The 63,664-nt window shown below is 41.7% G+C and overlaps 1 protein-coding gene across 1 annotated transcript; it reads left to right on the forward strand.

Annotated features, from left to right (window-relative positions):
- Nucleotides 1-1,682: 1,682 nt before the first annotated feature.
- Nucleotides 1,683-40,222, forward strand: PANK1 (pantothenate kinase 1). The gene is made up of 7 exons (XM_030570867.1): nucleotides 1,683-2,014; nucleotides 15,979-16,331; nucleotides 27,049-27,302; nucleotides 31,429-31,605; nucleotides 33,076-33,199; nucleotides 37,375-37,500; nucleotides 38,160-40,222. Exons 1-7 carry the CDS (start codon nucleotides 1,960-1,962, stop codon nucleotides 38,217-38,219), a joined length of 1,149 nt encoding a protein of 382 aa, XP_030426727.1. The 5' UTR covers nucleotides 1,683-1,959; the 3' UTR covers nucleotides 38,220-40,222.
- The last annotated feature ends 23,442 nt before the right edge of the window (nucleotides 40,223-63,664 follow it).

A 63,664-nucleotide genomic window follows, 5' to 3' on the forward strand; every position in this document is an offset into this window, starting at 1 on the left:
TAGGCGGGGGTCCTTCCGTGCTCCCGGTCGGCGGCAATTCGGCAGCGGGGGGGTCCTTCCATGCTCCCGTCTTTGGGGCACTTCAGTGGTGGGTCCTGGAGCGAGTGAAGGACCTGCTGACAAATTGCCGCCGAAGACCCAGAGTGCAGAATGACCCCCCACTGCAGAACTGCCACCAAGGGCAGCAAAATGCTGCCCCCACAAATCCTGGTGCCCTGGTCGCCTAAATGGAAGCGCTGGCCCTGGCCCATCCTATGGATCGGATGGCTCTGCTTGGACCCCACATTTCCCTGATCTGCAGGGTCCCCCAAAGCACAGGGCCCGGGGTGGTTGCCCCAAACCAGATGGCTCTGCTTGGACCCGGTCTGGGCACCACCAAAAGCTATACAACTTGGCACCCATGTGCTAAACACAACATAGACAGTACGCAGCCATAGAAACAGCATGGTGAACAGAGCCTTCGACACGTGCCCATAAGCAAGGCCAGACAAGCAGCGCACGGCAAACACGCCCGGACAGCTGAGGGCTGAGACACCCAGCGTCCAGACAGGCAACGCCGGACACGCCGCACAGTCCCGAGGTGCCGCAGCAGGCAGGGCCGGGCGCTCAGCCCGCCCCGGCACATCGCCAGCCAGGGAGGCCCCCGACACCCCACGCGAAAGCGGCGCTGGGCTGGGCGCACACGGGGCCCCGGCGCCGGCCCCCTCCACCCCGGGAACGCGCACGGCAGCGGCGGCTCCGAGCCCGGGACGCTCTGTTCCCGCAGCGGGCGAGAGGCGGCCGCAGGACACCTCCATGCTGCTGCCGCTCCCACCGCCGTCCTCGCAGCGGGCAGGACGCCTGCGCCGTGTGCTGCCTGCAGGAGGCCGGGGGCGGGGGCTCCGGCGCCGCATCTAGAGCAGGTTGCAGCGGGGACGGGACCAGCATGAGCTGCGGGCGCTGAGGCTCCGCCGCCCAACCCGCCCGCTGCGCGGAGACAAAGGAGCGAGGCCGCCACCGCCATGGAGGAGCGGCCCCGAGCCCAGCCTGGCGCCCAGCCGGCTGCAGCCGCCCCCTCCGGCTCGCTGCTCAACGGGCTGCTGCACAACGGCTTCCACACGCCGCCGCTGCTGCGCCAGGAGCCGCCGGTGCCCGGCCACGGCTCCCCGGCCAAGAAATGCAGGCTGCGGAGACGGCTGGACTCGGGCAGAAGGAACAGGCCGCGTAAGTGATGCACGCGCTGGGCTCAGGCTTGCGCCGCCCGCTGCCTTCTGCACACCCTGCAGTGCTGCCTCGCCAGCTCCATGCTCCACCGGCGCGGGGAGAAAGGCTTGTTACCCAGCGGTGCCAGCCCGACTCCTGGGCGGGCACCCACAAGCCCTAGCCTCGCCGACTTCAGTTCCTTTATTGTCTGGCCCCCCCGAGGTCCCCAGGCTCCTGTTAGTCTTTTAGGGGAAAAGGGATCCCTTGTGACCTCTTCCTGGAGAACAAGGACTTTGCCTATAAACGAGTCCAAGTCCTCTGTATCTGTTACACTGTTTGAGGTCAGGGATTTTCTAAGGCCAGCTACGGCGGGGAGGGATGCCCATTCTTCCCCCTTTCGCCAGCTTGGTGAGCGTGCTGAGGAGTTCTGCAGTGTGACTGACAGCCCCCCAATACTCCAAAATCAGTTTATTGAATACCATCTTATTTCAGCCAATAAAACTGTGTTTTGGGGACACACCTACTGATACCATGTGGGCTGGGTCAGCGATTGACCAATGAGGAGGCTGGAAGGTGGTGGGTTTGTGGATTGGTTTCTAAATTGCTGTTGTCTGAAAGCTAAAATGAGAAATTTCCTCATTTGCAGCTGGCATAAATGTGACCTTGTTAAAAAAGGCTTACAGTTCCGATACCTTGGGATGTAAATTTGTAGATGATATAGCCTTGGATTTTCAGTAGACACACCTTGAATCAGTTATTAATTTAGCTGTCTTTGGCATGGTCCTCTGTGGCTTAGACATTCCAATGAAGCTCATAATTGCTAAGAACCATTGTAAGTAAATGAGACGGATATCTGAATTAAGGTCATTAGTAGACTTGTTAATGTTTTATTGCTGTTTTTTCATATTTCATTACTAAAAAAGGAAATGCAAACCACTTCTGCATAGGAAAAATTTTGTATATGTTCACCTATAAAATGCAGAATAGTTCATCCAGAAATTAAATGTTTGATTCATCTGCTTTATTGGAAGCATTTTTATTTATACTGCTGATACAATCTGAAATTTGTATGTAAAGTGTATTCTTTGAGATTATTGCCTATTTTTTTTTTTTTGTTGTTTGGCTTTTTAAGGACTGGTAAATTGACTACCCACTTAACATATTTCTTTTAAAGCTTCAAGTCCAAATGTATTCAAAATATTTGTACTATTTATGTGTTTCTTCATTACTGATAACATAAGCTATTTGACAGTTTCAGAGGAGAAACAGCGTTAGCCTGTATCAGCAAAAAGAACAGGAGTACAAGTACTCTATACTCTATTTGCGTAATGGATGATTTTAATAACTAGGTTCAGTTATGAAAGAGAGCTATTTAATTCCAAACCTTTCTATGTAAATCCAATTGTGAATTGACATTAGGAAACAAACAGCTCTACTCTTCGCTGCATGCTTGCTGTAGTGGTTGGAACTGAGATTTATTGACCTAATTGACTTTCTCCTTTGTATAGGGTTTTTAAGTTCAGCATATTCTGAGCAAGTATTCAGAAATAGTTAGAACCATAAGTACCCTGTGCCAAAACATAATGTAGTTTAAACTAAGTACAAAATAGTTTGTGTGTAGATAGATATCTTGGATTTCTTCAGGATTCCATGAGATGTATTGTTTTGACAGTAGATGACTTCTTCAGTGGAATTTTTTGGTGTTAAAGTAAAGTTTCTTTCTCACCAAATGTGTAAAAAGACTTGTTAGAGATAAAGCTAAACCAACACTTTCAAAGATAACCTTGTTCATTTTAATACAGACTTACTGGACTGGAGTGGTGGTCTTTTTTGGTTTTTTTTTTGGGGGGGGCGGGTAGGTTAAAAAAACTGGTAGTTAATAAGGTGCAACAAAAACTTCTTGTTTATATCCTTGGTGGTGGTGGTTCACCTCCTTGACTTTCCAAATGATAATAACTTATAGTGAAAAGGTTTAAAAACAAGAAAACCCCTTCCTCTCAAACTAACTGTAGGAACAGAACTGTTTTATTTTTAAAAATAACCTGTGCGTTGAGCTGTAACTTTCATAGGGCTACTTATTAAGAACCTTTTTTCACATATATGGTTTATTTTAACTTTAATATCTAAGTGTCACCACTTAATATCTTTTTGTTTGTTTTGTTTTGTTTTTTGTTTAAGTATAAACAGTATGTCTGCATTGAATAGTCATTTAATCTTTGCAGTACCTATATACATTCTACTCTGCATTTGGTAGAAGGAAGAGCTGAATGACAACAGACTAATTCTTGTTTGTAAAATGATTGTGATATCTACTTTAAAAACTACAAGAATAATAATTAAGCCTAGAATGCATATTTGAGGTGCAATAAAACAAAACCACTGACTAGCATACTTGCTTGGTAGTTTTGATTATATATTATTAAGCTCGGTCTGCACTATTGTGTCAAAGTTTAAAAATATAATTCTGAGTGTTATGAAGAAACCAAAAGGATAAGATTTCTATGGAGTCACATAATCTCTTAAATAAGAGGGAATAAGGCATTTCATTCCTTCAGACCTTTTTCTGAAAACACTAGAAGCATGGTAAGCAATCTAGTAGTAAAGATTATAAAATTATTGCTCTGCGGTGTCCTACTGAAGATACCATTTGATGGTGAAACAAACACCCAGTAGACTCAGTTCAGGCTCAAGGGAGTAGATGAGTTTCTTTAATAACATCTTTAATAAATTTGGGGTTTTTTTAGCTGTCTTGTACATAAGTATATTTACAGCTATGTATTACACTTCCAGGAGAATAGTATATTCTGGCTGTTATTTTAACATGTTTCATATTGTTCACCAGAGAGCAAAGGTATAGAAAATAGTGTAGGATTGACAGGATCTGAGTAGAGCACAACAATGAACAATCTTGTTTTTCTGGTTTTGTATGATGTTTAACATTGGTGCTTGGAGATGTATGTGTGTTAAAGGGCACATTGCAAAATGCATGTGGTAACTGCACTAAGTCTTCTAGTATTGATCACTATTGCCAATTTTCTTTCACAATGTACAAAGTATTTCCTAGTATACCAACAAGAAAAAATTGTCCAGCTGAAGTTATAATTGCATTCTAAATCCACATAAGTGAAACATTTATTATGTATTGGTTGGTATGGTGTCTGCCAGAACATGACAGACAGGAATAAAGACTGGAAATACAGGATTTTGGGAGGGGAACATTCTCACTTGAAACCAGAACTGTTTGCTAGTGAGGATATGGTATCTACTTTTCTGAAGCTCTTGAATTGATTCTATCATTGTTTGGGGATCCCCTCCCAGCCACTCCAAAAGGATAGTTTTATTTTAACTTGCACTGAATGATCTGTTGGTGACCTATTGTATGAATTTCTTTTTTTCTTTTGGATCACTTGTGCATATATCTAGCTAGCTTAGGCCCCAGCCTCACAGCTCTTTACAGAAAGGTTTCATTTACATGGAATAACCATGTTAAGTTTTTGCAACTATGTTAAAGCATCCACTTGATGAGCCTGTTCAGATGTGCTTTGAAGTGCAAGGAATTATGACACCCAGAGAGACAAGATGATGATCATCAGGGATAGTCTTCATAGCTAACTTTCTGTGTCAATTCCCATCAAATAGTGGTGTAGCCACATAGGTCACCTCTTGTACACCTCAGCTAGCTAAATCATGCTTCAAGGTATTACCCTGCATACACTAGGAAAAAGGTCAAATTAGGTCAAGGTTAACCAGCATGTGCTAAACTTAACCACTTCTAGTCAAGACAGACCTTTTAAGGGTACTGATCAGAAACAATACCTGAAAATCAATTGGAATCTCCTCTCCTGTCACAGAGAATGTGTGCTCCTGGCAAGCAGCATTACTTAATAGGAGAGCACCTGCAATATGCACTAGCTGTAATTTCTAAATGCTTCAAGCTGTAGCATCATATAGCATATATTGTTTTCGAGCCAACTTGTAGTTAGATTGTTTCAGTCATTCACATACAAGGTACATGTGCACACAGCATAGATTTTTAAAGCGCTTTTACTCCCAAATGCTTTGCTGCCTGAAAAACACAGGGCTTATTCACCCACAGTGACATGTAGGCATCTGTAGGGTGGAAAGTTGCAACTATATTCTTTGCCAGCAATACTATATAAGTTTGTTTTGTCTCCAACTGAAACTGCAGGGAGAACTTAAAGTAAGCAGGCCAGAATTACTCACTAGATGTTACTCAGGACATTAGTGCTCCATCCCTTACATCAAAATGCTATTGAATCTTCTAATGATCAGGACCTCTTTTCTACATCTCATTGGAAGAAAACACCTCTGGCAGCAGTGTCCCCTAGCAGCATGCTGAAGAATTGTTTCAATATTCAGAGGAAAGAGTGGTGTCAAGCAAATACAAAGCAGGTGGTGCTTTGGGGCTCTGCATCCTGTGAGATGAAAAGATGCCATATCTCCTTCTGCAGAAGTAGAATCGCACATACTCATGCATTTCTGCAACAAGATTGGAAAGTTAGAGAAATCGTGACCTGGCTTGATCCTCCTCACTTCCAGAAGCTTGCTCAATCACAAATCCTAAGACTGGACCTCCTATTAAATCATCATTACTTCTTGCAACATCTATGTTTTCCATGGAAGTATCTTGCTCAAGAAATGACCCAGTCTGACTCTACCTAAAATGTAATTTTAAAAGATAAGCAATCAGTCTACAGTATGTTTGGAGTAACACATACATAAATGTGAGGACAGGTATGTTTATTTGGGAATAGGCGATCATACTAAACATCTGTATGTGTCTTCCCCCCAATAGGCAGCAGGCACTCAGTAAGCATGTACCATGTTAATGTCATTTTGTTTATTCTAAGATTATGTAGCAGGATGGACTCATTGTAGTTCTTCAATGTGCCCGGGACACTCTGAACTAAGCAGCATTTGAAATGCTCACTATCCACACTCAGCAGAAACAGGATGTAAGGTTGGAGTCCTGGTGACAGATAAGCAGGTAGGCTTTACTTGACACAAAGCAAAACAAATATTTCACTTTGATTCAGTAATTGTTTTAAATTTAAGCATTTATGCAGTGCTCAAGAAATAATCAGTAAAATAAGAATTGTTATTGCATCTAGATTCTTCGTAAGACCCAAGGCAGGTATTTTACAGGAAGCATCTGGCAGAAATGAGGAAGATGCCATCCACCTTTATTTTCTCCAGCTGATGAGGAAATAGTAGTTAGTAGTAAGCAGTAGTTAAATCTCACACAGCTACACTAGAAGTGCTCTTTGCCAATGGGAGAGAGCTCTCTCCTATTGGCATAATGAAACCATCTCCACAAGAGGTGGAAACTGTTGGTGGGACATAGCGCTGTCCATACCAGTGCTTAAGTCAGTGTAACTTACGTTGCCAGGTTATTTACAGGGTTATTTTCATCCCTGAGAGACAGAAGTTATACTAACATGAGTTGGTAGTGTGTACAAGCCCACAATTAAAGCAGTAGCTTTCCAGCCTGTCAATCAGCCTAAGCATCCTCAATGCAAAAAGCCAACTGGGAACCAGATTATGTAACATTCACTGGATAATCACAGTTTTAAAGACAATCCCTTTTGTGTCCTATTGTTGCTGTGAGGTTACAGTGGCTCTGAGAGCTATGACAGAACCAACGTGGGATAAATTCTCCCAAGTGCCAGGTTTTAGCTGTTTGTCTACTCTATAAAGTCAGTAGGAACCTTGTGGTCCCCTGCCCAAAATTCTGAGTACATGCTACTCCAGAGCCATCCTTCTATATTTGAGGGTTTTTTAACCAGATACCAACTGGATGCAAGTGTAAAAGGAGCCACTTAAGGAAGCCATACTACCAGGGCCAGCTCTACTATTGTTGCCGCCCCAAGCAAAAAAAAAAAACCAAAAAAAAAAAAACCCGCTCGGACTGCTGCCCGAACTGCCGAAGTGTGTGTAAAAAAACCCCCCCAAAAATCTACCTCTTGTACTGCCGCTGCCTGAACTGCCAAAGTACGCGCAAAAAAAAAAGTGGCCCCCGGACTGTGCTGCCCCAAGAAGGGACGGAATGCTGCCCCTTAGCATGTGCTGCCCCAGGCAGGTGCTTGCTCCGCTTGTGCATGGAGGAGGCCCTGCATACTACTGTGTCAGACTCTGTGGAGAGGGTATGACCTATGACTGATTACACAGAGGTCCATGAGTTTCCCTACAAATCTTGGGACATTTATGATGATGGAGGCCTGCACCACCCACTTCTTTTTTGGGCTTTCAGGGCCCTCCCATGAGACAACATGTTGAGACAGACACTGAGGGCTTCAAGTCTTGTGGAGTTTTCTTCTTAAATTGTGGCCTTCTATGGATTTTTCCTCATAAGCCATGATCTGGCCTCTGGATTTGGTTTTGGATTTTTAAACTTCGTGATGAAGTTGCATGTTCATTAATGTTGTATGTCCAGATTCCTGAAATGAACAGCTTGAAACTGAGACTTAAAAACCCCACACTTCCTACTTGCTTATCAAAAATGTAACATTGTTTTATTCAGTTTTTAGTAAAGTGCAACACTTCTAGCTGGAAATATTTTGAAAAATGTGAAAAGTACCTTTGTGTTCTAGGTACTCTATCTAGTGAGTCTGAGTTTCTATTCCTAAGGAACACGTTATATTTTGAGGTTCTATTTTGTACTCTTGACAACTGCTAAATAAAATGCAAGAATGTATTTCTATATTTAACTGCATGGTTTTATGATTTCATAATTCTGCATAGTAATGTTTGTATAGGCTCAAGTATGTATGGATACTGAATAAGAGTTACTATATTACCCACCTTGACAGATTTCAGCTTGGTAACCGTGTTAGTCTGTATCAGCAAATATAACGAGGAGTCCTTAAGGCACCTTAGAGACCAACAAATTTATTTGGGCATAAGCTTGCCCAAATAAATTTGTTAGTCTCTAAGGTACCACAAGGACTCCTGGTTATATTGCCCATGAGTGAACCTTTCCCCCAGATAGCCCAGCAGCTGGGCTATCAGATACCTTCTGTTTGCTTAGTCGCATGCTTTTGCTTTGAAATGTCAAAGAATACTAGATGGATTTTTATATACAGGTAACAGTCAAGTAAGTTCTTGACTCAGTATCTAGCATTACCGTTATACATTTAAAAACTGTGTTAATGTTCACAGAGGGGAAAACAATTTATCTAAGTGTGCACACCAGTTCTGCACCAGATTGCTGTTCTGTTCTAATATTTTTACTCCATTCTCTTAGGTGTTTATGACTCATAGTAGGGCTTTCTATGTCAATTCTATGCTTTTTAGGACTGCATTTCGCTTTATTAATGTATCCTTTGTAACCTACTACAATGCAGACCTGTAGCAGAGTTGTCTCCTCTTGCTCTTTTCCCAAGGAATGTATATTTGGTGATGAGATTCTTTAGGAATGGATTTCCCTTTGCTCAGCAGACTCAATTAGCAGTTTAACTATTCTCATCATGCAGTTTTGTTTAGCTGAGGATAATCCCATTTTTGATAGTTTAAAGAGTATAATGCTCTTAAAGAGAATTCAGTGACTTCCTTATTTCTTGTATAATAAATCACACCTATCCAAAATATTGTAGCAGTACTTATTATCAGCAAATAGATTTGTCAGCATTATTTGTAAATAATTTTTGATAACTCAGTCACTCAATTTTTAAATTCTGGAGTGCCTGTGACACACAGTTTTAAGTAATTAATCCATTCGTGTTTAGTTTAGGGACACGTGTCAAAATATTGAATTAAAAGTTGTGTCTACACTTGTATTTTTCTTCATACTTCAACTTAGTGGTTGCATCAGTGGGGACATTACTATAAATTGGCTGCAGTCATTGTAACTATTAAGTTGTATAAACCTGCATGTACAGAAGACACAGTAGATAAAAGGCCAGCTGTCTGTCTGCCTTAGTGCTCCTACTATTGATACCACTGGATGTAGTGCTACTGTAAGAATTTGAAGAAACATCAGATTTTTTTGTTTGTTATTAACAATACCAGTAAAAGAGCACAGTTTTGCCAAAAAAGTTAATTTGTTGCTAAATCCTTTATTCAGAATGCAGAGATGCTGATAATGATTCTTTGCTGCCTTTTTACACTGCATGTTGTTACTCATTAGTATCACAGCTGATGGATTTTTGTGGGAGTTTTCAGACTCTGGAATTTGGTGTGTTCCCTATTGTAGTCTGTTATACAGTCACTGTGCTTCTATTTCTCCACCAGACAACCAGTGCTAGACTCTGCAAAGGAAACAGTAAAGTTGTGCTTCTGCACTATTGAAATATCAGTGGCTATGGGTTGTTTTTTTTTAAAATCACACTTAAGTTTTTACTCTGCCCAGAGTTGCAGGGAAACTGCTCATGTTCAAGAACAAACATTTGTTTGTTTTCGTCTACAGGTGTTAGCCTGGCCCATAGCAGAGGGAAAAGAGTAGTGAGGTACATGGAGAGAAATAAAACCAATGACCTAATAAAAGAGAGACATAGTCCCATTTAGGCTTTTTTTAAAAGTGGGTAGGCTACATAATTATTGCCTCCTGTATTATATAAATCCTGTCAGATGCTGATGATCCTGTTGATGACAATATTTGTTCACCTCAAATAATACAGTTTTTTTCATTCTGCCTGTTAATGATTCCGTGGAATTTCCAGAAACTGACTTGTTGGGACACCTCATCACATGCACAACACTAGTCATGCATGAAAACCTAGTCACTGGTTTCTCTGTTTACTATTTGATTCAAAGCTCTCATGCGTGTGATGAGTGTTATCAAGTGAGTATGTTGCCCCTGCCAATCTTCAAAATGCTGACTTCTTCATTGGCCCCAGTGCTGATGCTGTGAGCTTCCTCACCAATAACTGAGGACATGTGGCACATCAGGGCCTCCTTAGACAATTGGCTTCAGCCTTAGGTGTATAGGCTGAATTTGTGCAGGAGAAAACACATAAGCTAGTGGACATTCTTCAGTTTTTTATCTCAGGGAGCCAATGAGAGGTCATATCAAGGGAGGTATGAGTCCATGCTTGAGGGCAAAGATGTTGGATCTCGTGGGCAGGAAAACATATTGGACTGCCGCCTTACAAATGCAAATTGCAAACCAGCAGGCATTGCTATCCAAATAAAATAATGTGACCTGGGACTCTGTAGCCAAGTTTATGGACAAGTTACCCAAATCCTCTACAGAGGAGTTCAAGGCATTTGTTGTGGAGTTTGGTTGCAAAGATTTATTTGTAATCGGCCCTGCACGTAGCTGATATGGCTGCCAGAGTTATGGCTTTGGTGGTCACTATAAGCATTGTAAAATTCAGGAGTAGCAGCAGCTAGCCAACAGTGTGGGGAAGACCTACATTTCAATGGTCAACTTTTATTCTCAGGCAAAATGGATGAGACTTTACATTCTTTTAAGGACTCTCAAGCAAATCTGTGCTCTTTGGGGATTTATACTCCAGCAACAAGGATGCATAATTTTGGCAGTTAGCAGCAGTACTGCCCTCAAACATATTTTAGGCAGACACCTTACCAACTGAGACAAGACTACTCCAGAAAGAAGAATAAGTTTCAGAGGAGGAGATCTTTAGGGTCTAGTTTAAGCCAGCCACTCTGTCCCACTCCGTCAGTCAGGCAGTCTATTTGCCTTGCATATTGAGAGCAGCAGACCAGTTGTGAACATCTCAACTTCATCATCTCAGTTTAGGGACAGGTTTTTTCACTTCTGCAGTGCTTGGGAAGCGATAATGGTTGGCGGATGGGTTCTAAGCAGTCTGGGATTGGGGTACTCCATTCAATTTTTGTCTTCCCCTCCATCCCCTACCTTTTCAGGGACCCTTCTTATGAGTCACAGCTTCTTCAGCAGATTCATGCCTTATGTCTTCCCATTCTTGAATGATTGGTTATGTGACAGGGTCAGGCCAGATGGCTACAAGAGAGTGGTCGAAGGTAGATACATTAGCTCCAGGTTAAGCAGGTCCCTTTTCCCTGGCTAAGGTAACGGGGACTATTCCTGAACACTCAGGAACTTTCTAGAACTAATTAAGACAGGCTAATTAGGGCACCTGTAGCCAATTGGTAAGTTACTAGAATTAATTAAGGCTAATCAGGACATCTGGTATAAAAAGGCTCTCACTCCAGTTAGTAGTGTGTGCGTAAGGAGCTGGGAGTGAGAGAATGTGCTGCTGGAGGACTGAGGAGTACAAGCATTAACAGACATCAGGAGGAAGGTCCTGTAGTGAGGACAAAGAAAGTGTTGGGAGGAGGCCCTGGGGAAGTAGCCCAGGGAATTGTAGTTGTCGTGTAGCTGTTCCAGAAGGCACTCTAGACAGCTACAGTCCACAGGTCCCTGGGCTGGAACCTGAGGTAGACGGCGGGATCGGGTTCCCCCCAAAACCTCCCAACTCCTGATCCAACACAGGAAGATCTCTGAGGCTAGCAGAATCCACCAATAAGTGCAGGACCTACCAAGGTAGAGGAGGAACTTTATCACAGTTAGTAAGAAGCAAATCCAGGAAGTGAGTCCTTAATCATGTCCAATTCACAGTGGACATGGGATGATCCTGCACAAAGAAAAATCGACTTCAACTTAGGGCTGTTGTGTGGTGTGTGTGTTTTTTTTTTAATTAATCGTGCAATTACAAAAATTGTTTTGTTTTTGAGTACAGTTATGTAACAAAAAAAATCAACGTTTGTAAGTTTCACTTTTATGATAGAGAATGCACTTCAATACTTCTACCAGGTGAACTGAAAAATACTATTTCTTTATCATTTTTATAGTGCAAATATTTGTAATAAAATAATATAAAGTGAGCACTGTACACTTTGTATTCTGCGTTGTAATTTACATCAATATATTTGAAAATGTAGAAAACATACAAAAATATTTAATTTCAATTGGTATTCTTTTGGTTAACAGTGCAATTAATTGTGATAAATTTTTTCAGGTTAATCGTGTGAGTTAACTGTGATTAATCAACAGCCCTACTCTAAACCCAACCCAAAAATTCAAGTTCTTTGGGGCTCTACAAATTCAAGGGCCTTTCTCCCATGTGAACTATTCCAGGCAGTTCAGTACCTATGTCTGGACCTCCGATCACATCCTTCCACAACAGCCTGTGAAGGCATATGATTACTAGGCCATATGGCTGTATGCATTTACATAGTATAGCGTGCGAGGTTGCATCTTCATGCCCATCAGCAATGGCTGAGGTTAGTCTGTCATCCAAGTTGCCAATCATTGGACAGTCTTATGTGAGTGCCCTCAGAAATACTGGACTCTGTGCAATGGTGGATGGAGCATTGTAAGGAATGTTGGGGGGGGGTCCCTTTGTCTGTCCTCCACCAATAAGAACATTAGTTACTGATGCCTGTTCAATACGTTGGGGAGGAAGCATCAATGTTAATTATTGATTCAGGGCTTGTGGGTGGAACAGGAAGCAACTGGTCATGTCAATGTGCTGGAACTTCAGGCAATATGCAACACCTTCCAGGACCATATTTAAGGAGCAGCAGTGCATGTAGTCCAGGATAGCACTACAGCAATATGTTATGTGAACAACAGGGAGGAGCCCAGTACAGCCAGCTTGGTCATAAAGCAATGAAAATTTGGCACTTTAACATAGTGTGTTGAGGTCCATTTTCTGAGAAGGGGGTGGCATCCCTTCTTTGATTGACTTGTTTGTGACAAAAGTCAATAGAAAGTGTTATCAGTTCTGTTATTGCGCAGAAATCAGCCTGGAGTCCCTTTCCGACGTGTTCCATCTGAATTGTGAAGAGAGCCTGATGTTTGCCTTCCCTCATATCTCTCCCCGTATTCAAGGAGGAGCAGCAATGCTTGGAAGTGCTTCAGGAAATTCTGCTTAGTTGTAGAAAACCAGCTATAAGACCCATCTATCTGTCTACATGAAAATGATTTTTGATTTGGGCAACACCTGAGCAAATTCAGCCCACGTCAACTTGGATTCAGGATGTTTTGAACTATTTTTGGCATTTGAAATCTTTGGTCTTTGCTCTTAGGTCCCTGAAGGTTTATTTGGCTGCAATCTCAGCTTTACATCATCCTATCCAAAGAAAGTCTGTATTCTAAAACTCCCTATAATGATTTTCAAAGGTATTATTCACCTTTCTCCTCCAGTGAAGGAAATAGTCCTCTTGTGAGGCCTTAATATGGTGCTGGCGTCTGCTTTTTGACCCAATAGCAACATGCTCATAGGCTGTCTGCTGGGAGAGGAGCGCCATTCTTGTGGCTATAACATCTGCAAGAAGAGTCAGTGAGATATAAGCCTTAATGGCAGATCCTCCATATGCTCAGTTCTTCAAGAAAAAGGTGTCTTTAAGATCACATCCAAAATTTTAGTTCCAAGTGGTGTCTGTTTCACCTTAATCAAATTATTTTCTTACCTCACAGTTAGGATCCTACCAAATTCACAGTCCATTTTGATCAATTTCACGGTCATAAGATTTTAAAAATCGTAAATTTTGTGATTGCAGCTATTTAAATCTGAAATTTCACAGTTTTGTAACTGTGGGGATCCTGACCCAAAAAGGAGTTGGTGGTGGGGGAGGGAACGTCGCAAGCTTATTGTAGGGGATGTTGTGGTACTGCTACCCTTCTGAACTGCTGCTGGCAGCGGCACTGCCTTCAGAGTTGGGCAGCTGGAGAGTGGCGGCTGCTGGCCGGGATCCCAGTTCTGAAGGCAGAGGTGCCATCAGCAGCAGGGCAGAAGGCTGGCATGGTATGGTATTGCCACCCGTACTTCTGCGCTGCTGCCTTCAGAGCTGGGCGCCTGGCCAACAGCCACCATTCTCCGGACACCCAGCTCTGAAGGCAGCACAGGAGTAAGAGTGGCAATACTGCAACCCCCCTAAAATAACCTTGTGACCCCCCCCCCCACAACTCCCTTTGGGGACAGAATCCCCAATTTGAGAAATGCTGGTCACCTGCCATGAAATCCCTATAGCAGTGGTTCCCAAACTTCAACAACCTGTGAACCTCTTTCACTAAAATGTCAAGTCTCGTGAACTCCCTCCTAAAAATGACTATTTCCAGGGATTTTCTCCTTTACCTGGAGTATAAATTATAAAAGCAGTGATCTTGGAAATATAAAAGTTGTTTTTATGACATGCTTATTACACACTATTTATTATTATTTATCATTGCTGTATTATTATTACATTATGAAAACAGCAACACTCTTCCAGGATCTCACTTTCGTACCTTGTATCACTTCGAATAAGCCTGTTATAAAACAAGGCTCCTGTTTTTCATCAGGGAGTATCAGATGTGAAACAGCATGAAAGTATTTAAGAAGACAATTCAGAGTTCCTTCTACACAAGCATTCAGGTCTTGATTAGTCCAGGAAAACCACACACATTACAACAAAGCTTAAACTTGTTCTTCATAATCATTTTAAAAACAATACTAGCTGCCTATTTAATTTTAAAGCTGCAGAAAATATCCACCTCCCTTTCCATTTCTTATAAGAGTGTTGAAGTTTAAATCTCCTCGGTGTAGTAGATATGCTTACTTTGATCTGCTTAGCTCTTGGAAGTCAAGGGGCTCCAGGCTGCTGGCCCTGTGCTGCCTGGGATCCCTAGGGATGCCTCTGTCCACCATTAGGGAACGTTTTCCTGAGAACTCCCTGTAACATTTCATGAACCCCAGTTTGGGAACCACTGCCCTATAGTATAGGGTAAAAGCACATACAAGACCAGATTTCACAGGGGGAGACCCAATTTCGTGGTCCGTGACGTGTTTTTCATGGCCATGGATTTGGTAGGGCCCTACTTACAGGTGGGAGTACTTTCTCATCCACAAATAGGCTGCTCTACCAAATTGCCTGCCTGCTGTTCTAACGCTTAATGTTTTTCTACTGTTGATAAAGCGAAACCTTTGTTACACTTGGCCCATGGTGGAGGTGACGGAAAGGTGTGCTGCAGTCTGAATAGTAGTATTTTCAGTGCATACAGATCATGTGGAACAAATAGTACACAGAATCTATGTCCAGAAACGGGTTTGGTTTGAGGGATGGGCTCATGAGTTTTTAAGCACTAAAATAAAGTTTCACTAATTCTTCTGATGATGTCTCGAGATCTTGGAGTTAAAACTACAGTGCTGGTGTTTTCTTCCTTTCTTTTGTCAAGAAGAAAATGTGCCATGCCAATATGGCTACTTAGAAAATTTGGAGCAGCTGGTGTGTCTAGGAATCTTAGCTTCTGCACTTTTGTCGATGTCAAAGATGGGAAGGCAGATACTATTTCTGGAGAGCTTGTTTCCCAAATGAAGAGCAGAGTAGGACAAGGGGGAGAGGAAAGGGAATATAGCTGTTATGCACTGCTGGAGTGACTCTCAACTTCACTCTCCTGTTCCTTTTTCATTTCTCCCCCAATCCATTTTAATTCACAATGCTAGGATTCAAAGTGGAGGAAATTCAGTAAGCATCCTATTTGAAGATGTGGTGATCTCTAGTGCCAAGTAAGATAGATGATTTCAGTAATATATTCATAACATCTGATTATATTTCTCTGAAGAAAAATATGGTTTGGGAAGTGCCTAGAGATTCGTTTTTCAGTTTCTCTGAAATTTTGTTTTAACTCTGAAGTTTCATGAATGAGCTCTGATCATGTCCAATAGGTGCAAGTGTCCAGCAGTCCTTTAGGATCAGGCTCTGATCTTGTAAACTTTGCTAACTTGAATTTCAGTTCTGTAGATACTCTAAGTAATATGATAAACTAAGATATTTATAGCACCTCTTTCTTTTTTTTTCCCCCCTTTCTAGCATTTCCATGGTTCGGAATGGATATTGGTGGAACATTGGTTAAACTGGTCTACTTTGAACCAAAAGACATTACGGCGGAAGAGGAACAGGAGGAAGTAGAAAACCTGAAAAGCATTAGGAAATACTTGACTTCCAATACAGCCTATGGTAAAACTGGCATTCGCGATGTCCATCTTGAACTGAAAAACTTGACCATGTGTGGACGCAAAGGGAATTTGCACTTCATCCGCTTTCCAACTAGTGCCATGCATAGGTTCATACAGATGGGTAGTGAAAAGAACTTCTCTAGCCTGCACACTACCCTTTGTGCCACGGGAGGCGGGGCTTACAAGTTTGAAGAGGACTTCAGAACGGTATGTGGGAAATGCACATAATCTCACTAAGGAGCATCTATCTGTGAGTCCTTCTCCAAAACCAAATATAGGAGAATCTTTCTATTAACTAAAGTTTTCAATAAAGTTACCTGTTTGTCACTCCTAGACGGTCATTTTTTTAACTTAAAGAATTGCTGATTGGGAAGAACTATTTAGAACAATACTTCCTTAGGGTGAGAGACTTGGTGGATTGATTTTAAATAAGCAAGCAGTCTTTGATTTAAATAATCAATGATAATCCTGTTTTTCATTTGTGCTTTGTAGTTATTTTTTTAGTTATTAAAGAGAGCTTGATTCTCTTTGTTTGGTAATCCATTAAAACATGTCATCAGTTTGCAACTATGTATAGCCTTTAACACTGAATTTGGTATTTTTTTTGCTAACCAGGGGGATTTATTTAAGCAAATACATTTTCTTATTTACTAGATGATTGATTAATTTTTTTACTTGTGACTTGTTTCAAGGTCAGTTTGGATAGAAATTAATTCAATTAAAAATGCACCTGAAAGCATTTTAAAATTATGATTTAATGAGTTAAATAAGGCTACTGTAGATCTGCTGGATACATTAGAAAATTTATCAAAATATGTTTTGCATTTAAAACCAAGTAATTTATTACACAAAGGAAATATCCGTTGTTAATTAATTGAACTAATTGTTTCTGGTCACCATGTCCTTCAGGAGTTTAGAAATAGATCTCATCATCACACCTAGTTTTCATTCTTAGATTGGCAGAGGAAAACAAGCTTTCCTCCTTTTTTCAAATCCCAGTCAGCTTCTTAACTTTGAATAAACTATAGTCATTGCTTTTGAAGTAGTTGAATAAACTTAAATGAATAAAATATTCTCTCTCTCTATCTGAAAAAGGCTGCCAAATGCTGTTAGAACTGCAACAGATGCTAGTTTCAGGTCATTAGTCAGTGCAAACAAATACTGCTTAATTTTAAAAAAAATTATTTAAATGATTTTTATAGATTATAGTAAATTTAGGCCTTTAACAAATATCATAATTTCAAATTAAATTTTAAATGAGTTTATTTTTTAAAAGAAGAATGTTTATATTTAAAAAATCTGATTTTTTTTTAAATCATTGATTTTTTTGTCCAACCTGATGAGAAAAGGGGGAGGAGCTATTTCTGTCCTACTCTACCCTTTTGCAATCTCTCTATGATGGATCCATTTGTTTTGATCTCCAGTGAACTGTACTGTGAGTCCGGTCATGGTCGTCACATGCAGCTCATGAGATTAATATGTCTCAAATTTCTAAAACTTACAGGTGCTCATCTTGTGTTCTGGGCACCTATCCCATACACTAAAATTAATAAGCAAAGGACTTCCCATAAATATGTTACTCTTGGCCCACTCTCTTCTCATCAGCCTTTCACAAGAGGAGGAGAAGGAGGGAAAAGAAGATGCCTTTTGCAGCCTGAAGGGAAGGCTAAAAAAATCTTGGCTCTGACAGCTTGAGTGGATGGGGGAAGTGGTTTCAAAACAGAAGACCCATCCCCTAGAGAAGGCCCTGCCAGCAGCTTTCTGTCACTTGTATTGAGGGAGCTCCAGTGCCCCTGCTAATCTCAGCTGCAACCTCCTGTCACAGGGAGAGAGCAATTAGGTCCTAAACCAATGAGAGCTTGATAAGTTAAAATCAACACTTTGAATTCCACGCAGAAGCTTGTTAGAAGCCATGGCATCCCCCAGGACACAGGTCTGAAGTACTGCCAATGTGTAACATCACTTAGTGCAGAACACTGCAGTCTGCTTATTCAGCTTCTGAATCATCCTGAATTGTATCCATCTGTACAGTACATTGTGGCAATGTATTTTGAGCCTGATAATAGTGGCAAGGTCTACATCAGAGAGAAAAGATTGCACAGTGGCTTATTTTGTCATGGACCACAGTTTAAGAATCTGTGTCCTGAAGCACTGAAATGCCATTCTCTGAGTTTCTTGCACACCTGATACTTTTACATGCACACTGTAATGAGTTGTAATGTATAACCTAACTATGGGGATGTATACAGCAAAAATTTAGATGCATCCTTTCATAGAAACAGTGTTTAATCTGATTGCATGCATGTAAATCCATGGAGCTATGTATATTGGTAAAATGCTTAATTTAACTTCTGTAGCCTACTTTTGTATTTTTTCCCCTTGTATCATTCATTTTTGTATTTCATAACAGTATTTCTAAATATCCATGAATTATACTGTCTAGTTTCCTTCAGGATTGCATAGCTGTAGCAGGAAAGCGTCTGCCCTATTATTGCAAAATAACACTTTCATATCCAAGCAGAAATGTAACTTTTAGTATTGCTGCTGCTTTCTTTTATTCCCCAAAGAATCACCAATACTTGCCTATTCGAGAATCGGGTTCCAAATCTCCCTTCTAGCTTTAAATATTTTCCACAGATTTGATCTCGAATACTCTTATTCCTTCCTATTCTCTCCATTTCTCAAATATTAACTTTTCAGTTCCCCATTTCATATCTCTCCACAGTGATTGGTCCTGCTTTTCAGCCTACTCCTCCATCAGTTGGAATAATGGTTGCTACAGTCATAAAACAAAACAGGAAGCTGGTGAAGATTTCTTAGAAAGAGATGATATGTTCTTAATTTCAGGTATAGGTGAAGTGATGACTGGATACATATTACTATTATACAGATACAATGTTACTACCTCATACAATCCAGAAGTAGATGTGTAATTAAAACAATAAGTGACTAAATATTACATTGAAAATAAAACGATTCCCTTACCTCAACATCTTCAAAATGTTAGGAGCTAAAACATCATTTTAAAATCAAACTTTATTTTTGCCCAAGTTTATGGGACCACCAGAGAAGTGGTATAGTATTGCTTCTAGGGCCTAGAAACACTTTTCCTGCATTATTGATCCTTGCCATAGTGTCTAAGCACTCTCCACTGGTTTCCACAAATCAAAAGGGACAAAGGACTGTTGCATGTGATCAGCAAACCTCATCCAGAATCTCTGTCTGCAAAACTGGGTGGCACTCAAGTGCAGAAATTATACACTTGTACCTTCTTCCTAGATACTAGATTCAGTAGACCAGAAAAACTAGAGCTACACTGAAGAAGGTTGCCTGACTGAAAGCAGTCCAGTACTATCACCAAATAGCTCACCATTTGGAGCTGTTCCAATTCTGAGTTGCAGAGGCAGAAACTTAGAGGTGCTAAGCACCTGCAATTTCAAAGAAAATTCAGAGGGAACTGAGTTCTCATCACCTCTGAAAATGAAACCTTTAGTTGCAAAAACAGGGAGGCAGGTAAAAATCTCCTATGCCACAGTCAGCTGGATTTACTGTTTAGTCTCCCTATCTGATGTAGGCCGTTTGTAAACACTGGTGATTTAGGACAGTGCAGGAGAAAGGAGTGCCTGGGGATCATCCCGTGTCTTGGGCAAAAATGATTGATAATTCCCAGGCGATTGCTGCCGTGTTTCTGGCATTTGAGCATTCTTCCTTGGAGTTCTAGGATCCAGCTGGATTCATTCATCTCTTAAGCCTATTTCTGTGATTTCACTTATCAGCCAGAGGGCAATATATAATCCTCTGAGAGGAACATGAACAAGAATGAGTTAGTAATATGGTAGAATTTTGAGCTTGGCCTTTTCCCTTCCTTCCTGAATGATTTTACTGGTTGCATTTACTAGCAGGCAGCATTGCTGTTCCTGGGAACTAGCTGTGCTGGCAGTTTTTCTTTACACAGTTTGTCGCTCAGTTCTGACTATTTTTCATTGGTCTGTATTAAGTCAACTTCTTCATGAGTAATAGGTCACAGGGTAGCTGGATCATGTGAGTAGACCAGGCCCAGCTCCCTGTTGTCAGTATTTATTAGGCCCAGCTGAAGCAATTAAAGGTGGAGAGGGCTGTACCTGGAGTGAAAAAGGCCTGTAAGAGGGTGGGATGAGGAGGAGTGATTGTAGCAGACTGAGCCTGGGGAGAGGAACCACAGAGGAGTAGGCCTGAGTCCTGTGGTAGCTTCCTGGAACAAGGGGTCAGGTGCCTATGGAGGTCACCCTGGGGGCTGGTGTTCCAGAAGGGAAACAGAATTGGCTGAGAGCAGAGCTGGATATGAGAAGGGAGCTGGCAAGGACTGGGGTGCTGCAGGTGGCAGGATTACCTGAGACCCCACTGGCAGGATAGGCCATGAAATCCTACGACAAAGGGAGAGCTGAGGAACTGTGGGTTTGGGAAATTTTTGTGTGTGTGGGGGGGTGGTCTGTTACATGCTTATGTTTTGGATAAATAAATTTACTTAAAGGAGACTGGGTGTATCAGAGAGTCCTCGTTAAGCTGTGGAGGAGCCCTGCCATGTCACCTGTGGTGGAAAACTATGGCCCTGGTAAAAGGGAAAAATTAGGTGGAACTTTGGTGCCCAGTGAAGAAGGGAAAGTCAGAGGCAGGGTGCTGCAGAGTGACCCTTTGCTGCGAAGGGGTGCTTAGGCATCAGGTTCCCTATTTCAGGTTATGTCTGTAAAGAGGATATGGGTTTCTTTGCTTGCTCACCTGCAATATAAATCCTTTGAAAATTCTTTACCTTCTTCTGGAATATTCTGTCTATCCAAAATGCATGTTTCTTCTACAATAAAATGCTTTGTAATATAACAAGAAATAACTCACTCTGTCACTTGACTTACCTTACAGAGAAAGTATAGATGAGAGACACTTGAGATGTGAGGTGAGAGATGTGCCTTCAAATCTTTGACATTTCTATAAAAGACTGCCATGTTTCCCCACCATATTTATTTAGCTTGTGAATTATAAATCTGACATCAGAACTACTCCCATTGCAGTTAGTGGCAAAATTCTGGATTTCAGTGGGTCTGGTGGGAATCTTGTTCTCTATTCTATAGAGAATCAATCTAATGAGAGATCCCTGGAAATGCTTTAGGCACTTTACCAAGGTGGGAATGGGGAAGGTAGTTTCTAACCTTTTTAAAATTTGATTTGTAAACACTTTCTCCTTTTTAAAACAACCTTAGACATTTTCAGGCAAATTCAAAGTGTCTGTTTCTAGAAGTGTATTTTTAGTCACTGCAATGGAAAGTAATAGGGTTAGACTGATTTCTGACAGATGGTGGATCCTGTCATGTCTTGAAAGCTGAAATATTTCCATATTAAATTTACACTCAAAGTGTAATGAAAACTTGTCCGTATAAATTATTTCTCGTCATTTTAAGCTGGAATGATATTTATGTGTTCATTAAAATTGTGAACAATAAGTCAATACACTCAAGAGGTGCAAATTGTCTTAGTGTACGTCTGTTAATTTTATAATATACATCTTACCTACTTTTTAAATAATATGAAACAGTGGAGCAAAAGTACACATAAATGAGAATAGGGAAAGTCTGCTCAGTGATTCACTACATATTTGTTATTCCCAAAAGGCTGTTCTTTGTTACTGATGGAATGTTGATCTATACCTTCTATGCAGGGCTTGAAAAATCCACTTGCTCACATACCCAGTAGGAAGATTCCCCAAAGAGTGCCATCAGCTACTGGAAAATGTGAGCTTTTGTTTTAAAAGGCCCAATGATCGCAAAGATAACCTTGATGTGAACAAATTGATGGGTGCCATGCTGACTGCATAAAGGCAGCTCCCCATGTCTCTCTTGCTGCCCATAGCTCTCCAAGATACAGAAGAATGGTGTCAGTTTTACCATTATTATTCAGAATCCTTTGGGTAGCTGTGATACTGACAAAATTCTTGTTAATTTTACTCTTCTGCTTGAGAAGGCTAGAAGCACCTTGGGGCAGAGGAGTCAACAGTGGAATCTTGGGAAAGGTAAAGTAGTGAAAACTCTTACTGTCACCATGACCCTTAGCAGCCAGGAAGCTCTGGTGAGAACAGAGAATGCTCCTTTCTTCACTCTAGCTTCCAAAGGAGGTTGGGGGAGAGAGACCTGCTTATCTGCAGGCTGATATAAAAAATGGATCCTCAAGTGAGGGAGGTAGGTCCAGGAAAAGCACCTTGGTAGGTATCCTAGCCACCTCCCCTTTCTCTCCAGCTTGGATTGGGACTGCCCTTAAATAGTGGAACTCCACCCATCATTCATGTCAGTCTGTTGCTATTATGGCTTGTTCTTTGACTTGTAAGTGTATGGGTAGATTTCCAAACTCTGAATGGGGGTGAGTAGGAATGAGGTAAACTAGAAGAGAAGTAGGCTCAAAGAGATTTTTGTGGGGAGGAGGCAGAATATTAAGGGAGGAAGTGGAGAACACCATTCTAGCGGGGTGTGGGGGAGAGGGAGATCCCTTTATACAAGAGAAAATGGAAAAATTAGAGTGAGGTCTGGAAGAGAGAGAAGGCATAACAAAAACCAGAACTGTAGCAAGTGGGGCTATTGCAATTGATACAATTGGTTTAAAAATGCACTTGCAAAATATTAAATATTAGAAATAAGTTTACATATTTCCAAGAAAAGCCCAGAAAGGAACAACTGTAACTTTAAGCTATATTTAGATAGGATTCTAAAATTCAGATTTTATATAGAACACCCAAAAAATTTGTAACGGTTTGAATTGATTTTGAAAACACAAATACAACTGAATTTGTATGTGTCTTTTTGACTTCATTTAGAAAAGAAAAGTATACTCATCTCTGCCCTGGCAGGTCCTACTGAGACCATATATTTCCTTGCAAATATTTCAGATTTAGCCATTGATGTTCCTGAACTGGGCTGAGTCATCTTATTCTTTGTTATTGGAGTGTGAGGGCAGGTCTACATTTAAAACAATGCAGCTGCACCTCTGTAGCGCTTAAGTGAAGACAATCCTACACTGACAGGAGAGCTTCTCCCACTGATATAGCATGTAGTGGGGTGGGAGGAGGGCTAGGTTGGTATAACTATGTTGCTATGGGGTATGGATTTTTCACACCCCGTGTGATGTAGTTATACCAATATAGCTCTGTAGCGTAGATCTGCCCTCAAACACATCATTTACTTGCAAAGAATTTTCTACTCTGATCCAGCATGGTCAGACTTTCCTGTGGATAATTACTTTACTAATGTCAAGGACTTAAATCTTCCCAAAGATGCAAGAAATGTTCCCCTATACTGGGGGGGAAATCAATCAGTAAAGGCCCCATTCACAGTGTCAGCTGTCACTTCCCTAGTGACAACTGTCTGGTGTCATCTCTTTCTCCCTGGAGTCAAGTCAACTTATACCCCTCTTGGTCTCCCTTCGTTCATTATTACACCTGCCAGAAAGGCCTTGATGAAATCATTTGAAAAATATACTCTTTGAGCAGGTGTACTATATTTGGAGGTGGGCATGGAGATGGAGTAGTCTCTGTTCTGCAAACAGTGGCTTTTGTAGAATCTGTTGACTTTTCGAGGACACCACTGTACCCCACTGTCTAACCCTGGAACCTGCCTATCTTTGGAAATTACCTATTTTAGGGAAAGCATAGAATACGGCATTGCTCCCTCTATAATCACACTAGTTTCCAAGCTTGAGATAAACTTATCCATAACTTCCTACTCCTGATGGTTATTCAGGCCTTCTTAAGAACCTCTCTGTTTTGTGGCCATCATAATTGTTTTCAGAACACTCCAATAAAAATGTAATAGGAGGTCCCAAACAAAGCCATTTGTGCAATGCAGTAACAAAAAACAAGAAATGACTCCCACTTTAAGTAAACCTCACTGTAAATTTCACAAGCTCCAATCTTTCCCCTCAAGAGTCCTACTTGTTTGTTCAGCTGTTTCATCCTCCCAACCTAAAAATAAATTTGTGTGTGTGTGTGTGTGTGTGTGTGTGTGTGTGTTGTGAGCTGGGGAGACGCTACAATGGACAGCGGAATCCTTGTTATCAATAACTTCCTGGGGAAGGCAGCTTTAGCCAGAGGAGGGCTGGCTTTGTACATTCACTTTCTCATGTGAAAGAGATGATAGAAGGCTGGAAAATATCAGCGAATGCACTGAAGTTACAGGAGGCCATCCTTATTTAATGTAAAAGCTTTCACATAAATCTTTGACCTTTATCATGCATTGTGTACGAAACTTTGGTTCTTTTTCAGCAAAACTGGGTCTTGGAAGGTTGAAGCCAGGATGGATCAGAATGTGGCAGGGTAGAATGATGTCACCAGAAAAGAAACAGACCTACTCAATACCATGGTTGAGGTCTAAGGCATCATCTATTTTCTGATGTGGACAAGCTACTTGAGTCACTTCTATGAATAAGGATAGATTTTGGTTAATGAACAGGCCTGGTTCTCTTTCTCACGCTACTACTGACTTATAGTATGATATTGGGCAAATAAAGCTTTCTGTAATTCAGTTCCCTCACCTGTAGAATGTGAGTAAGTAATACTTACCTCATAAAGGTGTTCTGAAGCTAAAATAATTAAGGATTATAAAGAACTTTCAGCCTGCTAAATTGAGGGGCAAAACTTGTGAAAAAATGTGTTTTGTAATGAGGTAAAATTGTTCTCTAGTAATTTTTTTGCTGGGAATATTTTGTGAGAAACAGAGCAGAGGAAGGACTTTTTTCAGATGATTGTGCAGCAATTGACCTAGCACAGACACCTGAAAGCAGGGCAAATTCCCATTTCCCTGTTAACATGGATTGAAACTTTTTCATCCCCTGGGTGCAGTGAGCAGATCTGTTAGATCCTCCTCTATTTCCCCTACATTCCATTTCTCTCTAATGGAGCTCTTGATGGATCCCAAGAGTCACAGAAATTAGAATTTTTGCTGTCAGAATCATAATTTTGTTCCCAACATTCTTCTTGATATTGATACTTCAGGTTGTTGTTTCATTCTTAGGGCTGTGTTATACATTTCATTATATGAAGTTGACTTATTGGAGAGAGACAGACATTTACAGATGATGATTATGGTGCAATGTTGAATGAGATTTTAAGTCCACAAGTTTTTGAAAGTCAGAATAAAGGGTCATATAACTACTAATTATGGCCCCTTGTTAATACATATTATATCAGATGTTTATTATGCAGCGTGTTCACACAGCACTGAACTGTGTGTGATGTGAGTTACAAATAAAATGTATTGGAAAGTAACTATATTTCATTCTACTCCTTCAGTAATAGAGAAAAGTGAATTTTCCTTTGCTATTTGTGCATATTGCATCTGTCTACAGATGCATCTACAGTATGTAGTATTTTGCCTTCCTGCATCTGTGGTGTATGACTATGTGAGGAAAGATCCTTATAATATATGCACATATTGGGAGAGGGTTATGGTTCCAGTAGGAAACTTTACTCTGAATTTGGACCAATTAAAAGTTAACCTCGGGATTGCATTTAGCAAAACAAGAAAATTATTTCCTCCATTATTAATGAGGAATGGTGGTGTTCATCTTAAACTGTCTCAGGATGGAGCACATCTTTTCTGGTTGCTGTTCATTCAACTAGAGAAGTGGCAATCTAATAACTGAGGATTGTTCCAAATCAGCGTGTTTATAAAGCAGCTTTAAGGCTAGTTTTATAAAACTTCTTTAAAATTTTAGTTTTTCCAGCTCCTTTTAATTTTCCTCATTCATCATGTAAACAGTACAACCTAGTGCACCTGAGCAAGGGATAGTTATATATTTTTTATCTCTGCATCCTTCCCCCATGTTGTTTATTCCCCTGATATGGACTCAACCCCTGTGTCATCTTGAAAGAGATACTTTCCACAGAACTGTCCTATTATACAAGCAGGAAGCAACAGTCAGTCTGAGCCTATTAAGTAATATGTTATGACAAGCTTGAGTTATGGGTAGCTTCTGATGTTTCATAGGAAAACATTCTTTTTAGACAAAAATTATTTTATATCTCTTCTTGCCATATTCTTTCATTATCGAGGATTATTTCTGTGCATGTGGGATTAGTTTCTTGCATTTAAATCATGGAGATAATGACTTCCAATATGTGTTTTTTCATGAGACATCCTAAACTGATCCACCTGTATAACCTAAGGAAGAAACAGCTTTTTAAAATCGGTGAATAAAAAGGTGCTGTAGAAGTGTAAATCCCTACTAATAATTCTGTATTTTGTGATGTGCCAATAGCACATCTTACACATTTAATTTTTTTCCCTACTTTCTGTTTCATAAAGCCTGGACCAGGGGATGGTGGTATTTTAGCTATGAAGTTACTTAAGTTTAGATTTCAATGAAGTGTTTGATTTGAATGTCTGAATAAATAGATAACTGCGTCCTGGGAAATGCTGCTGTCTATGCATGTCAGATATCGTTAAACAGCTGCAGAGTAGGTTTCCTTGTTTAATCTGAACTCTGACTTGGTGGCAGCAGTTTGCCATGCAAGTAGTCTAGAAAATCTCTTTAAGGCAAAGGGAACCTGAAGCCTGTACTGCAGTGATTTTCAGCCTGGGGTCTGTGGACCTCTGGGGCTGCAGACTGTCTAAGATTTCCAAGGAGATCCGCACCTCCATTCAAAAATTTGAAGGGGTCCACAGATGAAAAAAGGTTGAAAACTGCTACTGTACTGTATAGTACTGATTATTTTGTAATATGCCTGTTGTTGGGCAGACAACAATCCATTTTTACTTGACTTCTGGTTTAAATAGAACTTTGGCTACTTCAATAGTGACACATTATGTAACCCAAACAGTACAAAGTGCTTCATCAGAGCCTTTTGCCCTTCTCTGTGTTGCATGTGTTGAACTAACAAATGTTCATTTATTAACTTCTTGGTCTCTTCCAGATTGCTGACCTGCAGCTCCATAAACTGGATGAGCTGGACTGCTTGATCCAGGGCCTGCTGTATGTTGATTCTGTTGGGTATAATGGCCAGCCAGAGTGCTATTATTTTGAAAATCCCACGGATCCTGAACAATGTCAGAAAAAGCCTTACTGCCTTGATAATCCATATCCAATGTTGTTGGTTAACATAGGCTCAGGGGTCAGCATCCTAGCAGTGTATTCCAAGGACAACTATAAAAGAGTTACAGGGACCAGGTAAGGATGCTGTATATACGGGGTCAGATTATTGTCACTTCCCTCACTGTCCCTCCATAGAAGACAGCTTGGAGATGCATCAATCCATTGCAGCTTCTGGGGAGCCTTTGCCAGGGACCTAGGGACCACAACTGAATTTTTAAGTTGCCCTCTCCTCATAGAGATGCTTGCATTGTCAAAACCAAAATACTACATTATTTCACTTGCTGTTGACTATTTAAGTACAGCAGTGTGTAATTAATTTTTTTAATTATATAGAAAAATTACAAGAATTATACAAAGTATCAGAGTGGTAGCCATGTTTGTCTGTATCCACAAAAACAACGAGGAGTCAGGTGACACCTTAAAGACTAACAGATTTATACAACATATCTAAGCATAAAATATTATAGCAATTCATACATTAGGGAATGAAAATATTCCTATATGTGATGAATATTGGAAGTAAGATTAATTAAACTAAAAATTTGGTGATGGTGGTGGTTTAAAATTATTGAAGCATTTTCTAACATCCTTTTGATTTTTTTTCTATTAATAGTATGAAAGAAATATGAAGTTTGGTACAGTAGTTTGCAGGTTGTTTAATTCTCTAGCAATGATAATTAGATATCTCCTTCTTCAATTTTGGGGGTGTAGGGGGTTCGGCCAGGGCTCGTCCCGCTCCGGGGCAGCGGGGAACCAGACGCGTCACTACTTCAGTCAGGTGTGTCGGGGAACTAGCCTGGCTGTACAGCAAATAGTCAGCAGCTCAGGCCCTCAGGCAGGGGCTGAACAAACAGTTAAACAACAGGCCCAGGCCTTGGGTCAGGGAGGGGCAGTAGAGAGTTTGTGGCTCAGGCCCTCAGGGAGGGACAGAGGAAACAGTTTGAGAACAGGCCCTGGGTCAGGGCGGGGCAGTAGAAAGTCAGTGGCTCAGGTCCACAGGCAAGGGCTGAGCAAACAGTTAAATAACAGGCCCTGGGTCAGGGCGGGGCAGTAGAAAGTCAGTGGCTCAGGTCCTCAGGCAAGAGCTGAGCAAACAGGTAAACAACAGGCCCTGGGTCAGGGCAGGGCAGTAGAAAGTCAGTGGCTCAGGTTCCTCAGGCAAGGGCTGAGCAAACAGGTAAACAACAGGCCCAGGCCTTGATTCAGGACGGGGCAGTAGAGAGTCTGTGGCTCAGGCCCTTAGGCAGGGGCTGAGCAAACAGGTAAATAACAGGCCCAGGCCTTGGTTCAGGGTGGGGCAATAGAGAGTCTGTGGCTCAGGCCCTCAGGCAGGGGCAGAGCAAATAGTTTGAGAACAGGTCCTAGATCAGGGCAGGGCAGTTGGGTGGCAGTGGGGGCACAGGCCCTCTCCACTTCATCCCAGCCCGGGGCCCTAGCAGCAGCAGACGGTCCACTGCTGTGTCAGTGGGGATCCTGACTGCAACACACTGACATCAGCTCTAACTCCCCCTCTAGAGGTACCTCCGTCGTGACAGTGTCCTCCACGGAATCAAGCACCATAGGCTCCTCTGGGTACCCGAAGAGCGGCAGGCTTGGCAGCTCCTCTGGGTAACCTGCCACTGGCCGGCTTAACAGATTCTCTGGGGTCTGGTCGGCTTCAGGCCTCGGCTGGTCTGGCCAATCCTCGAGTCAGTCGCCAACTGCAGGAGTCTCCTCACCAGGAGCTAGGCCACAAGCGTCTGGCTTCTCCAGTAGCCAGGCCTCTAGTGAGCTCTGTGGTTGGGCTTTTGTACTTCTTGCCCTGCACCCTGACCTCTGGGGAGCGAGCACAAGCTCCACTGGCTCCGCCCACTTTGGCGTCCAGAGGGGCTCGTCCCTCTCCAGGGCGGCAGGGAACCAGACCGCCTCATTATAGGGGCATTTGGCAATATTTCTAATTGTATTTGTTGTTTTCCATGACTCCCCCTTCATTGTCAGTCCATCATTCATATGAAAGCCTCCCAATATTGCATCTTTTCTCCCACTCTTTTAATGAGTAATCTGTGGCAATGCTCTGTTGCCTTCCCCACTCCTCTTTTTGATTGATGTAGGGGATATTTAACTCACTAATGTTCTGTTCTTTGTAACGCTTGACTGTATATTCAGACCTATGGATAGGTTACTTAAACACTAAAGGCACACTGAACCTTTCACTGTTTTTTCATTACACATAATATATAGAATATGTTTTTGACTTCAGCCTATATATATATAGATGTGTGTGTTCTGTTTTTTTCCCCCCATGAATAATATATTTTCAGTCTGGATGCACAGGAGACCTTGAAAACTTCTTTGACTTTAGCATTCTATAGTTTTGAACTATTTGTCTGTTTCTCAGTATACAGTACAAACAACAAACTGATAGTAAACATCCTTTAAAGCTGTCGGGCTTGGATGTCTTGTTAGACACCATAGCTCCATTGACTTCAGTAGAGTTGTAAGAGGAGAATCATGCCCACGATCCTGAATGTTATGTAAATAATTTTTAACTAATTCAAAAATCTGAATGATAACAACATGAATATTTCTTATTGCTTAAACATCAAACATGCTGTAGTGGTACTTTGTTGTGAGTATTCAGATCTGAGATTATCTAAATGGTTCTAAATTGACCTAGATCAGCAGCAAGTAACCTTTTGTGGAATGAATTAATAGTTCATTTTCTAGATGGACAGCTGTCCATTCCATAGAAATACTGTCCCACCTTGGACTCATTGTCACTCATGTTTAAGCAAAAAGGTCAAGGAGTGAATAGGTCAAGCTACTCCGTCATTGCCTTGACTTAGGCATGTTGACAGGAAAGTTTGGAGAAGTGTGTGCATTCAGCTCAGTTGATGTAATATATGAGGATTGTCATCTCCAGGGCTCTCATGCTGCACTGAGTCAGGGCCGCCCAGAGGATTCAGGGGGCCTGGGGTCTTTGGTGGCGGCGGGCCCCCATGGCCGAATTGTCGCTGAAGACCCAGCACTTCAGCGGCAGGTCCTGGGGCTGAAGGACACCTCCTCCCCCCCTCGCTGCCAAATTGCCTCCGAAGACCCAGCAATGCGGTGGGGGGGTCCTTCTGCCCCGGGACCCACCGCCGTGGGTCTTCGGGGCACTTCGATGGCGGGTCCCAGAGGGGAAGGACCACTCCGCTGCTGAATTGCCGCGGAAGATGCTCTGGGGGCGCGGGCCCCGCAAGAGTTTTCCAGGGCCCCCGGAGTGAGTGAAGGACCCTGCTTCAGGGGCCCTGAAAAACTCTCGTGGGGGCCCAGGGCAAATTACCCCACTTGCCCCCACCTCTGGGCGGCCCTGCACTGAGCTCACATATAAATTCAACTTTAAAAAATGTTGGTGCTCAGATCTGTTACGGCTGAGGTTCATAAATCTCCAGTTGTTTTGCAAATATTCAACATCCTACAATGTGTGTGATCAATATGCATTATTTTATTTACATAACCAACAAATGTCCTGATTATCTGAGCTGAAGCCTGACAAGGCTGCAGCACGGAACAAGTTTAAGAAATGTAAGAATTGCCATGACCCTTGCTGACTTTGGCACCTGTAAGTAACCCTGGCTGCTGCTTGTGGCTTTCCCCAGCTACATCTTGCCCAGGACTGGAGAGCTGCAGTTGGTTTCTAGAATTATAGCTTGCCCTAGGCTGGGAGAGTATCTGGCTGTTTTCTGTTATCAGCTGAGGGATGCTTTGGCTGGGCTGCTGATCCCTTGCTAGGTGCCAGCTCTGGCTGCTCGTTGCCTATTTCTCCCTGGCTTGGGGCGCTTTGGTTGTTGATTACCAGTGATTTCCATTCTGACCCCTATGACCAGGGGAGAGATGGCTAGAGTGCTGCTCACAGGTGCTTGAGCTGTAGTTCCAAGTCTATGGCTATGCATGGGTTTGCGGGAGGCACAATATGCTGTAGGCTGCATCCCTATGATTTGAGTCCTCCCAGCTGGATCTTCATAATTAGAATCCTTGGGCTTCTAATCATGGAGATTCTACTGGGCATGGCTCGTAACCATAGATGCAGCCTAGAGTGTGTCTCCTCATCTTTCCAAATCAGGAGATGTGAACATCTAGACAGGAGCTATGCAAAGAGCAAGTAAAAGCAGGAGACAGAGAATGTGTGGATGACGCTTCTTAAGAGCTTCCTGATGCTTATGAACTCTTCTCATTTTAGTCTCGGAGGTGGAACGTTCCTGGGCCTGTGCTGTTTGCTGACTGGCTGTGAGACTTTTGAAGAAGCACTAGAAATGGCAGCTAAAGGAGACAGCACCAATGTCGATAAACTGGTAAAAGATATTTATGGGGGAGACTATGAACGATTTGGCCTTCAAGGATCTGCTGTAGCATCAAGGTACATATTTAACTGGCTGTTTTCAAAGAGCTTAGTAGAAATTTGCTGTGCACACTAAACTGAGTACGCAGTGCCTACCCTATGTCCTCTGTATGTATATAACAGTCACCTAGCTGTATTATGGTGTTTTTACTTAGGATCGCTCTCCTGTTTTTGTTTTCTAATAAAGTATAAAAATATTCAAAGTTTAGCCAATACAATTTATTTTAATGTAAAATACAGTAATTTTGAAAGAAATACGTTTACCCATTATAACTGTATTCACCCATTGTGTTTTCTTTATTAAAAGATCCTTTCTCACATGTCCATGTTATGTAGGGTTGCCAACTCTGACTGAAGTTATTCCAGGAGATTCCCCCCCCCCCCCCACATGACATAATGTCATTTTCTTTAAAATAGCTATAAAAAAATCTGCTGGAGGGATTGCAACTGCTTTGGAGGACAGGGTCAAAATTCAAAATGATCTGGACAAATTGGAGAAATGGTCTGAAGTAAACAGGATGAAGTTCAATAAAGATAAATGCAAAGTGCTCCACTTAGGAAGGAACAATCAGTTTCACACATACAGAATGGGAAGAGACTGTCTAGGAAGGAGTATGGCAGAAAGAGATCTAGGGGTCATAGTAGACCACAAGCTTAATATGAGTCAACAGTGTGATACTGTTGCAAAAAAAGCGAACGTGATTCTGGGATGCATTAACAGGTGTGTTGTAAACAAGACACGAGAAGTCATTCTTCCGCTTTACTCTGTGCTGGTTAGGCCTCACCTGGAGTATTGTGTCCAGTTCTGGGCACCGCATTTCAAGAAAGATGTGGAGAAATTGGAGAGGGTCCAGAGAAGAGCAACAAGAATGATTAAAGGTCTTGAGAACATGACCTATGAAGGAAGGCTGAAGGAATTGGGTTTTTTTAGTTTGGAAAAGAGAAGACTGAGAGGGGACCTGATAGCAGTTTTCAGGTATCTAAAAGGGTGTCATCAGGAGGAGGGAGACAGTTTGTTCACCTTAGCCTCCAATGATAGAACAAGAAGCAATGGGCTTAAACTGCAGCAAGGGAGATTTAGGTTGGACATTAGGAAAAAGTTCCTAACTGTCAGGGTAGTTAAACACTAGGGAAGTTGTGGAATCTCCATCTCTGGAGATATTTAAGAGTAGGTTAGATAAGTCTATTAGGGATGGTCTAGACAATATTTGGTCCTGCCATGAGGGCAGGGGACTGGACTCGATGACCTCTCGAGGTCCCTTCCAGTCCTGGAGTCTATGAGTCTATGAATACTCACTGGAAGATGGATGCTGATTGCGGGAGACTCCAGGCCAGTCCTGGAGGGTTGGCAACCTTAATGTTATGCCCAGAGTCAGCATGAAATCCATGCAAAACTGTTTATATTGTAAGCTTACTAAAGTGGATTTGTGGAAATTTAACCTTTCTGAATAACTTACAATAAAAAGGATTGTGACATTTCCAACACAGCTTTGGCCACATGATGAGTAAAGAAAAAAGAGATTCCATAAGTAAAGAGGACCTGGCCAGAGCTACCTTGGTCACTATCACCAACAACATTGGCTCCATTGCTCGCATGTGTGCTTTGAATGAGGTAAGTCTGCAAATTCACTGTAAGTTTCATTGAGGCTTCTAGCATTAGTGCAGGACAGATAACAAAAACAGCAAGTGCATAATGCTTATACACCTATTCTGTGACTTCCCCGCTAGATAGATGCACACATTTAATTTTGGCTCCTAACTTCTTTGAAGTCTACTGTTAACTCCATTATAAGGTACTCTTTGCTATGAGGCACAGGACATCTGGATTTAAAAAAATCCCAAGGTTTTATAATAAATGAACACTCCTATAATTAATGATCCCCAGAGCCATTCAGCTGTTTTGGGACATTAATATCAGTGCATATAGCGAATCAGTTCTTCTAATTATCTCTTGGTTTAGTAGCTCTTGTTATTATCCCACAAGCAGTAAAGTATGACTGCAACATTCTCATTGCTTTGGTTTTTGTGTTTGTTTCATGACTTGGTGGTCAAGAACTATTCATGGAGTTAGTTTTTAGCTCTAAGTACTCTCCATTTTCTGGAAAGTCATCTTCAGTCATGAGGGTTTTCTACATTCTTTTTGCTTTCAGCTTCTTTACAGTGTTGCCTTGTGGCATGGAGTTCAAGCAGCATTGTACAGGGCTATCAAAGCATCGAGAGTTACAACCGAGATCCACGTGTGTTGCATTAAGAGGAGAAAAAGATAACTAATGACCCTCTGCAATGTGTTGCGCCTCTACAAAGACATTTTTTATTCTCTTTTGTTTAATGAACAATTTCTTTTAACTGGATGATCTGTAGAACTACTAGGGAGAATGGACAGATGTGATAAATAACTTGCATTTCATAGAGGACATCTAAATAGATTTTTTCCCCACCAGCACTTTGATCATGTTTTGTTATGCTTATTTCAGTTGTATGACACAAAGGAAAAATAATTGTTCACAATGTGTGATGGGCTAGGAGTATAGAGAAAAATCCTAGGCTGAATAATTAATAAAATAAATATTTTTGTTTTAGGAGCAAACTGTTTGCTTTATGTGAGTCACTGGTTGGGATTAATCCAATAACCAGTTCTTGATCTTCTCAGAGAAAGGCAAAGCTATACCCCTACCAGCAACAATGCACATAGCATGTTGTGAAACATTTGTGTGTTCGGTCAGGGCCATGATGATGATTCCTTTGTGACTCGCTGACGAAACCAGTTTAGGCCCTGAAGCATGAGATTTGATGAGTCTTATGACTGTAGCTTAAACATAGTATGAAACATAATGAAAATTATTAAATATGAAGATGAAGAATTAATAAATAAAAGATTCTTCCTCCTGGACTTCAAGGCTGGGATGGCTTACATAAAGCTGGCAATAGTGTGTAAATTCCATCACCTGGACATTTTTGGGTACATGTCAATGAAACGCTGTCCCATAGATTGGCACAAAGGACCCCCTCTACTGTTCACAGCTGGGGGAAGTGCTCTACATCTTCCTTAGCTGCAGAGCACCTAACAAACCATATAAAGTATACAGTAGCCCTCCATGCTGCACCATCAATACAGATTTCACTGTACAGCTAAATTGGCCACACATATGTATGCTATGTAGCCTTCCACAGTTGGGCTACAGTTGTTAATAGTTTAATGAAAAACACTACACAGTGTACATCATATGTCATTGTCAGGATGTCATAACTTGATCAGATCTGAATTCCATCAGAATGCCTCACTGGTTGAAGGCTGTTATGTTTCAACTTTCATTTTGTCTGTAGAACTGTTAAAAGGGTAGCTGGAATTTTATACTATAAGAATAGTGTGTTCTTATTCTCCTTGTACTCAAAAGTGGCTGAACTCTCTTTACTTAAACTTCCACACAAAATATATCCCTGGGCAGAAGCCAGGCCTAGAAAGTTTTATACCAAAAGGTGATCACACCAGAAAGCTACAAGTCACTGAAAATAGAAGGTTAAAATTGAAATGGTCATGCCAATTTCATTATTGTAGCCATATTTCCTTCTGTTAGTCCCTATGGAATCTTTAATGGGATTTTTAATCAGTTGTTTCTTTAAAAGAATTTGCCATAAATCTTGCATACTTGCGATAGGACAGTGAATGATATGTATGAATAGTTTTCTTTTAGGTTTAGGATCTTCGGTAAAAAATGTGTATGTCTATGTCAGATACCATTTGTTTTGATTTTCTGATAACTTCATGGTCATATTTGGGGGAAAAAAGGAAAATTTATTAAGAATGAAATTAAATTTGGTTCCTAAAGAGTTTGGTAATGTTGCGTTAGCAGAAATGTATTGCATATATCTTTGCCGTCCGTTTGCAAGAAATGTGTTTTACGGAGTAGAAAGCACTGTCTACTTGGGGAATGCAGAATGCTGCTGCCTATTTTTAACCTTAACCTATAAAATACTGACTTCTCCCACATCTCCAGCCAAATAAGTTCACAGGAGGATATGTGAAGGTATGCTTATGTGGCCACAGATTCCAGAGGGTTAATTAGAAGTTTTCTATCCTCTATCACTGTAAAACTGCATTATCTAAATAAAGTTATTGTTGCTAAATATAGTCTCTGCTCATTTGACTGTTCTTTTAGCCATGTTAATATAAATAACTAGACCATGATGTACTTCAGCACTATCCAATATCTTACACATTTTGAGTGTGACATCCTCTTCAGACTACACCCTGGACAATGCTAAAGGACACCATGTCTAGTTATTTATATCAGCATGGCTAAGCTACTCGGAAAAGAACAGTCAGGTCTGCAGATGAGACTATATTTAGCAACAAAAGCTTTATTTAGATAATGAAGTTTTACAGTCATGGAGGATAGAAATCTTTTAACTGACCCTCTGGAGTCTGTGGCAAACACAAGCACACGTTATCATTATCTTTTAGAGAGAATTCTGTGGATATTCAGCAGAGACTTAATGAAATACATTATCATCCAAGCTCCCAACATGAGTCTTATGAGCTTTTGCACAATTAGGTACTCACTTGCTGCTGAATTGTTGACTTGCTGGATGTGAACTATTTTAAAATGACGAATGCTAGATTCCGTTTCTCTTTGTACATCATCTCCAGAACTGGATTCAGTGGGGTAGCATAGGTGTAACTGAAGGCATCATGGGCTACAGGAACTTTAATTACAGGTGGTTATGTGTGAAAAGGGTTGGCTTGACCTTTGGTTGGCTCTTAGATTGAAATTGGAGAGGGTTTTTTTTTGTTTGTTTTTTTGTTTTTCAATGCTTTCCCACATAAACAGAGCACAGTTAACATTGAAACCAGTGAGAGACAATAAGTGTGGAACCTCACCCTGCCATTTTACAGTCACTTTTCAGAGTGGAACCACAGTTTGGGAATGATGTTTATAGATGCCTTCACGTGTATCTCTAGAGCAGTGTTTCCCAAACTTGGGACTCTGCTTGTTCAGGGAAAGCCCCAGACGGGACAGTTTGTTTACCTGCCGCGTCCAAAGGTCTGGCTGATCGAGGCTCCCACTGGCCGCAGTTCTCTGCTCCAGGCCACTGGGAGCCACTGGAAGCAGCGCGGGCCGAGGGACGTACTGGCCGCTGCTTCCAGCAGCTCCCATTGGCCTGGAGCAGCGAACCACGACCAGTGGGAGCCGCGATCAGCCAGACCTGCAGATGCAGCAGATAACAAACCGGCTTGGCCTGGCCTGCCAGGGGCTTTCCCTAAACAAGCAGCGTCCCAAGTTTGGGAACACTGCTCTAGAGTAATCCTTACCAAATACTCTTCAAAGGTTCCCCTGGAGTCAGGTGGATTTGTTGATTATCTTTACTCTTCAAAGGCTGCGTCACTTAATAAATGAAATATTAATAAAATTCATATGTAATAAATTACATATAAGATTACATGGAAATAGCATTGCTAACTAACACTTCAGTTTTACCACATCAGAGAAATATCTCCTAGTATTATACATCCTGAAAGTTCCATGTGATTATATGTAACACATTTGTGACATATTTTATCCTGTCCTGCAAGTGAATCTGCCTGCCTGCTGCCACTTGTCTCCTTAGTAAACACAGCTAGTTACTGCTTTGGGAGTTTCAGTTGGGGGAATTAGGGATGCATTGCTATAATGTATAAAGTTGAAAATTCCTGCCTTTTTTTCCTCAATAGAAATAAAATTGCATGTCTAAAGCAGCACACATGCTGAATTTAGTTTTATTTTTCATCTTTCTATTGTTATTTTACAGAACATTGACAGAGTGGTGTTTGTAGGAAACTTTCTCAGAATCAATATGATCTCTATGAAGGTGCTAGCATACGCTATGGATTATTGGTCCAAGGGACAGCTGAAGGCTCTATTCTTGGAACATGAGGTAGAGAAATGTATCCATTAAATTCCTTATTAGTTATAGGAAACTATTTCTGTGATGTTTGAGTGTACAGAGTTGCCACAGAAAATATTTCTCTTAAAAAGCCAAAGGGGAGTGATAGACTAGGTTCTGTAAAAATGGCCTCAGGAGGTGGCTGAAGATGTAAATCCCTGAATTGTAATTAGTTTGAGTGCTCATCTTGCTGGATTCACTTTCATTTAATAACCCTCAGACATCTGCCCAAAACTTTCTCTGGCATAAGACTATGAATGCAAAATTTCAGGCCGGATACTTGTTTTGGTTGGTTGGGATTTTGTTATTACAAAATGTCAAATGGTGTCAAAATTAGATTAATAGGGTTAGAATAGAAACTGCCTTACTATAGGTGTGCAGCCAATATAGTGGTTCCATAACAAGTGCTGTTTTGACCTTTGGTTAGTCACAACAAGCTGTATAAGGCTTATAATGATACAACTGGACCCTTTTCTTCTCCCACTGAAATCATTTAATTACAATTCGCGTGTTGAACACTGGTATAGGATGACTGCTCTGACAAGATGTATATCTTTTTAGCTGCCTTATCAATGCTGAGAACAATTATGAGTATTGTGCTACTTGGTTGTACTTCAGAATTTCTGATTGTTCTTTTTTCTGTTTTTAAGGGTTATTTTGGAGCTGTTGGGGCCCTTCTGGAATTGCTTAAAATGCCAGAAAATCAGTGACAAAGCCAACTGGAAGTAGATACCTGTCAAAGATGCTGCTGGATAGAATGAAAGTCACTATAAAGATGGAAATGAAGCCATTATGGCAGTTCTACCTGCTGGATTTGTAAATAATTTAAAATCCTTTTAGCTGATCTCTAACTTTTGGGTTTTGACCTTATACTTCAAAATTCATACTGGGAATAAAAAGGTTTTTTTCTGTATACTGTATTTTGGGGGGGTGAAGGGGGGACTGTGCAATGTGGCCAAACATGCAGATTTTATGGATTGATTTTAAAAAGTGCATACTGTTTAAAAAAGGACCTATACTATGAGAGACCTACATTTCTTCTGGGGTTTACTGATTAGTGTGGTAATTTTAACTTCATCTAGTAATCACTCTAGGAGATTTTTATCTTATATTTTTCATGATGTTTCATGATTTACTCTTGGTTTCAAATGAAACTACAAAGCTGGCACATTTTACTGTGAACACTAAACTAATTGATTTTGTTGCCTTCACTTTTTTTATTTAAAAAGATACTCTTCCCTCTCATCTCTCCAGCAAAAAGATGCCCTTTCTTTGACTACGTGTGTTTGTTAATGAAGAGACACTAGCAGACACACTGAGATGAGGATAAGATTTGTGTAGTCACTGGCACCTTTTGAAGTCATGAACATGAGTTAACTGCTCATTGTGGCACCAAAGCCCCTTGCATTTTGGCCTATTCCTTTCTGAAATTTTTGATTACTGGGTCAAAACTAAAACAAAATCTTGTTATGGTAAAACTCATCTATAAAAAGAGTTCTACGGTACAGATATTATTTATACAGTATATACTTAGCATTAGAAAATAACAAGGGAGAGTAATTTCAATATGTCTGAGGACGTTACTGTAGTAATTACATAGCTTTTTAAATTTTGTCTTCATCAGATTTGTTATTGTTATTCAGATCACACTTTCTAAAATTAAAACCAATACTTATTGTATCATATATTGAATTAGGAACTAAAGTTTAATTTTGCCTCCAGGACTTGGTAAAGTCTGAGTATTTTTTCCTAAATCATTCTGTCTTAGAAATCTGTATTTGAAATACATCCTTTTTCATGTGTCACATGATGTACAGGGTCCATCGGAGGGACAGTATAATTTTAGGGAGCATGTGTTCTCTGATGTATTTTGATTTTGTTTATTTGTTTCTGAACACAGTCATTAATTTCCATCTCTCTCAAACCTTGGCTAAATTGATACTAACAGAAGTGTTGACTTGTCTGCTATAAATAAAGCCCTTTACTGTGTGATGGTTTTTAATGTATCTGTAGAATTCATTTCTTTAAACCGAACTATATAAAGTACGTAGTAGTGTTTAATTTGGTTACATTTTCCTGTTGTTTTTACAATCTGTTCCTGGTACTTGTTTTTCTTATGTTACATCACTTTGACATTTCCTATTTTGAGTCATCCACTCATCTGAGCCTTTGTTGAATTGCTAATTATGTGACAGGTTTAAAGTTCTGCCATTTTACATTTGACTTTTTTCATCGTGGTTCATAGAAGTCATACAACATGTGAAAAACTTTTAACATAATTAACTGTAACATTACTGAAAAAGTTACAGCTGGAATACATTTGACTGAATGCTTCTAGTGCAATATGAACAATATAAGTTACATTAAGCGTTTAAGTTGCTAAAGAGGACAGTTGCATAATCTTGGACATTGTGCGTATGCCTAGACTTCAAGGGCTACTACAACACAGCTGCAGCTCTGCCGCTGTAGCACTGTAGTGTAAACACTTACACGTCAATGGAAGGTGATTTCCTATCACTGTAGTAATTCCACCCCCTCAAGAGACGATAGACTGTAGACGCAGCTCGGTCGATACAAGAATTCTTCCAACGACCGAGCTGTCTCTATAGTGTGAGTAGGCTGACGTAACTACATCGCACAGTGCTTGGAATTTTTCATAGCCCTGAGCAATGTAGCTTCGTTTGTAGAACTGATAAATGAAATTGTTTTCAATTGTTCACTTATTTAATGTAACTTCTGTTCACCATTCACTACACTTGCCTATACTGTAACTTCTGTTTCATATTGTAATTCAAACCCCATTTTAAAACACTCACTCCATTTTGTAAAAGCTTCCTCCAACCTTCATTTTTGCAAACCCTGCTGTAATCTGTTTAGTTTAGTTTAGATGTGTGAATGAGGTATGTATGAATGACGGAATCAGCCTCCAGTCCCAGCCTGTCCTGATGAGATAAAGTTCAAATACCAATGGCTGAAGACCTAGACAACAGCCCTAAACAAAGTAAGAAGCATCCACCCTACAAAGAGAAGGACAACAGAAGGAAGATCAAAGCCAGGTTCAAGGCTGAAAGTCACGCCTGCAATTGATGGGTGATCAGTCTAAACCCAGAGGCAGCGTGACACAGCAAGACCTATAGACTTTGAATCCAAACTAAAAGCCTATAAAAAAGAAGGGTGAGATGAGAGACTCTGGGTAACATTCTGCTGCCAACATGGAAGGACATCAGTGCCTGCCCAACAGAGATCCAGCTTGTCCTTGTGCCTGGCTTTCCTGGCCAGTTAGCCGCCACAAGCTACGAACCCAAGCTACAAAATCAAGCTATGAACTTAAGCTATCTTCAGGACTGGTAACTATGCAGCAGCTGCAGAACATCTGATGGGTGTGTGTGTGTGTGTAGGTATTAGGTATAATGTGTGTGTATAAGAAATAAGATATTAGTTATTAGTCATAAATCAAATTATCATAATAAATGTGGCATCTTTGTCTTGTCCCCTTTAATAAGATCCTGCTGGTTTTTACTGGTCTAATATAATTGGTATAACATGTTGACCAAGTCTTAGTGTTGGCTATTTCAAACATTGCAGGCCTCCTGAATTTTTAAAAAGGCAGCAATTATAATGGACATATCAGGTTTACTTTTCAAGCTTCAGTGCCAAGAAGGTAAATTTGCACATGCAGAATCACACATGCAAGTATTTCCGCAAATACCAGAAAATGGCTGGAGCTGTGAGCTTGGGCATGTAAGTTGTGCTCAGGAGGGAAGATCTTCCACAGTCACACTAATTCAGGAGAATTATAGTTTGTATGACAGACAATTTTTTTGGACCTCTCTAAGCAGCCCAAAGAAGTCAAATATTAAAGGGCTGTCCTTTATCTGGAGTAGATTTAAAAAATACTAGTGTATTGTACCTAACTTTCAGGCAAAAGACTTACTGAACATAGCAAGCACTTAGAGATATTTGTTACTCCCAGGAGAAAAGTCTTTGTGTGCTTTTGATTTGAAGTTATAATAGTAAGCCCTGTATGCATTACAGGTGACAGGACAAGACTGTGGCCATGTCTACATCTAAAATTTTGCAGCGCTGGTTGTTACAGCTGTATTAGTACAGCTGTATAGGCCAGCGCTGCAGAGTGGCCACACTTACAGCAACCAGCGCTGCAAGTGGTGTTAGATGTGGCCACACTGCAGCCCTGTTGGGCGGCTTCAAGGGGGGTTCGGGGAACACGAGAGCAAACCGGGAAAGGAGACCAGCTTCGCCGCGGTTTGCTCTCGCGTTCCCCGAACCACTCTGCAAACCGCAGGGAAGGAGACCTGCTTGTTCGGGGAACGCGAGAGCAAACCGGGAAAGGAGACCAGCTTCGCCGCGGTTTGCTCTCGCGTCCCCCGAACCACCCTGCAAACCGTAGGGAAGGAGACCTGCTTGTTCGGGGAACGCGAGAGCAAACCGGGAAAGGAGACCAGCTTCGCCGCGGTTTGCTCTCGCGTTCCCCGAACCACTCTGCAAACCGCAGGGAAGGAGACCTGCTTGTTCGGGGAACGCGAGAGCAAACCGGGAAAGGAGACCAGCTTCGCCGCGGTTTGCTCTCGCGTTCCCCGAACCACTCTGCAAACCGCAGGGAAGGAGACCTGCTTGTTCGGGGAACGCGAGAGCAAACCGGGAAAGGAGACCAGCTTCGCCGCGGTTTGCTCTCGCGTTCCCCGAACCACTCTGCAAACCGCAGGGAAGGAGACCTGCTTGTTCGGGGAACGCGAGAGCAAACCGGGAAAGGAGACCAGCTTCGCCGCGGTTTGCTCTTGCGTTCCCGGAACCACCCAGCAAACCTCAGGGAAGGAGACCTGCTTGTTCGGGGAACGCGAGAGCAAACCGGGAAAGGAGACCAGCTTCGCCGCGGTTTGCTCTTGCGTTCCCGGAACCACCCAGCAAACCTCAGGGAAGGAGACCTGCTTGCTCGGGGTTCGGGGAACGCGAGAGCAAGCTGGGGAAGGAGACCAGTTTGATTACCAGAGGCTTCCTCAGGTATGCTGGGATACCTGCTTATTCCACGGAGGTCAAGAAAAGCGCTGGTAAGTGTCTATACTTGATTACCAGCGCTGGATACTCTACACCCGAGACAAAACGGGAGTACGGCCAGCGCTGCAAACAGGGAGTTGCAGCGCTGGTGGTGCCCTGCAGATGTGTACACCTCCTAAGTTGCAGCGCTGTAACTCCCTCACCAGCGCTGCAATTTTCTAATGTAGACAAGCCCTCAGTTCTGTGTAGTGTAGAGCACAACTGTATTTGAGACTTGCAGCAGTTTCTTTCCTTAATGACTTACTTTTAAGGCCACGAGTCTGTCCTATGGGTCATGGAAGTCGCTGATTCCTTGGCTTCTTGGACTCTGTGACTTCCGGAGCAGCCGGTGCGGCTGACCCCAGAGCCACCCGAGCAGCTGACCCTATGGCCAGCCACGCTGGCCTCTGCTGGGGTGGCCCTGGGGCCACTCAATCAGCAGCTGGTGCAGCTGGCCCCAGGGGCGGCCCTGGTGCAGCAACAGTCCCAGAGGCAGTCAGCCCCCGCTGCCAGAGCAGGGGCCAGGTGTAGGCCCACCAGGGCCTCCCAGATCAGTGCCCCATTTCCCTCCCCCCCCCAGGTCCCCTAACGCAGCTAAGATTTAGTCACAGGCTATTAATTTTTCTTTATTGCCTGTGACCTGTCTGTGACTTTTATTAAAAATACCCATGACTAAATCTTAGCCTTACTTATTTTCAAACATCATGCTTCACGTGTATGAAGTGTAAATCCCCTTGCCATTTGTCCATTCTTCTTTTCTCCCCTATTCTTGTGTGCTACTATGGGAAAGCCAGAGGCAAACCAATGTCAGTCTTCCCATCAGTACAATTACTTGTTTCTGACCCACTTCTGCCTTGAGCCATAGAGCCCACACAACCTGTTTGGCTCTTCTAATGTTTCTCCTGCAGAGAAAAAGATAAGAAGAAGAAGAGATGAGAGAGCTCATTAGAGTTCAGGTGAGCAACAAATCCCCACCATGTCCTCCAACCTGTGTTGGTTCATTTTGGCAGCAGCCTGTGAAATGGACTCTTCTGGCTGGGAAGGTAGGGTCACCTCTCCCATCTGGAACATTGACTACAGCTCTGGTAAAGCCATGGGTTATTGCTCTATGAGTTGTTCTGCCAGAGGATTTTAGTGCTGTTTACCAGCTCTTGTTCTTCTACTTCAAACTCTCTCTGGCCATACTCTGTCCTGTGCCCTCTTCTTGCTCAGAACCTGTCAGTTTTCCCAGTTCCTGCATGCCTCAAGCTGGCGAGTAGAAGAAACAGGTTAGTATCAGAGAGGTTTCTTGGCTACTGCTTAGATACTGTGGGGATAAGGACCATATAGAGGTTTTTCTAGACTTGCTGTTACAAGACAAGTAATATAACCCTTTAGAGCTAATATTGACCTTGGCTTTAATGTGACAGAAATCATGAGAAAATGGTCTACTTTTAATTAGAGTTCTGTTTAACATTATTTCTATTCTCTTTATGAAGAAACTCAGTAATTTATCAGTATTTATAAACTGCATACAGCATCAGTATTTATAAACTGCATACTAGTGTATTTTAGTAGTTTTCCTTCTCAAAATTGTCATATGCAGAACCATTACAAACTATCTTTTGATGCTGTTATTAACCACAAATGAGCTCATATATGTTAGGTGGTTGCAATTGCTATAGTAACAGTAGGGGGATCCATAATATCAGCAATGAAAATGAAAATTCTGATCGCAGTCACTGGCTGTGCTCTGCATAGCAAAGACATTAAACGTTTTGTTTACATTGTTACAGACAAAAGTCTGTTCTGTCCTCTTTACTCCTCTTGCCTCTTCCTAACAGGTGATTGATTGATATGAGAAAATCCATCACCTTGCTTAATATGTGCTTTACTCATTTTTCTCGTGACTGGTGCAAGAAGAATACAAATATAGAAACATAATGTAAATTAATGTAAAAAAAGGTGAAAAAAACTGCCTGGTCCACAAATAAAATAAGGCTCTTGAGGAGAAAGCACTTACCTCAATAGACCTTGCAACGTTCCAGGAAGGTCAACAAATTCAGGCTGTCTGTGCAAGAAGAGAAGTGAACTCGAGTTGGAGATCCTCTCTGAAAATAACCCAACCCCAGCCATTATATACAACAGCCCCCAGAATATATTATATTCTGTAAGATCAGATGTCTCTGCTGGTCTCAACTGATAGGGAAAAGCACAAAATAAGGCTTTACTTTAAAATGCTGCATGTATTCTGAACCTGAAACTTAAAGGGCATAATAAGTTCCCTGCTACAATGTTTAAATGTTTTTAATACTCTTTGCATAGCCGTTTGTTAGCATGGATGTGCCCCCTTTTCATGTTCATTTTTATCTCTGAGATTTTTTTAAAGGAAATGTGTAACAAATCACGACAGTCAAAGCTGCATCACAATACAAAAGAGGTTTAATATTTTTAGCAAAAATATTAGGGTTGAACAACAAATAGAAAAAGGAAGAAAAATGAAGATCAAGAAGTAATAAAAGGAGGTTTGAATAAGAAGATAAGTAAGTAAAAATATATATGTTGCCAATCTTGCATATGATAACAATGTGAGTCACTGTCTTATTCTAGGATTGGCCTGATTTTTAATGCCTTAACATTATTTTTTGCTGTCATGTATATACAAATAAGACACTGTATGAATATTATAATTAATCCTCTGAAGCATAGATTGCATTATTTTTATGGTAAAATATTTGGATACAATGTTATTGTAGCCCTGTTGGTCCCAGGATATTAGACTGGGGTGGATGAGATAAGACAAAAGAAGTTGGTCCAATAAAAGATATTACCTCACCCACCTTGTCTCTCTGCAAAATATCTGTGCAGTGTTCACCAGTGTGAGAGCATCACCAACAGATCTGAATCTCCTAGAACAAACCTATATATATAATTTAATTATTGAAGTTGATATTATAGGATCAGGGCCCTATTGTATAGCATCTAGCACAAATGTGTCAAAACGTTCCCTGCCCTACCTGTGGGCTCGGCTACATCCAGTAGAAACTGGGATCCTGAGCATTCTAGACTCCATTGCAACAGTGGGAAGGAGTTGTTACAGGGGTCTGAATACAGGGTTCCCAACTCCTCATGACAGCTTGAGGAAGGGGTGAGGAAGTAGACTGCCAGGTGAGGAGATCAGCTAGTTTGCAGATTGTTAAAACATGTTCAAAGTACCATTTCAGTATTAATTCCTGGGACATCCATACAAAACCAGGCCGTGTTGATCACCTTAGCCGTCCTCTCTGAAATCTGCTAAAGAGTCTCTCATTGCCCTAAGGCAATAATTCATCTGTAAAATGAGCAACATGGGTGAGATTCTCGAGTTTCACTTTGGGGCATATTCTGTTTCTTCTAATCCCATCCCCACTCTCCGTGCTCTAGAGAAACACCAATCGATGTGGGCCCCACTTTATAATGGCCATTTTAAAAAATAACAATAGGTGGTGTGGTTTTTTACCTCATCTGATTAATAGCCTTTTTATGGAAGGTCAAGTCTCATCAGTTCATAGGGAGATAGCTAATCAAGTGTAATTTCAATAATAAAGACCTCTGAGTACAATATTAGGTAGAAGTTATTGTTGGCTGTGGAGGGTGGTGGGGAGGGGGAACGTACTAAGAGTAAAGTTTGTTCGTTTTTTAACTCAGATCTGCTCCTTATGAGAAGAATACGCAGGTTTCAATTTAGATGGAAGTACATATGATTTCTTGTATGATAGTAATACAGTACATATTTGATGCTCCAACTTTGGCAAAGCTATTCCAGTTGTTATCTTCTCAGCACTCATGTTCCTTTGAGACCATCATGAGGATAGTCACAAGTGATTTTTGGCAGGACAAAATTGCAGAGAGGAAAACCATGTGGGGTTGAACTGGTGACAGAATAAACATCCGTGATTGTTCCTATTTCATTTTGGTTGGTTCCTCATTTAGGGGCTGTCATGTAAACATGCAAAGAGCCTTTGTATCCAGAGGAAAAACAAGATAATACAAATTGTAGAAACTATGCCAGCCATTTGCTCCTACCTCCACAGCAGTACATTAGAGCTAGAGGAGCTCTATATAATATATTTAAAGATGTAAAATGTAATTTGGTGGTTGGAACTAGCAAGGGGAGCATGAGAGGCATGCCCTGGCTGTGGGTGTAACAGGAGTGGCCTGATGCCCTTTAGAAAAATCCATGCTCATGAGCTCAGTGTGAGAAGACACATCAAGAGGTGGTCTGTAGAATCCACACCCATGTCCCAGATGATACTGGAATAGAGGCCAGTCCATCCTAAAGGGAGAGGGGTCTGGAAAAAGAAATAGGAGGGGAGGGGAAAATGTGAGGACCATGGGGAAAAGAACAAGATAGTCAATATAGGGGAGGAAGAGTTGGGAACAACATGAACCAAGGAGGAAAAAGGGAGAGATGGGTGTCGGGGTAATAGAAGAGAATACTGAGGCAAAAAATGGAGGAAGCTAGGAATTGGGTAGGAAAAGTGAGAGAGCACTGGGGAAAGGAAGGAATAATGAAATAAAAGGAAGAGAAATACACAGGAATGAGATATGGTGTAAGGAGGACAGTAGGCAACAGGAGGAGAGAAAAAGAAAAATCTAGAGGAATAGAAGGGAAAGGAGAGAACCAGACATGAGGCCCAGCTGTAGGGGTAGAATAGTTTTATTCATTGATTCTGTTCTCCGAATTTAAAAAATATTTTTTTTTATACTTTCCTATAGGGGAAAAAGCTAAGGGGAGGTGGGATGTTTGGTGTCTGTGAAGAGGATATCTGAGCTCACCATGGCTCAGGACCTAAGTGAGAGGAGTAGGAGTACTGAGAAATGCTGAACCGGAAGTGAGCCATGTTTTGTATGAATCATAGAATATTAGGGTTGGAAGGGACCTCAGTAGGTCATATAGTCCAACCCCGTGCTCAAAGCAGGACCAATCCCAACTAAATCATCCCCACCAGGACTTTGTCAAGCCTGATATTAAAAACCTCTAAGGAAGGAGATTCCACCACCTTCCTAGGTAACCCATTCCAGTGCTTCACCACCCTCCTAGTGAAAAAGTTTTTCCTAATATCTAACCTAAACCCCCCCACTGCAACTTGAGACCATTACTCCTTGTTCTGTCATCAGGTACCACTAAGAACAGTCTAGATCCATCCTCTTTGGAACCCCCTTTCAGGTAGCTGAAAGCAGCTATCATATCCCCCTCACTCTTCTCTTCTGCAGACTAAACAATCCCAGTTCCCTCAGCCTCTCCTCATAAGTCATGTGCTCCAGCCTCTTAATCATTTTTGTTGCCTTCTGCTGGACGCTTTCCAATTTTTCAACATACTACTTGTAGTGTGGGGCCCAAAACTGAATATAGTACTCCAGATGAGGCCTCACCAATGTCGAAAGGAGGGGAATGATCACGTATGGGATGGGACTAGACTAGGATTTTTTCCTCTATAAATCAAGCAATGCACACAATGGACCAACCACATCTCCAAGGCTGATGGAGTTACACTAGGAATGGATTTGATTTACTAGCCTATAACTGATTGATTTAGTGTTCACACAGTATTTCTGCAGACAAACAGTAGGCCATAAAGCACTTGGTTCCAAAGAAGACAGTTCTTATATGGGTTATATCCCACTCCATAATGCAGAATTTGAGCAACACCTACATATATAAAAACTCTGTTGATAGGGCAGGAGAAAGAAGAAATCTTCTCTCCCTGCTGAGTATAGTCTTAATCCAATTCCCACTGAGGTCAATGGGAAGATGTGATGGGATACAGACTGGAACTGTGGGACTGCTGTGCCCCCTTAAATCTCCAGTCTGGGTGGTGTTTCACAAAGCTATGCCAGTGACAAGCAGCCTCCAGGCACTGTGATCACTCAGCCATCATCATCTTGGGACTCACAACCTAAGCCACTCACGAATAAAACAGAAATGGACACCAGCCGATCACCCAGCTCCCAGCCTTGCACTCCAGAAATATACCATCTTAGGCTGCTCAAGACTGCCTTGGACTGTGCAAGCTAATTAATTAGTTCACCACTCTGACAAAGTGTAGTGGACGTGCAAGTCTTTGTTAACCTGAGCTGAGGTTCCCCAAGCACTTCCAAACCCACACTGTTTTAGGTAAAATAGAAAATAGATTTATTAACTACAGAATGACTGCTATTTATAATCTCTTAAAATCTGTCTGAGAGATCACAGTTGGTTACATAAGAAATAAAAATAATTTTCTAGTCTAAATTCTACAAACTAAGCAAGATTTGAATCAAGCAGTTTCTCACCCCACTAGATGTTCCAGGCAGTTTACAGCTCTTAATACATAGGCTGGATTCCCTTCCCAGCCTGGGACCAATCTCCTCAGTTCAAAATCTTTGTCTTCCAGATGATCTTCCAGGTGTTGAGATGGGGGAGGTGAGAGGCCCAGTGATGATGTCACTGTATCTTTTATATTTTCGTCCAGCTGTTAGAAAGATCCTTGCTGTGATGTGGGGGTTAGGCAGCCCTCGTTGGGTACGTGCCCTCTCTGAGGAATTTCTGGGGTAGTGGATTCTTCTTAATGGGCCATCAAGACCTGTCTAGGTGGTCCCAATGTAAATCTGTGATGCTCCTTTTTGCCTCTGAAAGGCTGGCTGTGGGCATCTCCCAACCTCACAACATATTTCAGTCTCTCACACACAGAAATACTTCATAACTTCAGATACAGTGGTAACACACAATTCAACAGGGCAGTAATGTGCAACAAATCAAGACTTCTTAAGTGATATCTCATAAGGCATACTTTGTACAAAACACATCATAATCATATCACAGTCGTGAATATGGGAGTCTAGGGTGCTACTTTGAGGTACAGAGTGTCACAGAAGACTCTTGTAGATTTCAGTGGGTTTGAAATCAGGCCCTATGTGTGCCAATAGAAAATTAAGCTAATTTCCATTTACAGTAAAATAAAATCATTTTTCTTTTTAATATTACTTTTGTAGTAATATTTATTTAAAAGTTTGTTTTTTCCATATGTGGGTGTGTCCTCTATATCAGTAGTAGTTACCTCCTTAACATTGCTTGTTCACAGTACACAAGAGAAGCAGCAAGGGGTGTAGAACCCCCAAATGGTTTTTGACATCAGGAGCAATTACAGCATATTGACCAAGACTCTGTTCTTTTTTGATGGCCGCTAGTACTTTGTTCTGTTACATACAGCTGTCCTTGGAAGCTGCTTGCATGGCTGGGTCAGCTGCCCATTGTTATGCTCATACAAAGCACACGGGATCTTTTCAGGAGAAGGCAAATACGCTGTATTTATTGAAAATACAACCGTTAGCATATGCTTTTCAGTCACACACATACGCACACACACACAGAGTCCTGCCAGTTGATGTTTATAATTACCAATCTGTTGTAGCTCGAGTCAATCTAATGGCCAGTTAGATTGTGCAGGAGTGTGGAGCTGGGTTCTGTCGGTGGCAATCTGATGTTCTGAGGCTTTGCAGGACTGAACCCAGAGTTCCATGGCAAAACACCCCAGCTTTATAGTTGTAAATTCCCATTTGAGTTCATGCATTTTGCAATATCATCCTGTAATCATTGGTCATTAAGTGGTGTTATCATTTGATGGTTATTGTCGGGCTTCCCATCATTATCTCCTATTTGTTGTCTTGCCTTCGGGTGTGCCTGCATCACCTCTGAGGTTGTCAATGCTGCTAACATGTTTAACATCAGATACAATGAATGTTTTCCAGTTGTTTCCTGGTTTTTCCAAGTCTCTTACTTTTTCTTGGCCATCTGGACATTTGTGATGGCTTTCACGCCTTATCTTTTCCTGATGCATGCATTCCTCATTCACACAATCTCCTATAGAAACCTTCGAAGGTATACAGACAGTAGTATTGTATATTCAGCAGAATACATTGTAAATCAAGCCTTACTAAATCTTATAACTAAAACAATTCACATTGGGGATTCAGGACCCCAACGTTCCTCTAATCTCCTTAACATAGATACAATACAAGATCCTGTCTCTTACTTACTAAAACCTTAAAACAAAGAAATGTATATTTAACTAGAGTGCCTAATTTGTAATACATATAGGAAACCATACTAGACATTATAACTTATCCTAAAACAAAAGGGTGACCATAATCAGTCATAAGGATTGTTTTGGTCTGTCATTCCTTTCTGCTATTCAAAAAGGGTGGCTGGCAGGATGAAATCAAATCATACATTAATTCTCGTAGTATGCTTATAAAATGCTGCTCCTACACCATTGCTTCCACAGAGCCAAACTCCAGAGGGACTGGGCATATGGCACATCTTTAATGGGCACCAGCATGCAGCAGTTAGTCTAAAGGAGGTGGCTTTTGTTTTCACATGGTGTTTTCTTTTTAAATTCCATTTAAAAAACAATAAATCAAGTTTAAAGTTGTGATTTAAAGCAATGAAGGAGAGAAAAGAAAAAGCCAAATTTGACAGCCATCATACCAAAGCAACGTGTCGCTCCCTAGCCTGAACTCTTTTGCCTTTTTGCTTGTTTTGTTTCCACAATGGTCTGAGATACGGATGCTTCCTGACTCTTGTGTCTTTCCAAGTTCATCACCTCACAGTTTTCAAACTTGGAAGCAAATCTGATTTTAATAGTGTGTCCTGCTGGAATGTTTACATGGCACTAAATGGAGTAGTTGTGGCATCCATATTGCATAATGGGAGAGTTCTACAAATATGTATTAGAGTTAGATCTAATGTCCATTGAAGTCAATGGGAGATTTCAGTGGGTGCTAGCTAAAGCCTTAGTTCATTAGATAATTTCCATTTGTAGAGTAAGTCTTCAGGATAACTTTTTCAGTGACACACACACAATATTGTTTTACACTTTTGGCTGAGTGGAACTTCTCCCCATGTTGTACCAATTATATTAGACCAGTAAAAACCAGCAGGATCTTATTAAAGGGGACAAGGCAAAGATGCCACATTTATTATGATAACAATTTATGACTAATAACTAATATCTTAATTCTTATACACACACACTATACCTAATACTTATATACACACACAAACACATTCACATTATACCTAATACCTATACACACACACATACACAAACACACACCCACATTTATCAGATGTTCTGCAGCTGCTGCATAGTTACCAGTTCTGAAGATAGCTTAAGTTCATGGATTGATTTTGCAGCTTGGGTTCGTAGCTTGTGGCAGCTAACTGGCCAGGAAAGCTGGGCACAAGGCTGAGCTGGATCTCTGTTGGGCAGGCACCGATGTTCTTCCATGTTGGCAGCAGAATGTTACCCAGAGTCTCTCATCTCACCCTTCTTTTTTATAGGCTTTTAGTTTGGATTCAAAGTCTATAGGTCTTGCTGTGTCACACTGCCTCTGGGTTTAGATTGATCACCCATCAATTGCAGGCGTGACTTTCAGCCTTGGACCTGGCTTTGATCTTCCTTCTGTTGTTCTGTTGTCCTTTTCTTTTTAGGGTGGATGCTTCTTACTTTGTTTAGGGCTGTTGTCTAGGTCTTCAGCCGTTGGTATTTGAACTTTATCTCATCAGGACAGGCTGGGGCTGGAGGTTGATTCCATCATTCATACATACCTCATTCACACATCTAAACTAAACTAATAGGATTACAGCAGGGTTTGCAGAAATGAAGGTTGGAGGAAGCTTTTACAAAATGGAGTGAGTGTTTTAAAATGGAGTTTGAATTACAATATGGAACAGAAGTTACAGTATAGGCAAGTGTAGTGAATGGTGAACAGAAGTTACATTAATAAAGTGAACAATTGAAAACAATTTCATTTATCAGTTCTACACCCAGGTGGAAATACTACTTATATCCTATTCATTCCTGTTCTCACAGCAGCAAGGGGGATGCTTTGAGCAAAAGAAAAGGGATCCAGCATGCTGGAAAATTCAACATGCAGATTGGTTAGCATGGGAGTAATTACTTGGTGGTTGCAATAGTGGTGTCAACAGTACACTACATCAGGGTTGGCAACATTTCAGAAGTGGTGTGCCGATTCTTCATTTATTCACTCTAATTTAAGGTTTTGTGTGCCAGAAAGTCTCTTTCTATAAGTCTATAATATATAAGTAAACTATTGTATGTAAAGTAAATGAGATTTTTAAAATGTTTAAGAAGCTTCATTTAAAATGAAATTAAAATGCAGAGCCCCCCAGACCGGTGGCCAGGACCCGGGCAGTGTGAGTGCCACTGAAAATCAGCTTGCATGCTGCCTTTGGCACGCATGCCATAGGTTGCCTACCCCTGCTCTACATCATTTAAGCACAAGCCAAAACATGGTGTGTTTTAATTGGCTATTGATGCATCACTATTTGTTGTTTTTTAGCATCCATGAATGTACTAGACTGCACAGAGGACAAATAGACTGGTCCCAGCCCCTAAAACCTCAGAGTGCAGATGCTGGACTTGGTAGAAAGTGATGATATAAGATACAGTGAGGATGAGAAGGTTTAGCTCATCAAGCCAGCGGAGAACCCTCCGAACTAAACTCTGTCCTCTCTCTCATTCCTGCCTTCTTCAAACAGTTAGAGGAAATAGCTCAGGACTTTGACCTGAATTACGATGTCATGCCTGCCAACTGGTGGCCAGTCTATAAAGCAGACTTAACTACTCCTTGGTCTCCCCTGTTGGTTGTGCTCTTTGCTAGCATTCCAGATGTAGACATATCCTCACGCTGGCATCTCACTGTTTCCCCTGTAACTCATTTTATTAAATGTATGAGTGTATTCATAATGGGGCACAGCTGGCCTAGTACTGTTATAGCAACAGAAACGCTGGGGGAAAAATAGAATAATTTCTTCAAAGGAAAAGGCTGTTTCTTGCTTTCTCTTTGGGCTCATTTTGGAAATTAAAATCTCAAATAAAATGGAAATAAAATTACTGGAGCTGAATGAAAACGGGAGACATTTTTCACTAGAAAGTCTGCCCTCCCTCCGCCCACTCCTTTTTATTTGTCGTTGAAAATTTTCAGCCAACTCTAAAATAGTTTAGAAGAACTGACTTCAGATTGGTGATGGGACCCTCCATCAGTCTAACTAGATGGAAAAAGGAGTTTTGATAAAGAATATATTTAATAGAAATGCCAGTATCAGTTACTGGAATCCTGTTAGCTTTTAGAGCAGCCTCAACTCAAGTGTGTTTGACTGACTAAGTAAACAAATCTGTTATTCTAAGAAGATAAGGCATTTTGAAAAGGATCATGCTGTTACTCAACTAGAGTTCAGCATATTTGCTCTTGGCTACAGCAGACAGCTCAGAATTCAGATAGGTTAAAGTTTAGCTGAAGTCTCCTAAGTTAGTGTACAGCTTTCACCAAAAAAAATCACAGTGACGAATAATCCTGAAATATTCATCAGACACAGAAAACGGAGATGAGGATTCCAGCCTTGATCTCTGTGTTTCTCATCATTTCCTTTTCTATCTCAGCCACTGGCTACAGGTATAAAAGATCCCCCTGTTCCTTCAAGTACTAGAGATAACTGGTGGTATTTCTCCAGCAAGCACTGCTGTTGCTGTCTACGCTTGCACAGCATGGACAATTCTGCAACGCATGATCAGCCTCTTTAAGGTTTGAGTAGGGAGGGACTATGCTGGAGGCTAAGGTGTTTTGTTGTTTGTAACAGCCCCAGGACCCAGGCATTGGCATCATCTCACTTGACAGATTGCTTTCCTCATTTTCAGATAGGGAGGAGCTAATTGCCATCCATAGTCTCCTGTGGTGTTTTACCATGATTTTTCTCCATTTTCAGAGCTGGAACCATGTTTTAAAAGTTGCCTTTTCTCTAAAGATGATCCTTTTGGATGACTTGGACTTTGATCCGGGTGAAGAAGCATAAATGTAAGTTGATTTTCTTTCTTTCAATGAGTATTATTCACCTTTTCCCAGGCAGAGTTTTTGAATCTCTTACATTATTTATTTAACATCTCTGATCTTTTACTAGGTCATTGAGAAGTAATCTTCCAAACAAAAGTTTGTTACAAAGCAGATATGCAGAGAGATTGTAGTTTCCTGGACAAATCTAAACAGCTTTCTCTCTTATAGTACAGTGGTGGTGACATTTTAAAAATGTTTATTCTATTTACATCTCATGTGCCTTTTCGCTGTAGTCTATCAACCTCACATCTTGGGTTATTAGATCCTTTACTAGGCGGAGGCAAGAAGGATCCCTCCTGACATCACCGTGTGTGTGTGTGTGTGTGTGTGTGTGTGTGTGTGTGTGTGTGTGTGTGTGTGTGGAGTGGGGGTAGTTGTGTGAGGACATTATACAATAAGTGGCTTCAGAAGTTGGTAACACTGGGACTTTTCAGCTTTGGAAAGAGATGACTAACAGGATATGATAGAGATCTATAAAATTGTGACTGGTGTGAAGAAAGTGAACAAGGAAGTGTTTTTTACCTCTTCATATAACACAAGAACCAGGGGTCACCCAATGAAAATAATAGACAGCATGTTTAAAATAAGCATAAGGAAGTACTACTTCATCCAACCGCACAGTCAACTTGTGGAACTGGATGCCAGGGGATGTTATGAAGGCCAAAACTATAACAGAGTTCAAAAAAGAACTAGATAAGTTCATGGAGGATACGTCCATCAGTGGCTATTAGCTAAGATGGACAAGTATGCAACACTGTGCTCGGAGTGTTCTTAGCCTCTGTTTGCAGAAGCTAGGAGTGGAAGACAGTGGATGGATCACTTCACAAGAGCCTGTTCTATTTATTCTCTCTGAAGCATCTGGCAGTGGCCACTGTTGGAAGACAGAATACTGGGTTAGATGGTCTAACCCAGAATGGCCATTCTTATGTTAGTGTTGGAGACAGATCTGGAGGCTGAAACTCCTTTATTCACAAAACAAGTAGAGAAGAGCAAGCTCCTCCTCACCAGCCTGCTCATTTGCCTCAGCCTGCTCTTTGGAGGAAAGAGCCTAGTTTTGTTTCTGTTCCTTTTCAGGCCTTGACTTCTCTGCTTAGCCTGCAAACAAGATTGCCAGGTGTGGTGGTCATGTTAGTGATGTGGACACTTGCCCATTAGGAAATGAACTGAAATCTACCCACTTTTTTTTATAAAGCACAATAAAAAAATACCACAGAGAAATGCTCTTCATTCCATAACAACTTATTTGGGCTTGGCTTGAACCAGTAACCTATCAATGAAAGGAGTTGTCTCAGTTACCAGTTTCCAGATCCATCCATTCCCTGCATGCAGTGCATGTTCTTACAGATGCTAGAAGATATAGTTCATATGCCAGCAGAGACAAGACAACACTGAACATTCTTCACCAAGGGCAGGCTTTAGGCTTCAGGTGTGTAGATGGTGACTGGTACATGTCATCCAAGAATTGTGCAGGATGCCTTACATAGACTCACTGGGAGCAATTGCAAGTCATCTTTCAACAAAAGCTGAAAGAAAGGGGGACCATCTCCAGCATAAGATTAACATCTCATGTTTTTCAGGGCTGGCTCCAAAATTACATAGGTAGGTTTGCGTGGAATCATTCTCTTACATGCTTGTGCAGTGGAAAAACTGTATGAAAAATTGTTGATACAAATGGAAACATTGATTCATGCTGACCTACTAGCTCTCGGTTTTTATAAGATTTTTTCCATGGACGGAACTATGACACTTAAACCCTCCTCTTTCTCCTCCTCCTCTCATAAAACTACGGTGGTATGTCTGATGTTCAGCGCTCCGGCTGTGTGCCACTTTTACCACTAGATGGCATCATTACCCCGGATTTCAGTTATTTATGCCGGTAAAATGTTGAGAAAAGAGAAGGGCGAGTCTGAGACGATCCCCCATCCATCTGCTTTACCAAAGCTGAGTGAAAAAGTATGCCATTTCTTTTGCCAGTTCATTTTGTATGATCCCCCTTCACTTGAAATGTAGATCTCTTATTAATGGGTGGCAGTCTGGTAGCTAGTCCCTGAATGTTCATTGTGAGATTGTCTTTCCTGCACACCACCTCCCACACTGAGAGTGGCAGCTTTGCTCCGTGCAAGCTGGCCAGTTGGTGGGTACTTTTCAGAGGAAGGTTGGTCATTAGTATTATCAGCATTTTACAGATGGAAAACCAGAGACGGAGGGAGTTCAAGAGCCTCAGTTTCCCCATCTGTGAAATGAAATTAATGTCCTTCACAACACCACCAGCTTTGTGAGCTGGTGTGGAGTGGGGAGAGAGCCATGGCTTCACCTCCATCTCCCCCCCCACCCCAGTTGGGTATTGCACACCCACTAGGGAGTAGGGAAGGAGCAGTGGAACTGCAATTTTGCAGCAGTTTGTAAAGCCCAGGTGAAGGGAGAGAGGTCCTTCACCTCTCCTCCCAACCCACGCTCTGTAAGAGCCAGGCAGAATCTTGTCTTGTATCTGTAGTGTTGTGTTATTTTTTATACAGTATGAACTACTAATTCCATGTGTGTGGAGGAACATGCCAAGCCATGTTACAGACTGCCCCAAGGAAGAGCAAAAAGCAGCGGCAGTGCCCCTGAGGCTGCCAGCCTTCAATAGTACAAAGCAACACCTCAACCTGATCATGGAAATGGGCTCTATCTAGCCTTTAATCTGGGGTTAACTGGTTGGAAATCTATGAACTAGAATTGTTCTTTAAGGGGCCAGTCTTGAAATGTGATGAGCAGCTCTTGGGCTTACTTCACAGGAGGTGGTCAGCACCTGACATGATCAGGCTCTAAGTATCCAAGCATCTAACATCACGTTAGTTAACACAGTTTCTAACAAGATGCATTTTCCCAGTGTTGACAATGCCTGGAGGATTTTACCTTTCAGGCTTTTTGGTATTCAGGCTAGCACCTAGTGAAAAGAATAAGAGATCATTTCTGTACTTTCTCATATCCAGTTTTAAAGTATGCAAGCTGGTAATTACTGAATGGAAATGGATATTTTTGTTCAATTAATATTAAAAATTGTTCTGCCTATATTTAGCCTACCCGATCTAAAAGGCTCTAACCAGTAACTCTTTCAGAGATGCAGGAAAGTGGTGCTGAGATGTATGTAAAATGGTCTGTGAAGAGACATGCAGTGATTTCTAATCCCTCAACAGCTATGGGAGGGTAAATATTAAGCTCTTGTTAATTTCTCATATTTCCTTTTTTCCCTCTAACCAAGATTTCAGCTAGCACAAATAATTGTCTTCTTAATCAATTCTATACTGTGGACATTTCTTCCCTAAGCTTTATTTTCTATGTTTTGTTTACAGATCAACCCCTGTACATTTTATCTAAATATATCTATTCGAACTGGAGTTGTGATTGATGCATTTATGTATTTTTGAGGCTGCAGTGTATTCTGGTGTTGAATTTAGACTTCTTCTGATCTCCCATTGACGTCCAATAAATAGCTAAGAAAGACTACATAATTTGGTCTCAAGAGCCTTTCCTTACTGGTCTTGAATGTAAGGAGTTAAGAATTTCATGTTCCAAAGGTGTCCAGGTTTGGGTTATAGATGCAGATAGGGAATTCTGTTTATGGATGCCCAGCCTGAGAGCTTGAGCCTGACTTTCAGAGATGCTGAGGATGCAAACACTCACTGATTTCAAATGGAGTTGTGGTGCTCAGCACCTCTGAAAACTACAGGCAGTCCTCAACTTTACAATGTTTGAGTTATGGTGAATGACACTGATGACATTTATAAATTGACACCCTGTTTTGACTTTCTAACGTCAGTTTCAAATTTACAATGCTCAGTCCTATGCAATGCTATGCCAGCGAACAAGTTAATATGGTCATACGTGCACACTGACGTTCTGCGCCGCCCACCTCCCTGACTCAAGATGTTCAGTTGCTCTTCCGATGCCATTTTTATGTGGTGAATCTTTGTGTTTCCAAACTTCTTCTTAACATTTTGTGTTTATTTTCCCATAATAATGGCAGAAAAGAATAAATCTGATGTTTCTTCTTCTCAGAAATGTAGAACAATTACTATGGAAACAAAAATGGAAATAATTAAGAGGTTTGGAAAGGTGAGACACCAGCTGAAATCGGTAGAGTTTTGGATAGCTCCTGAATGACTATTGTGACCATCCTTAAAGACAAGGAAAGAATTCAAGAACATGTTAAGGGCAGCGTGTTGGACTTATTGCTCAAGTTGAGAAACTGTTAATCGTTTGGCTGGAGGATCAAAATCCATGTAATGCAAGTAGGGGGTAGTTTAGGTGTTTTAAAGCCGGGGACAATTTGCATAACATCAGGGTCTCAGGTGAAGCTGCCAGAGCTGATGAGAAGGCAGATTGTGCTTTTCCTGAGACATTGGCTGAGATCATTGAAGAGGATGGGTATTGTGCTCGGCAAGTTTTTAATGTTGACAAAACTAGTCTCTTTTGGAAAAAAAAAGCCACCGAGAACTTACATTGCCAAAGAAGAGAAATCCATGCCAAGGCACAATACTGCTAAAGATAGGCTTGCTCTTTTTCTTGGTGCAAATGCTGCAGGTGACTTTAAACTTAAGCCTTTGCAGCTTGTGTACCATTTGGAAAACTGCAGGGCTTTCAAGGGATATTCCAAGACATTTCTTCCAGTGATATGGAAATCCAATCCTAAGGCGTGGGTCAATAAGAACATTTTTGAGGATTGGTTTAATCATCGTTTTGCGCCAAGAATCAGGGATTATTGCAACAAAAACAGTCTTGCATTTAAATCATAGTTAATCCTTGACAATGCTTCTGATCATCCAACCATCCTTGCTGACATGCCTCCTGACATTAATGTAGCTAAATTACTCATCTATAATTGATTGAGTACAAAAATCTGAGTTATTTGGGTGCAAATAGTGTATCTGGCCTTGGTTCAGGAACCAGTCCCCCATTTATAACATTGTTCCTATGGAAAAATCAGTTCAGAGATAGAAAATTTTGACTTAAGACGCAATTTTCAGGAACCAATTGTGTCATAAGTCCAAGGACTGCCTGTAGTCTCAAGATGTCACAGGCTGGGCATCCAAAATTGGAGGCACCTGAAATCAGTGGCCATTTTTAAAAATGTTGGCCTAAACACACCATTAAAATATATCCCTTAATCTTGGTCTGGGGAGGTTTAATGGGGCAGGGAGAGGGAGGTGGTGCTGTGCTGCTTTGAGTTTATCACAAATAATTGCTGTAGGTGAAATATTAACATTTGTGTACAGTTGTTTGTGTGAGACAGCTAATGATACTATATACTGCGAGCATTTATTGCCCTCCCAAACTTTCCAAAAGCATTCGCTCATACATCTGACAATTTCTAGCATCATGGTTTCTATTTGTTAGGTGTTGCATCACACTGTTTTCGGAAGAGGTTTGAAAAACTTGAAAGTTTCATTTTCTGTCCAGGAAATGCACTTCTTCACGGCCCAGTATTCCAGGTAAATGAATGTGTTCCTTTGATATTTTGATATAAACAGAAAATTTTAAGAGAGAGCAGTGAAAGGATCAAAGTGAATTTCATGTCCATTATTGTTTGATAAACTACTTCATGTAATATCTCAAAGTACTACTTCTCATGCAGCAGCAAGTGAAATGTACATGGGCAAAAAGAAATGTCCCCGAGTAACATGGGAAAACCTGTCAGAAAGACATGAATGTAGGACAAGATCCTGCAGCATTCTTACTGGAACGGAGAATTTCTTCCAGTTCCTTAATGATTCAATGAAATCATGTATATTACTCTAGCCAGTCAGATCTCAGCCCCTACTATTACTGACCACTATATATACATGATGTAAACAAGTTACATGATTTGTTAAAATGTCATTTTCCAGTGCAGCAGACTGTAGTTGCATTACAAAATGTCCATGTATTCCCAATCCCTGCACCGTTATTGCTTTATTTATTTGGTTAGGTATTTATTTATGTATGTGTTTTTCTATGGTGCTTACCACCTTCATATCTGAATGTATCTGTACAACACCTCGGAGAGGTAGGAAAGTATTATTACCCCTATTGTATGAAGTAGAGAACTGTGTCTTGTCAACACAAATGAAATGGCAGTTTGCTAGAATCACCACCATTATTGTTGCCATTGAGGATAAAGGCCAGTGCAGGCACAGGTGCTGACTCTGTGTGTGCTCCAGAGTTTGAGCATTCACAGAAATAAAATAGTGCATACTCAGCATCCACCAGCAGCCCCTTGGATCAGCTACTCCCCACCCCCTCCACAGTGCCTCCCACCCACTGGTGGGCCCCACTGATCAGTTTCTCACCTTCCCTCTCAGTGCCCCCCCCCCAGCGATCAGCTGTTCAGTGGCATGCAGAAGGCATGGGGGGGAAGGGGAGGAGTGGGAGCAGGAAGAGGCAAAGGAAAGGGGTGGAATGGAGTGGGAAGAGGTGGGGTGGGGGCTTGGGAAAAGGAGTAGGGGTGGAGTCTGGGGTGGAGTGGGAGTCCAGCACCCCCAGGGGAAACCACAAAATCAACTCCTCTGAGTGCAGGCACTTCCTAAATCATTTTCTGAAAGATACACAGGAAGTGTGTGGTAGAGGCAGGAATAGAACTCATATCTCTTGAGTGGCAGACCAATCTAAGAAGAGCATCTCTAACTGTAATCAAGTGTTCATCACAATACAGTATTAAAAAACTGGATGCCCAACAGAGGTGCTCTCACACATTGTATTAACTCTACTACTAAATCATGAGTTCCCTATGTGGAAAGGCTTTTAATACTAAGACAACATGATAGGGTTTTAGTTTAAGACCAGAAACCAGAATAATCTGAATCTCACCAAAAATATAACTGTTGTATTTATATATTTTTAAATCACCCCCTATCAGTTCTGTGCTTGGGACAAATCCAGCCCTGGGCTGAGCACCCTCTGGCAGCAGAACTGGGGTGACTCCATAGTACAAGAGAAGAGGTATGCAGGCAGCACCCCTGTGCAATGCAGAGCCCACTCCACAAGAGTACCCTGGATGCCTGGACATGGGGTTCAGGTGAAGGTAAGGCATGTGTTGTCAGGGCTGGAAGACAAATGGGCTACCCTCACCTTTAGATTACAGTATCCCTGCAGAGTAGCTCCATGACCTGGGGTGAAGAATTTCTCCTGCTGCGCACATACTCCAGTTACTTGTGCTGGGTAAGGGGCCCAAGATTTGGCCCTGAAGAAGTTCTGTGGAAGCTGTGTAATAAATCACAACATAGCTCTTTTCCTAGGTCCTGCTTCTGCACCACTGAAGTCAATGGGAGTGTTGCGCTTGCTTTTTGAAAATTACATACAGCACCACGGACAGGGAGCCAGGTCTGGGATGGAAGACAGCTGCCGAAAAACACCCAGCACACTGAATAGCATTGGAGGAGGGAAAACCTTGGCCCTACTTTGCTCATATTACTATATTCCTATATAATAAGTGCCATTGGATTTTTAATATCCATGTAGAGCTGAGAGGGCCCAGACCTCATCTGAAAAATCCACATGCAGTATTCAGCATGCAGCTCAGTTTATCTTCTTAATATAAAAGAAAAGCTGCTCACATTTGAGCATGTTGTTCCAAGAGTTTGAATCTAGGGTCCAAAGCCCACTGAAGTCTATGGGAGTCTTTCCATTGGGTTCAGTGGTTTCTGAGTCAGGCGGTAAGCATTCAGAATCAGTGCTAGCAGTCCCACTCATACATGTACACTTACCATGATGTTTAGAGATTTATGTAGTACAGCACATTATCCATGCACACGGAAATAAGGAGGCATCCTCATATGGGCAATATTCTATTATTTATGTATTACAATTAATGGAAATACTAAAAAGTGGACCTACCCATATGAACTAAGTGCACTTGGCGCAGCTTAAAAATACATCCTAAAGAAAAATGCCTCCATATTCTACACTGGATCTTTGAGCAGAATACATCAAAATTAACATTTAATTAAATTTAATTGCAAGCAGACACAGAAAAAGGTGACCCTGATAGTCATACATGGGGAAATTACTAGTACTTAATCAGCCCAGGTTCTTAACCCTATCTGAATCCTATTGAGTGAAGTAGCTGATGTTCTTCTTTGAGTGTTTGCTCATGTGTATTCCACAGTAGATGTTCACGTGGCAAGCACACACCGGTGTCAGAAGTTTTTCCCCTAGCAGCACCCGCAGGGAAGCGCTCCCTGCAACCTCTGGAGTGGCACCTCCATGGTGCGGTATAAGGGGAGCTGCGCGCTCCACCTATCCTCAGTTCCTTCTTGCCGCCAGTAAAGGTGCTTCAGAACTGCTCTGCTCCGGCTTTGCTGTAGCTTGTCCCCAGAACTCTTGTTCGTTCAGTGTATGTGACCTGTAGTTAGTAGTCAATTAGTTTTAGTTTAGATTAGCTAGTGTGCCTGGGCTGGGCCATGCCCCGCACCCTGGGTTTTAAGTCGTGTGACACTTGTCAGTGCCCAGTGCCAGTGAGTGATCTGCATGCAGACTGTTTATGCTGGTTGGGTGAAACTCATCTCATAGCACTGTTCCCACAGCCCTGGGTGTTGATCACTTGCGAGTCCCCATCGCGGATCCGCCTGTCGGAGCCAATAGCCAAGAAGCTGTTACCGATGGTACCAGACCTCCAGGTCGAGATCAAGGTCTCAGGGTCTGCTCTGCTCCCGGCACCACTGTTCCTTCCAGTCCAGGGACAGTGGCAGGTCATATGTCAGCCTAGCCTCCCTTTGTAACCGTTCATTGATGGGTCAGGCCGAGCAGCCCACTCCCCCAGTGCCACAGCAGGTGCAGTGGCACTGGGCCTTATGGCCAGCGCAATGGTACCAGTGGGCACCGTGGCCCCTGACGCAGCCCCTGGTGGGGGTTTGCTCAGTGGCTGGAGCCTCAGAAGGGCTATTGGCCTCCCTCTCCCGGCTTCTGAGGAAGGAGTTGATGGGACGTACAACTTTGGCACCGTGCCCAGACACCGACCAGATGGTGGACCCTCTGGTGCTAGTAGACACACAAAGTACGGCACTGGCTTCCTCGCCCTCCCCTGATCAGGCGATTACAGCCCCTCCTCCCTCCGTCCCGGAGAAGGACTTTAAGGCCCACCAAGAACTGTTAAAAAGGATGGCATCAAGCCTCAGCCTCCAGGCAGAGGAGGTGGAGGAGCCCTCAGACTCCCTGTTTAACATACTGTCTG

The sequence above is a fragment of the Gopherus evgoodei genome, chromosome 7, assembly GCF_007399415.2.
Source record: "Gopherus evgoodei ecotype Sinaloan lineage chromosome 7, rGopEvg1_v1.p, whole genome shotgun sequence".
NCBI lineage: Eukaryota > Metazoa > Chordata > Testudines > Testudinidae > Gopherus > Gopherus evgoodei.

Excerpts from the sequence above, each read along its gene's own strand:
- PANK1 (XM_030570867.1), top strand. The coding sequence starts at position 1,960 with ATGGTCCTCTGTGGCTTAGACATTCCAATGAAGCTCATAATTGCTAAG. Across the intron at positions 33,200-37,374 it reads GCATGTGTGCTTTGAATGAG|AACATTGACAGAGTGGTGTT; the intron begins GTAAGTCTGCAA and ends GTTATTTTACAG. Across the intron at positions 37,501-38,159 it reads CTCTATTCTTGGAACATGAG|GGTTATTTTGGAGCTGTTGG; the intron begins GTAGAGAAATGT and ends TCTGTTTTTAAG.